Consider the following 72,089-nt stretch of genomic DNA (forward strand, 5'->3'; position numbering starts at 1 on the left):
GATGTTTCCAGAGCATTCTAAAATCGTATGCCACTTCAAAAGCATAATGGCTGTCAGTATAAATATTTGTCAGTATAAATAAATAAATAGTCTGTAGCAGATTGACAAGCCCTAGTTAAAGCAATTAATTCAGATTGCTGTGCTGACTTTATTTCTGGTAAGTAAGTGCTCTCACTTATGTCCAGGATGTTGTTGCATTTCCAGCCCAGTAATGTCTTTGCTAATCCTTTGCAAGTAAGACCTATCTGTAAACCAAATTAGGTCAGCATTATCAATAGAAGTTTCTTGAAGATCATTCCTAGGAGCAAGCAGGTAATCTGTTATTAAAATGCAGCTGTGGTCACTTTCCTTCTGTGGTGTTGGAATCAAAGTACAGGGTTAAGATTACTACATTGGGCTAAGGTAATATTAACTGTAGAAAGCAAAAAAGAGGTTAATTGGCTCATAGAGTAATGCTGAGTGTGCAAGAATTTAGAAGAAATTCAATTGGAGTTGTCCCCAGTTTTCTGGTACTGGACCTGGAGCAATGTGTGTGTGTTCCTAGTAGTCCAGTGTGTGAGAACCCAATTAGGGAAATGTTTTGGTTTGGATTTAATCATCTTCTCAAGAAGGGAAAGTGACTTCCCTGTAGCAAGGGCTGCAAAAGTGGGTCAAGATAGCATCAAAAAACAAAACAACGCAAATATATTGCAGTGCATTCTTGGTGTATGGATGCCCTGTGAGTAGTTAGTGTTTCAAGGCAGAGACGGGGGTGAGAAGGTAAGCTGGAGCCTTGCGGGGGGGTGATGGGCACAGGGAGACAAAACGGTTTTAGGAGATGAAGTCAGCTGAGGGAGGACTAGGCTTGAGGGCAGCTGGAACACCCAGAGCAAGGGCAAATATGGGGTCATGAATTGGGGACATGGGGAGCTGATAGCACCCAATATTTGAGGGCTGGGATTTTGAGGGAGGGGCCAAGAGGCCAAGAGAATTGAGCTGAGTTCACTGAAATTGGGGCAAATATAATTCAAGGGGGAAGAAGGATGGGGAGGTGATGGAAGGCAGGAGTGATGGGAGGAAGTTCCTGGGTGCAAAGGGGATGGAGTTGACAAAGGGATGGAATGCAAAGTGGCTGCAGGGTAGAGGTGGTGTGTGGATGTGTAGAAGTCAGGTGGAGGTGGGAGGGGACAGGTGCAGGTCCAGGGATTGGACAGTGATGGTGCTGGATCAAGGAATTAATGACCTAAGTGGGGGTGGAATGGAAGTGGGGGGTGGTCATGGTTGGTGGAGGTGGAGAGAGAGGCAGTATCTATTATAAGTGGATGAAGGTGGCAAGAATAGATGATTGAAGGTTATTAATTCATTCTTCCATTCAAAAATGCCTTCATTTACTTTGGACTCACAACTTAACCACAGTTTGTTTCTACATTCAGCCCATGCTGCAAAAATCTTGCTCATATAAAATATGCCTGCAAACATTTATATTTTACATACTGTAGGACCACAGGGAGAACTTTGAGTGAAAAACACCACCACTATTTCTCTCTTTTATTGGAATTCCTGGTAGAAGTTGTGACCACCGTGTGTCTGGTAGGAAGGCTGGTTTGCTAGCACTGGACATTCATTGTTGGCATAAGATATGTCACTTTCCAAATGCTTATGTCTTAAAGAACTTTTTAAACCCAATACCGAATTGATGAAAGTCCTTCTATTTCTTGTAGTATTTCCAAAAGGTAACACATGCTTTGTGTAAGAAATAAAATATAACAAAAGAGAACTGAAATACTGTAAGTAATGTTTTCCTTTGTATGAAACAATCCAAAGAGATAACTTCTGGTAATAGTTTGTCTGTATGACAACAATAAAAAGAAAATCTTTTAATTGCAAAAACTGGACTGGTCTCATACTGAAATAGGCTGATCTCCATTCCCTGGTGTTAGTACATCGGTCATATTACATTACGTGGCAAGAGGGACTTTGAAGTTGTAATTAAGGTTACTAATCATCAGATTATGTTGTGGACCAAATGTTTGTGTCCCCCCCAAAATTCATACATTGAAATTTTAACCCCTAATGTGATTGTATGATGAGGCAGGGCCTTTGGAGTTAATTGTGTCACGTGGTGGAGCCCCCTGAATGGAATTAGTGCTCTTACGAGGCTACAGGAGAAAACTTGCTTTCTGTCTCTCTCACCACATAAGGATATGAGAAATCAAGGGCCATTAGCAAACCACAATGAGTTAGATGATTTATCTCACCAGATCCCAAATCTGCCTGCACCTTGAGCTTGAAATTTCCCAGCCTCTGGAAAGTCAGGAAATCAATGTTTGTTTTTTAATCCACTCAGTCTGTGATGTTCTTGTTGTAGCAGCCCTGACTGACTAAAACAGGAGATTGTCCTGCATCATCAAGGTGAGTCCAATGTAACCACATGATCCTTAAACAATGGAACTCAAGTAGAACAGAAAGCAAGAAGAGATTCAAAACAGGAGGGGCGTTCAATTTGCTAATGAAGGCTTTCAAGATGGAGGGAAGCACATGGAAGTCCCCAAAGGAAATTTATTCTGCCAACAATGTGAATCAGCCTGGAAACAACGCTCCCCCAGGTTCCAGTGAAGAGACTGGGATGGTCGACACCTTGATTTCAGCTTTCTCACCTACCAACCTGTGAGAAGACAAGCTTCTGGTGTTTTCAACTGCTAAATTCACAGAACTTTATTTCAGCAACAGTAGAAATCTAAAAACATAGAAACACATTTAATGAAAAATATTAACACAACTGATTCCATTTTGATCTCTCGTCGTAACAATTTTCCTGTTTTAGGTTTATCCTCCTTTTTATGTAGTTGAGGAGTATAGCTGATATTTTTCATGCAAATGCACATGAAGGGGAAAACAGTTTTTCTCTACTGTGTGCTTCTTTCTTGTGAGTCTACTTTTACACAGAACACAACTTCTGACACTTTCGGTCACCAAATGTGAGGAGATTTTTCCCCACAACAAGCAATTATCTGGTCATCAGTAGGATGTTGTGCAATTTGATTCAATTTTAACACTTCTTGAAAATAGAGTCAAATCCCATGGCTGTAGGGCTTTTCCCAGAAACTACTACAAAACCATTTCAGATGCCAATTAGTAGTGGGTCCACATGTTAGCCACAACTTCTGTCTGACTTGACTACAAATGTAAGTTTCCAATGACCTCCTCCTTGCGTTCAATTAATTTGCTAGAATGGCTCATAGGTTTCAGAGAAACACTTAGGTTGCCAGGTTATTAAAGGCTGTAATAAAGGATACAGATGAAGAGACACAGATGGCAAGATCTGGAAGGGTCACGAGAGTAGGACCTTCTGTCCCAATGATGCAATGTGCTTTGCTCCTGGCCACATCTCCCTCTCCCAGGCAACACTTGGGTCTTCACCAAGACAGTTGCCCAGCTGTGCCATTCACATAACCAAACTGCAACACAGAATCTCTCCTAAAGTGTCTGTTCTATTACATGTGCCCTTTCCCCAAACCTGCACCTGTGTCCAAAATTGTGGAACATTCTGGGCCCTCCCAGCCCAGAATCAGCAGCAGCAACCTGTTCTCTCCACCAACATGGGACCCTGAACCACTCACTGAGAATCCTAATGCTACCCAAGTGCAAATTTCAGCCCTACCTGGAAGCGGGATCATAGTACAACCTGTCCTCCTGCTAACGTGGGAATGCCCTGGTGGAGTCCTGGTTCACCCTCATTGCAATCTCTTAATTTCAGTCCAAACTTTTGCACCTGAACACACACAGGGTATCTGGGGCATCACCTAATGAACCTGAATGCAGGGCCTCGTACAATCTAGATGTCCTCAAGGGCAGCATGAGAGTCTTGGGACTGAACTTTGAATAGAAACAAATAACATAAGGCCTCAGCATAACTTACTCCAATACAGTATCCCGTGCATGACAATGAGACTCCCACTTCATGGGGGTAGCCAGACAGGAAAGTGTGACCACATCTCAGCTGCACCCATAATCTGCACCCAGTGCACAGTCCTCTACCTTTTTGGGGTCTGGAGGCTGTGAAAGAGCATCATCATCTGAGATTTTTTCAGAAGTAACCACCAAATTGTACAATCTGCTGATCTAATCAATCCTCTCATCCAAGATGGCAACCTTAGATATGTAACTACTGCGGAGAAAGCAAGAGACCACCTTATCCACAACCAAACGTACATGCAGTGCAAATGCAGGCAGTCAAGCCCCTTCCCACCAGCCCAGATGCCTCTCCCAGGCCATGTTACTAAATGCCCCTGCTTGTACTTAATAATGCACCGCCCTTCCTAGCATCTGCACTGGCAATGCCAAAGATTGCATCTTCTTTTGGTGTCCTCAGACTTTTGCTATAGCAGCCCTCTCGTGCTCCACAGGGGTTATCGGTCTAGGTTTCATTCCTTCCCCATCATATGAAAAAAGAAGGGAACCAATAGTATTTCCATTGAGATGTAATGGTAGTGTGTAAGGGGGTCAGATGTGCTGTGCTAGCTTTCTCTAGCTTAGTGCTACTGAAAGGGGGATGGGAGTGAGTACTTTGAATCAGGGATCTGGGGAGCGAAGCATCAGCACCACCTGGGATTATATTACAGATGCAGATTCATGGTCCCCACCTCAGAAGGAAGGCTGTTGGATTACTAGGATTCTACAGAATGGGATGACAGAACTATCTGGCTGCAAACATGTGTTGTTCTTCAAATAAAGGGAAGTATGAATTTGAAAGTGATTCAGAGAACAGCACGATGCCACTGCTACAGAGGCCAGGCTTTGGGTACATGGTTTTTGCTCAGGGTGTTGGGGGCATTTCTGATGCTCCATTGGGCCCAAAATGAGGGCTGCCACCCCTGTGGGCCCAGAGGACAAACATCCAGCCAAACAGCATAAAAGATCAGCCTCAAAATGTAATGGAATTTATCTTATAGTTTTAGACTTCCTTGGAAACCATGACTTTGTTCTTCTTTCCAATTTTTCCATTTGGAATAGGAATGACTATCATATACCTCTCAGATAATTGTATTTTAGATGCAGACAACTTCTCTGATTTCACAGGTTCACAGCTGGAGTGAAATTTTGCCTTGGGATGAATCATATCGGGAGTCTTACCCTAGATTTAGATGATTTTTAGGTGAGATTTGAGCCTTACAGTTGATGCTAGAATGAGTTAAGCCTTTTGGGCTTTCAGGATTGGGGAATACGTAGTTTGCATGTAAGAAGGACATGAATTTTGGGGATTGAAAGGGCTGAATGTTATGGGATGAATTGTGCCTACCCACAAATTTATGTGTGTTGAAGCTTTAACCCCAGTATTTCAGAATGTGACTGTCTTTGGAGATACAGCCTTTAAAAAGGTGAATAATTTAAAATTAAGTCAATAGGGTGAGTTTTAACCAACACGACTGGTGTTTTTATTATAAGCTGAAATTTGAACACATACAGAGATACTAGACCTGTGTGGGAAAGACCATGAAGGACGTAGCAGGAAGGCGCCATCTCCAAGCCAAGGAGAGAGACCTCAGAAGAAACCAAACCTGTCCACACTTTGATCTTGGACTTCTAGCCACCGGAAATGAAACAAAATAAATTCTGTTGTTTAACCCACCCAATCTGTGGTGTTTTGTTACAGCAGCTCTGGCAAGGTAGTAGAAGAGGTAAGGATCTGCCTGGTCAAAACTTGGACTTTCAAGGGTTACACTCCTTTCTGTGGGGTTCCAGGTCCCTGGTCTCTGAGGATGTCAGCTGTGGGATCCTGATCCTTCAGCTAGCCAAGCCCTTGGAGGGAGGTCATAGAAGAAAGGAGAATCTGGGGCATTTCTCCTATCATATAGTCAGCCCATCCATGGGAATAAAAGGATAATAGAGTCAGCAAAGGGCTTTCTTCTGTAGGGGATATGTTAAGATGTAGTGGGAGGATTGTTGGTTGTTTTTGGAAACAGGAGTATCTGGTCCTGATTTTGGACACAGTGGTAACTTCCCTCACTCTCAGAATCTTGTGGTAAATGGTATGTTTCCTGCGTTCCTCACAGGAATATTGTAAGTCTCTTCAGTGAAAGCACTTGGTAAATATAAAGCACTGCACATGTGTGAGCCTTTATATTATAGTCTTAGACCTTTTGTCCTTGTATCCTTCTTCCTCATGGTTTCAGAATCTACAATTACTTGTCTCTTTGCAAAAAGGGCATTCTTCTCACCCTCCTATAAAATCCCTTTGCTTCTGTTTTTACCATATGTAAACCAGATTCCTATTTGCTGTCTTGGAGAGAGTTTTGTGACTGGGTCTTAATTTATAAAGGTGATTGAATGAGATAGCAGAGAGACAAATGCCACTGAAAGATGATGTTTATTACTTATATTTTCCCAAGAGGAGGGTCACATCTGGCCATGCAGGGACACACTGAAAGCATCATGTATTTGTCAGGATGTAGAAGCAGGAGTGATGGGAAAGTCTCGGCCAGAGCCTTTATTGAGGTTTACTGGGTAAAGGCAGGACAGGACAAACAGCTTCCAATTGGTCTGTCTGAATATTTCCGATGTCCCAAATGACCAGGATGTACAACTCGGAATACAGCATGCCCAGTATTCTTAATGGTGCGGCATGCTGTACATGCATATATTTTGGAAAACGATGGAGTTTTGCCTTCCAACAATATGCAACACTCATTTCCTAACTGTTTTCTCTCTGCCTAATATTCCCACAAGTATACCACTTGTTCAACCACTCTGATTCATTTCATTCAGAGGCTAGGCCCAAATTCATTCAATTTGCCTCAAGCAGAATTGGAGTAAGACTACACTCTTTAGGATACTAGTCATCAAAATGATGCAAAGCTGCTTTATTCACTGTAACTATCCTCGTGTATCTCTCATATTCAACAAGCTGAGGAAACATCAATCTTCATTAAGGTCTTCCTTAGAAGGACATGTGTCTTCTCCTTAGACTCTATTTAACTTTTCAAGTAGGATTAGTGAATAAATAACTGAACATGGTGCCAAAATCTACCATTTCCATTTTTCTGATTACATTAGCAAATTTTGTATTTCTTCTCCGTGCAAAGCTGAGCCTAGATACAGTGGAGTTACGGCTCATGAGCAGAAAGGGGCTGACAGTTGGAAAACACACAGAAATTAGGCGAGCAGTGTTCACCAACCACCAATTGGGATGATCAATGAGAGCAATACAAAGGTGAACAGTGGAGGAGAGGGTTTGAAAAGATACAAAGGTGATCATCAGAATGAAGATGCTTTGCGAGGCTCTAGACTCAGGGGAGGATCTGTGGGAAACATGATTCCTGTGAATGTGTTGGACCCGCTGCTTGTGCCTGTGCAGGGTGAAAACCATGGAACCACTCGTCCAGATTATGACCACAGTAAAGGAAACTTCAGGGAATACTATTAATGCTACATATACTGAGCCACTGATTTTCCCCTGGTCAGTAGCAAAACAGTATCCAAAATCTCTTTTCTTTACAATGTTTTTCCTGCTCCATTTGCTAGACATGTACAACTCTGACACCAGAAAAATTAAATTTACAACCATGTAAATGATCCAGCAAAGGGAGATGGAAAAGCCAATGTACTTTGGGGCTTTGATTTTAAGATCCTTCCAACAGGAGCTCATGGGGCTGATCACGATGGTCTGGAACACACTCAAGAGGCAAGTGGTGCCAATGGATACACTCCTGCCCACTCTCTCAACATACAAAAGAAATCTGCATCCAAAATAATTTAAAAAATGTTTCAGCCCAAAAGCTGCCGCTGTGTGGGGGACTCCTGCAGAGAAAATGATCAAGGAGTTAGATATAGTCAGGTGCTTGAGAATCAGATCTGTGGCCCTCAACCTGCTTTCAGTGTGGCCGTGGAGGAGGTAATGGCAAAGCAGACAGAAGTTGCCCAGTGTTCCAATTACAGTCTGTGACAAGGCGATTATTGCTATTGTCATCTTACTGGATTCTATTGTGTCATTCTGCATGTTTTCCTTTAAGTTGTGGGAACAGTCATTCCTCGGATCCCAAAGATTCATTGAAGATTTTTGACACCAAGAGTAACTTGCCTTGTGTGCTCCTGTTTGAGTGTCAAGCCTTCATAATTCACAAAAAGATGGAGAGGTAACAGATATACTTCATGGAAAAGTCAGCACTAAAGAAGTGGTCTGATCCTGGGGGAAGTAATGAGAAGTGAGAGTATATGGAAGGAAAGCATGAAACCACACTTTGAGAATAAGCTGAACTTTGCTAGCTATATTGGAAAAAAGAAAAATCTTGATCATTAACATCATTACAAAACAAATTAACTCTAAATGCCTTGCTGATCTAAAATTTGATAAAATTTATTAAGAAAATATTATTATATCCTAAACAGCACAGAACATATTAACCATATGGGTGCAATATCATTCTTTTATAATAAAAATAGGAGCTGATTCTCATCAACACACACACACACACACACACACACACACACACACAGAAACACATACTTTTAAGAAGCACAAAGAACTCCTAAAGACCTCCAGTAGAATAAACAATGGGCATATCATTAAGACAGAAACTTCAGTAAGAGGATAGTCAAAGGATAAAACATGTCTAAAATATATTCAACTTCCTAAGTAATCAGAAAAATACAAACATATCTCTACCTGGTATGATCAAATATCACCTAGAAATCTAGAATGAAACAACACAACACCAAGTTTTGTGAAGGATGAAAATAAAGCAAGAATCTGGTACACTGCGGATGAGTGTTAAAATTGGTCCAAATATTTTGGGAAACTGTATGGTACCTACCTTAGTGGACCAAAAGTAATCGTCTGTTTCCAGCAAATTCCCCTCATATGAATATACTCAACAGAAATTTCTAGTCATATCATGAAAAACATAATCACAGAATTTATGTATCAGCACTCATTATTACTCAAAATATCCCCAAATGCAAAGCAACCAACTTGTCTATTAAAAGTAAATTGAATCAATTAATTGTTTGATATTCACACAAATGAGCCCCAAGTAGAAATGCTAATGAATGCAAACAATAATATGGAACAATACAGATAAATTCATAATAATCATGTGGAACGGAAAAAGCGTCATCATTAACCATTTCATGCTGTATGATTCCATTTAAATAAAGTACAACACAGACAAATGTGATCTAATCTTTCAAATGTTAAGATGGTAGTAAACCTGTTCCCAGGTCCTCTAACTATACCCACCAGAACTACACCCTTGGGAAGAGTGACTTAGATGGGGCACAACAGGGTTTAGGAGGACTGACAACATTCTGTTTCTTTATCTAGGTATTGTGAACAGAGGAATGGTCGTTGGTGAAATTCCACAGAGCTGCGCACTAATGACCAGTAGATGTGTCTTTAATTTTTAAAAAATACATTTCTTCCCCCCAAACTTGGGATTTGTTGGGGGAAAGGTTATTTTCACGAATGTGTGTGGCCTGTTGACTGTGTCCAAACAGGATGAACTTTATGGATCTATGGGTCCAGACTGTGAGGCCAACCATGAAAGGAGATCAGGACAATGCTGCTTAGAGTGAATCTGTGATTTTCTCTTGAAATTCAGCACAGTTTATCCTAAATCTTTGTTCTTTGTGATGACTTATTGCTAAATTTGGCAATCATTTACATAGGGAAAATGATATTTATTTACCATTTATACGCTGCTATTTATATGCTGGATGTTTATCCATCATGTACAGCGTCCAGCAAAGGAAAATGGAAACCTCAATCCTCTCTGGAGCTTTTACTTAAGTTTCACCCACCTGGAGTTCATGGAGTTGATCTCAATGGCAGGAGATGCATAAGAGGCAGGTGGTGCCACTGGACACACCCTTCCAGGTTTGTGAGGATAGAAAACAATTTGCTTTCAAAAATCACCAAAGAAAAGCTTCAACAAAAGGCTGCCATTGTCTTGGAGACACTGTAAAGGAAATGATCAAGAAGTGACTATAGACAGGTGCTTGAGGATCAAATCTATGAACCTCCAACCACATTCATTGTAGTAAAGGAAGAGATAATGGTAAATCAAAGAGAAAACACCCACAATGCTGACAATAGCCTGAGATATGCAGACCGTTCTTGTCAAATCCCTGGAGGCCTATCTGTCAGTTCTCAGTGACTGATACTTGTCTTCAGAGCCAGAAGATCCTGCAGTTTAACCTGTTGTGTGTATTACATGCATCATATGAGCTCAAATCCAATACACTTTCTGAGAAATATATACCTAAGTTCTGTTCAGAAGCTTCTCAGAGTGGAATGTATAACTTTTCAGTCACACTTACAATGTCTGAGTCACTGCTACAATGCCCTACGTGTGGTACTTTGTTTGATTTTCCTAACTGCATTACATAAGCACTGGCATTATTTTCATTGTAACGATAAGAAGTCTTAGATACAGGGTGGTCAAATATGTTTAAATTCACATGCTGCTTAAGGGCTGAATGGAGATATGAACGTGGCTATTCTTGTGGCCACGCAGTAGCCTAACTGCTCTGTCACAATAACAAACCACGTTAGCTGTGTCTTCAAATAATCCATACCTGTGTATAGCTTTCAATTTCATACTTTTCCATTTTATTTCATATGGTTGTTATTTTTTTGTAATTTTAATTATAAAAAGTTTCAATTTTTGTTTAAAAATTTTTTCTCTAGGTCAAAATCAAAAATGAATGAAATGTTAGAGATGATAAAAATTTGGAGATGCAGTAATTACAGGTTAATCGTGAAGGAATGTTTCAGTTGTCCATATTAGATTTAAATAATGCAAGATTTACTCAATATTAGTTTGGGAGCAGAAAGACTCATTTGCTATCATGGCAGGATAAAAACCAAAGTGGCATCTATCAAAAAACTTAGTGAAAAATATCACCTTGTTCCATAAACTATGATGCAGGAAATGCTATTATGTGATACGTCAGTGTAGAATAGACACCATGTTATTAAGAGTCTGGTTCAGATGCTTAGGTATTTCTTAATACCTAGGTTATGGAAAACTATTAGGAATAAGGCAAGATTTTCAAGTGATATGCTGATACCAGAGACGTGCAATAGGGAATTTTAAGACTATGGACTCTTGTGAACTGTGTAAATTACAATCTTAAGGAAATGAGTTGTGACCTTGGGATTGATGTTAAATCTTATTAAAGCAGAGAAAATAAGACAAGATAGATTTGGTCCTGTAAACTGTTGTCTGAAACTCATAATTATAAAGTTACTTTTTCCTCATCATCCTTCTCGCACTTCAAGAGGGAAAGCAATGCTGCCATGGTCATCAGACCTCAGGTGTTTTCACTAGAGACACAGTGACTGTCTCCAGTAGGTTATGGACTCACGTGCTCAGTGTCAGATAAAATATAGTTTTTTGATTCCAGAGAAATTCATGTACATGATTTCTGTAGAGGATTAGAAAAATTGTGACAGTCCTATGCTACTCTGTGTTGCAGGCATGAAGACATTATAAGCACGCCCCTAATAATACTGAAAATTTAATCTATGATTCCTCTAATGCAATGTGAACAGCAGAATGATTTCCTAACTACAGTCCTTAAGCACCTTGAAATGATTCTTCATTATCACTGGGATTATTCGTCCCTAATCATCCTCAAGAGGATTTTATTAATTCCCTTGCAGGACATCAGGGATCGGCGTAGGGCCTTGAATCCTACTCACTCTTTAAAATCTCAGCTCATTGCTAAGGAATTACTCTGCCTCCCTGTCTAGCTTTGCCACTGGATCTCTTTCTAACCCCAGAAGCCCATTTCCAGACAGGAACGCTTACTTAGACTTCCTTCCTTACAGACTGTGCCCTCAGGCTGATGTCAAAATACTCACCCGACTCCTTTCTGCTGGGAGGACAGTTGGTTCAGTGTGATGGTCATGATGGAAAGCACATGTGTGGGAGGGAGGCAGGCAGACCCTGAGATATGGCTGTGTGACTCTGTGACCTCACCTCCTGTGAGAATGGCAATTTTCATTTCACCTGTGGCAGCAGTGGCATTGCAGTCATGAGGAGTGGAGAACACTTCTGAAAAACTTTTTTCCGGTTGCTAATTACCAAAACCAATTACAAGTTTTTGTAATTATCTCCAAAGAGACTGTTGACACATTTGGAGACACCTTACTCTTTTGTGATCTATGAGTGAAACAGAGTCTCATGTGGAAGGAGCAGTAAAAATTGACGTCTGCCTCATCGGAGACTATCAATGAGGTATGTGTGTCTCAGAGGAGTCCTTGAGAAGTTCTTCCACTAAAAATCATGTTGATTCTTCATCTTTAGACTCTGAAGCTGCATCATTATTAAGGTATTCTGCAGATGCCTGGAATCAGACAGAATCCAGGAAGAATTTCTAATGAGATAAGAGCAAAGGAAAGAATATGTCAATAGTTGACATTAGAAATCATTGGCCTTGTTTGTTTAAGTAAATGCAAATTAACTTGGAGATGATAAGATGGAAACTTTTCGAATATTGTACTTCACCAATATTGACCCAGCGGTGGTATGAAGTGCAAAGAAAGAAACATCCCCAGAAGAACCCATAGTGTTTATAAAATGTCCTTCAGAAATAAAAGCATCGGGATCAGATGGTTTAACAGACAGTTTCGACAATTCTTTTAAGTATCAGTTAAGCCAACACCACTTTCTCAATTCAACTGCATTGAATGGTTATTAGAGATCTTTTCATTTATCTTTGGTGCATTTTCATTAAGGAGCATTCATTGGCTATGCAATTAATGAAGTCAGACATTTAAGAGCCAAATTCACTACTTTGGATTTTCTAACAGAGAAATCGACCGTTTGAACAAGGTCCGTTATCCATTCCTCCTGGGAGAATTTTCAGTCCAACTGAGAAGTTAGAGGGAACACACTTCGCTGGAAACCACACTCACTTTTCACACCAACTTCAAGTGTGGAGGTTCCAAAAACCACCCTTAGTGTCAATCATTCTCTAAAGGGACTGACAGCGCTCTCTGAGGCCAGTTCTACTCTCTGGTATGGTTTATTACAGGGAAAGGATACAAGTTAATATCAGACAAGGAAGAGATGTATGAGGCAAATCCAGGATAGTGCCAAAAGCAGAGCTCCAGTTGTCCCAGTCCAGTGATGATGTGTTACCGTCCTGACATTGTTCTGGACAACTCCCAGAGTATTGCCACTAGGGACATTCACCCAAGTGTTTACGTCCAAAATTTTTACTGGAGCTTGATTACATACATTCTGGGTAGCTGACTTTTATTCTCCAGTTGCAGTGAAGGTTGCACTGATCACTTTTGTCTCCAGCTCCTTCAGAGGCACACCTGATCCTGCAAGACCCAAAGCTGCCAAGCAAACAAAGACAGTCATTTCCAGCATGACTTTCTAAGGGTCTGGAGATCATCTTCCAGTAGTGGAGGGCAAAAACCAGACCACACTTTGAGTAGGTTATTTCTTCTCTATTCACACCTTCTATTTCCAAGTCATGGAATGGAGCCATGTGGTTGACAACACATACTCCAAGCTCATAATACATGCAAAGAGTTTTATACACTCAGACATACCTGCAGGCACAGAATATCCACACTCACATATTGAAAAACACTCCAATATACAACTACACAGTCCTTCTCTTATTGATGCACTCAGTCACACAGTCACACTTATGCACACACATGACTCACATTCACATTCTTACACACTCACAATGCACACCTGCACACAAGTGACACACTCCAACTCACTGTCATACAATCATTCACATAGTCACCAGGTGGGTTAGTGTTTCATTAGGTGCCCCAATGTAGAAAATGGTGCAACTCTCCTAGCGCAGGAATACCAGAAAAGGAGCAGAAATGTCAGCCCTTTATACTCTTTCCAACTTGCCAATGCCCAGGGGAAAGTGTTTCACATGCACAGCGTTCAAAAACTGCTAAGAGCTTTACCTTTGGAGGTGGGGGTGTGTTGAGACAGTCGGAGTGTGTGGCGATGCCTTGGAATGAGTGTGATAGAGAGGGTGGGATGAGAGGGGGCACAGAGGAAGGAGTCCAGAGTAAGATGGGGGCACAGAGAGACGGGGGACTTGGGGAAATAGAGTGCAGGAGGAGAGAGGGTTCAGAGGGTGTAAAATGCACTTGGGGGTTAAACGATGTAGTGTTTTAGAGCACACTATTGGGTTTAAGGGCACACAGAAATAAGTGTGCAAAGAAGGGAAGGGTGTTGCACACATTGGTCTCTGTTGGGATAAGGGGTAAAGAGATCATGGGAGCAAAGGGGATAATGGGATGTAGGGACAGTGGGCAGATGTGAGTCAAGGACAGAGGTGGGCAAAAGGCACAAAAGAGTTCATATATACAAGGGGTTAAACAATACAGTGGGAGGAGGCATATATGTTTTGTAAGATGTAAAGATTCCTTTGATGGTGGGACACAGCACACTAACACTTTAATACAAGAAATGAAGAACTCTATTAGTTAGAGTTCCACATGAGAGAAGGATGCCAGGCAGATCATGCAGGGGGTATAACTGGGACAGAGTAATACAATAGGAAGTCATAGGTGTAGCATATGTAGGGCAAGTGGGGTGGGATTATCTGGAGTTCTCAGGCACTCTGAGAATTGGATAATCTGAATAATTTCATGGGCTCTGGGATAAAGGGGTTGTCCCCAGTTTTCTTGTACCTGGGCCGGTGCAATGTGCATGTGTTCCTAGTAGTCCAGTGTGTGAGAACCCAATTAGGGAAATGTTTTAGTTTTGAGTTTAATCACCTTCTCAAGAAGGGGAAGTGACCACCCTGTAGCAAGGAGCTAAAAAGTGGGTCAAGATAGCATCAAAAAATGAAAACAATTACATATATGGCAGTGCATGGTTGGTGTATGGATGTCCTGCTAGTAGTTAGTGCTTCAAGGCAGAGCAGAGGGTGGCAAGGTGAGCTGGAGCCTTGCGGGGGGTGATGGGCACAGGGAGACAAAACGGTTTTAGGAGATGAAGTCAGCTGAGGGTGAACTAGGCTTGAGGGCAGCTGGAACACCCAGAGCAAGGGCAAATATGGGGTCATGAACTGGGGACATGGGGAGCTGATAGCACCCAATATTTGAGGGCTGGGATTTTTGAGGGAGGGGCCAAGAGAATTGAACTGAGTTCACTGAAATTGGGGCAAATATAATTCAAGGGGGAAGGAAGATGTGGAGGTGATGGAAGGCAGGAGTGATGGGAGGAAGTTCCTGGGAGCAAAGGGGATGGAGTTTGACAAAGGGATGGAATGCAAGTGGGTGCAGGATAGAGGTGGTGTGTGGATGTGTAGAAGTCAGGTGGAGGTAGGAGGGGACAGGTGCAGGTCCAGGGATTGGAAAGTGATGGATCAAGGAATTGTTAATAACCTAAGTAGGAGTGGAATGGAGGTCATGGTCAGTAGAGCTGGAGAGAGAGGCAGTATCTATTATAAATGGATGAAGGTGGCAAGAGCAGATTGGAGGTCATTAATTCATTCTTCCATTCAATAATGACCTCATTTACATTGGACTCACAACTTAACCATAGTTTGTTTCTACATTCAGCCCATGCTGCAAAAATCTGGCTCATTTAAATTTCCCTGCAAACGTTTATATTTTACATACCATAGGACCACAGGGAGAACTTTGAGTGAAAAACATACCACCACTATTTCTCTCTTTTATTGGAATTCCAGGTGGAAGGTGTGACCACAGTGGTGTCTGGAAGGAGGGCTTATTTAGTTGCACTGGGCATTCATTGTTGGCAAAAGACATGTCCCTTTCCAAATGCTTATGTCTTAAAGAACTTGTTGTTGTTGTTGAGTTCATAATACTTTACATCAGTGTGAGGTTTCATTTGTACATTATTCTTGACTGTCACCACCTAAGTTCTCCCCTTCACCCTTTGTGCCAGCCCCCCCAACCACCCTTCCCCTGGTAACCACTGAACTGCTGTCTTTGTCCAAGTACTTGTTTATATTCTGCATATGAGTGGAATCATGTGGTGGTTGTCTTTCACAGACTGGCTTATTTCCCTTAGCATAATTCCCTCTAGGTCCTTCCATGTTATTTCAAATGGGATGAATTTGTCTTTTTTTCTAGCTGAGTAGTATTCCATTGTGCATATATATACCACATCTTTATCAAATCATTGTTCGGTGGGCACTTGGGTTGCTTCCATGTCTTGGCTATTGTGAATAGTGCTGCCATGAACAAAAGGGTGTACATGTCACTTTGGATTGTTGATTTCAAGTTGTTTGAGTAGATACCCAGTAGTGGGATAGCTGGGTGATATGGTAGTTCTATTTTTAGTGTTTTGAGGAATCTCCATACTATTTTCCATAGTGATTGCACCCATTTGCATTCCCACCAGCAGTGTATGAAGGTTCCCTTCTCTCCGCATCCTCCCAACATTTGCTATTTTTAGTCTTGTGAGTATAGCCATTTTATCAGGCATAAGGTGATATCTTTTGATTTGTATTTCCCTGATGATTAGTGATGTTGAACATCTTTTCATGTGTTTATTGACCATCTGTATATCTTCTTTGGAAAAATGTCTGTTCATCTCCTCTGCCCACTTCTTGATTGGGTTGGTTGTTTTCTTATTGTTCAGCTGTGTGAGTTCCTTATATATTATGGAGATTAACCCCTTGTCAGTTATATGATTTGCAAATATTGTCTCCCAAATGGTGGGTTGTCTCTTTGTTTTGATCCTGGTTTCTTTTGCATTGCAGAAGTTCTTTAGTCTGATGAATTCCCATTTGTTTATTTTTTCTTTTGTTTCCCTTGTCTGAGAGGACTTGAAAAGCTAAAAAGATCCTTTTTATTTCGATGTCAAAGAGTGTACTACCAATATTATCTTCCAGGAGTTTTATAATTTCTGGTCGTATCTTCAAGTCTTTGATCCATTTTGAGTTTATTTTTGTGTATGGTGTGAGATAGTGGTCTACCTTCATTCTTTTGCATGTGGCTGTCCAGTTTTCCCAACACCATTTATTGAAGAGACTATCTTTTCTCCATTGTATGTTCTTGGCACCTTTGTCAAAGATTAGCTGTCTGTAGATGTGTGGTTTTATCTGTGGGCTGTCAGTTCTGCTCCATTGATCCGTGTGCCTGTTTTTTTACCAGTGTCATGCCGTTTCAGTCACTGTGGCTTTGCAGCACATTTTGAAGTCAGGGATTGTGAAGTCTCAGGATTATCTTAGCAATTCGGGGTCTTTCATTGCCCCATATGAATTTTAATATTCTTTGCTCTATTTCCATGAAGAATGTCATTGGGATTCTGATAGGGATTGCATTGAATCTGTAGATTGCTTTGGGTAGTATGGGCATTTTAACTATGTTTATTCTTCCAATCCATGAGCAAGGAATCTCTTTAAGTCATTATCGGTTTCTCTCAGTAATGTCTTATAGTTTTCATTGTATATGTCCTTCACTTCCTTGGTTAAATTTATTCCTAGGTGCTTTGTTTTTCACTTGTGATTGCAAATGGAGTTATATTCTTGAGTTTTCTTTCTTTAAGTTCGTTATTGTAGTATAGAAAAGCAACTGATTTTTGTAAGCTGATTCTGTACCCTGAAACTTTACCGTAGTTGTTAATTATTTCTATTAGTTTTTCAATGGATTTTTGGGGGGTTTCTATATATAAGATCATGTCGTCTGCAAACAGCAAGAGTTGCACTCTTTCCCTCCCTGTTTGGATTCCTTTTATTCCTTTCTCTTGCCTAATTGCTCTGGCCAAACCCTCCAGTGCTATGTTGAATAAAAGTGGTGATAGAGGGCATCCTTGTCTTGTTCCTGTTCTTAGGCGGATGGTGCTCAGTTTTTGCCCAGTGAGTATGATGTTGGCTGTGGGTTTGTCATATATGGCCTTTATTATGTTGAGGTAATTTCCTTCTATCTCCATTTTGTCCAGAGTTTTTATCATAAACGGCTGTTGGATCTTGTCAAATGCTTTCTTTGCATCTATTGAGATGATCATATGGTTTTTATTCCTCAGTTTGTTGATGTGGTGTATCATGTTGGTTGATTAGCGGATGTTGAACCACCGCTGTGTCCCTGGTATGAATCCCACTTGATCGTGATGTATGATCCTTTTGATGTATTGCTGAATTTGCATTGTCAAAATTTTGTTGAGAGGTTTTGCATCTATGTTCCTCAGCGATTTTGGCCTGCAGTTCTCCTTTTTTGTGCTGTTCTTGTCCGGCTTTGGTATCAGAGTGATTTTGGCCTCCTAGAATGTGTTAGGAAGGGTTCCACCCTCCCTAATTTTTTTGGAATAGCTTGAAAAGTATAGGTATTAAATCTTCCCTGAGAGCTTGGTAGAATTCACCAGGAAAGCTGTCTGGTCATGGGGTTTTATTCTTTGGGATGTTTATTTGAGCTTTTTCTCTTTGTAAGTTTGGCTAGGGTTTTGTCAATTTTATTTATCATGTCAAAGAACCAGCACCAGCTCTTAAAGACCTTTTTTAACCCAACACTGAATTGATGAAAGTCCTCCTATTTCTCGTAGTATTTCCAAAGTGTAACACATGCTTTGTGTAAGAAATAAAACATAACGAAACAGAACTGAAATGTCTAAGTAATGTTTTTCCTTTGTATGAAACCATTCTAAGAGATAACCTCTGGTAATAGTTTGTCTATATAATAACTATAAAAAAATCTTTTAATTTCCGAAAATTGACAAGTCTCATACTGAAATAGGCTGATGTCCATTGCCTGGTGTTACTACATCGGTCATATTACATTACGTGGCAAAAGGGACTTTGAAGTTGTAATTAAGGTTACTAATCATCAGATTATGTTGTGGACCAAATGTTTGTGACACCCCCAAATGCAGACATTGAAATTCTAACCCCTAATGTGATTATATTATGAGGCAGGGCCTTTGGAGGTAGTTATTTTACCTGAAAGAACTCTCTCCTCATCAATGGGATTAGTGCTCTTTTAAGAAACTACAGGAGAAAACTTGCTTTCTGTCTCTCTCACCACATAAGGATATGAGTAATCAAGGGCCATTAACAAACCAGGATGAATTATCTCACCAGACCCCAAATCTGCCTGCACCTTGAGCTTGAAATTTCCCAGGCTCTGGAAAGGTGAGAAATCAATATTTGCTTTTTAATCCACTCAGTCTGTGACGTTCTTGTTGTAGCAGCCCTAACTGCCTAAAACAGAAGATTGTCCTGGATCATCAAGGTGGGTCCATTGTAATCACATGATCCTTAAAAAACAGAAGTCAAGTAAAACGAAGGAAAGAAGAGATTCAAAACAGGAGGGGCATTCAATTTGCCAATGAAGGCTTTCTAGCTGGAGGGAACCACCTGGGAGTCCCCAAATGAAATGAATTCTGCCAACAGCATAAATCAGCCTGGAAACAACGCTCCCCCAGGTTCCAGTTAAGAGACTAGGATGGTCCACACCTTGATTTCAGCTTTCTCACCTACCAACCTGTGAGGAGACAGATTTGTGATGTTTTCAGCTGCTAAATTCACAGAACACTATTTCAGCAACAATAGAAATCTGAAGACACAGAAACACATTTAGTGCAAAATATTAACACAATGAATTACTCCAAAACTGATTCCATTTTGATCTCTGGCAGTAACAATTTTCCTAGGGTTCAGGTTTATCCTCCTTTGTATGCAGTTGCAGAGTACATCTGATAATTTATGTGCAATTCAACAAAAATGAAATAAACATCAGTGTATAGGAAGAACTCAGTTTTTCCTTCTTCTCTGAAGGAAATCACACAGTTTTTGTGTACTGTGTGTTTCTTCCTGTGACTCTTCTTTACTTTTACACAGAACACTTAACTTCTGACACCTTTGGTCACCAAATGTGAGATTTTTCCCCACAAAAAGAAATTATCCAGACACCTGTAGGATATTGTACAATTTGATTCAATTTAACACTTCCTGAAAATAGTCTCAAATCCCACGGGTTTAGGGCTTTTCCCAGAAACTACTAGAACTCCACTTCAGATGCTAATTAGAAATAGTAGGTCCACATGTTGGCCACAATGTTGTCTGTCTGACTCGACTACAAATCTAAGGTTCCAGTGACCTTCTCCTTGTGTTCAATTAATTTTCTAGAGTGGCTCCCAGATTTCAGAGAAACACTTTGGCTTGTCAGTTTATTAAAGACTGTGATAAAGGATACAGATGTACAGCCAGATGAAGAGACACAAAGGGCGAAGTCTTGGAGGGTCTCCAGAGTAGGAGCTTCTGTCTTGTTTGAGTAAGGGTGTGTCATCCTACTGATGTGAATGTGTTTCCCAATCTGGAAGCTCTCTGAGCACCATACTATTGGGATTTTTATGAAGGTTTCCTCATGTGGGCATGATCGATCATTTACTCTATTTTCAGCTCTTCTTCCTTTTCAGGAGAATGAAGAGACTGGGTTGAAAATTCCAAGCTTCAAATAATGCTTGGTCTTTCTGGGGACCAGCCCTCATCAAAGTGCCATTTTAGAACCTATGAAATGTCATTTTATTATGGAAGAAAAAGACACTCCTATCACCCAGGAAATTATAGCATTTCAGAAGACCTGTGTCATGAATCAGGGTCAAAAACAAATGTTAGAACAAAATATGCTCCTAATGAGCTTATCACCCAGGCAACTGCAGGGTTTTAAAGAAGCCTCTGTCTGGAACCAGTAGTGGAGCTCAAGTTTATGTTCTATTATCTCACAATGCACAAACACTTTATTCACATATTGTCCTGGTTCAAGGTCTTGCCATAAGCACTATCATACTGCACTTCTGCTCCAACCAAACTGCTTTCCTCTGTAAGTGATCTATCAAGGGGATATTTTCTTATTGGTAGAAATAGATCTATCCTGTTCATGACATGCTACAGATTGTTACAGAGAGATTATTCATGAATCCTCTTTATTGAAACAGTCCCTCTATATACATTTAAAGAGTTGAATGCCCTCCATCACAGGCATTGTGGAATGAGTATCACTAATCATGTTGATTTGAGCACATGTGGAATCTCTTGATGGTCTGAGGCAGAGGATTGCTGCACCTCCATGATTACATTCTCACTGTGGGTACATGTTTACTTCTATGAACTGAATACTTTTGTCCCTCAGATTTATATGCTAGAACTCTATTCTCTAGAATGATGGAATTTGGAGGTGAGGCCTTTGGAAGATGATCAGGTTTAAATGAGGTAATGAGAGTGGAGCTCTCAGGTTGAGATTAGTGTCCTTACAAGAGAGTAGAGCTCTCTCCCCCTGCCAAGAGAGGATACAGGATGATAGTGGCTGTCTGCCAACCTGGAAGAGGAACCTGAGAAGACATCACATCTGCCAGCAATTTGAACTTGGATCCCCTAATTTCAGGGTCATTCTCCCATCTAACACAATACAAATATCACAATTCCCAAATCAACATCAGACAGTCCATTTATAGAGAGCCCCTGTACAAATAGCCCAGTGATACAATGATGTTTTCACAAATCTAGGATCCACTCATGGTCCCAGGATTGCATTTTCTTGTCGGGACTCTTTGGTTTCTTTAACCTAGATCACTCGCCACTTCTTTGTCTTCAGTGATACAGACAGTTTTGAAGAATGCACACCCTTGTTTGCAGAGTGTCCTTCGGTGTGGATTTCTCTCATTCTGTCTCATCCTTAGACTTAGTCATAACATTTGAGTAGAACTTCTACACAGAGACGATGGCAGGACCTTCTTAGTGCATCACCTCAGAGGCACAGGTTATGAGTATTTTCTATTATTGGTGGAGGTTAGACAGGCAGCAGGCACACATGGCCCAGAGGCAGGATTGGTACATGCAGATATCTGTACAAAGGCTGTCAGGCCACGTCACGTTTTGAGAGTGGCTGGGCCCTAGGCCTCTGTGTTGCCACATGAAAGTTTTGTCCTGAAAGTCATATGTTTAACTCCTGGCCACATGCCCCTCTCCAAGGCAGCACTTGTGTCTGCGCCCAGATACCTGCCCAGCTGTGCCGTTAACATAAACAAACTGCCACACAGAATCCCTCCTAAAGTGCCTGTTCTGTTACACGTCCCCTCTCCCCAAACCCACACTTGTGACCAAAGTTCTCATGGCACATTCTGGCCCCTCCCAGCCTAGAATCAGCGGCAGTAAGCTGTTCTCTACACCAAGCTGGGACCCTGAACCACTCACTCAGCATCCTAATGCTACCCAAGTGCATGTTTCAGCCCTACTGGAAGCAGCATCCACAAAACAAATCTTCCATCCTGCTAACATGGGAATCCCCTCATGGAGTCCTGCTTCACCCTCATTGCAATCCCTTAATTTCAGTCCAAATCTTCGTGCATGTGTTCACACAGAGTATCCAGGACATCACATAATGAACCTAAGTACAGGGACTCCTAAAATCTAGAAGTCCTCAAGGGGAGCACCAGAGTCCTGGGACTGAATTGTGAATAGAAATGAATAACATAAGGCCCCAGCAGAGCTTACTCCAAAACAGAATCCCAGGCATGACCCTGGGACTCCCACCTCACGTGGGCAACCAGACTGGCAAGTGTGAGCACAGGTCTCAGCTGCACCCATAATCTGCACCCAGTGCATGGTACTCTACCTCTTTGGGGTCTGCAGGCTGTAAAACAGCTTCATCATCTGAAATTTCTTCGTAAGTAACAGCCAAATTGTCTAATCTGCTGCTCTAATCGTGCCTCTCATCCAAGAGGATGACCTTAGGTCAGAACTACTGCGGAGAAAGCAAGAGACCATGTTATCCACACTCAAAAGCCCAGGCAAATGGAGGCAGTCAAGTCCCATCCAGCCAGCCCAAATGCCTCTGCCAGGCAGTGTTACTAAGTGCTCCTGCTTGCGCACAGCTATCTAAGAATGCACCACTCCTCCTAGCATCTGCGCCGGCAATGCCAAAGCCTGAAAACTGTTCTCGTGTCCTCAGACATTTGATATAGCAGCCTACTTGCTCTCCAAAGGCTTCACCAGTCTAGGTTTCGTTCCTTTTCCATCATATGCAAATGTAGGGAACCAATGGTATTTCTGCTGAGATGTGATGGTAGTGTGTAAGGGGATCAAATATGCTGTCCTAGCTTTCTCTAGCTTAGTACTACTGAAAGGGGGAATGGGCTGAGTTGTTTTGAATCAGGGTTCTGGGGAAAGACGAATCAGCACCACCTGCGATTGTGTTACAAATGTAATTCATGGTCCCCACCTCATAAGGAAGGCTTTTCGATTTCTGGGATTCTACAGAGCAGGATGATAGAACTATGTGGCTGCAAACATGTGTTATTCCTGAAGTAAAGGGAAGTCTGACTTTGAAGGTGATTCTGAGAACACCGGAGCTGCCAGCACTACATGGGCCAGGCTTTGGGTACAGGGTCGTTGCCCAAGGTGTTTGGGGCATCACTGATGTTCCAGTGGGCCAAGAAGGCAGGGCTACTACCCCTGTGGGCCCAGAGGACAAACATACAGGCAAAGAACACAATAGACGGACCTTAAAATATAATGGAATATGCCCTATAGGTTTACACTTGCTTTGAAACCATGACTTCTTTCTTCTTTCCAATTTTTCTGTTTGGAATATGAATAACAATCATATGCCTATCTGACAATTGTATTTTAGAATTAGACAACTTCTGTGATTTCACAGGTTCAAACTTGACAGGAATTTTTCCTCAGGATGAATCATATCCGTAGACTTAACCACACTAGATAGAGATGATTTTTAGGTGAGATTTAGGCCTTAGAGTTGATGTGAGATTGGGTTAAACTTTTGGGATTTCAAGAATGGGGTGTGTGTATTTTTCACGTGTGAAGGATGTGAATTGGGGGATTCAGAGGGCTGAATGTTATGGGCCCACAAACAAATTTATGTGTGTTGAAGCTTTAACCCCATTATTTCAGAATGTCATTGTGTTTGGAGATAGGGCCTTTAACAACGTGAACATTTAAAATTGGGCCAATAGCATGAATTTTTAAGCAATATAACTGGTGGTTTTATAAGAAGAAGAAATTTGAACACACAGAGAGATACTAAACATGTGTGGGCACAGAGGAAAGACTATGAAGGACAGAGCAGGAAGATTGCCATCTGCAAACCAAGGAGAGAGCCCCGGGAAGAAACAAACCTGTCCACACCTTGGTCTTGGACTTCTAGCCATCAGAAATGAAAGAAAATAAATTATGTCGTTTAAGCTGCCCAATCTGTGGTATTTTGTTACAGCAGCTCTATCAAGCTAAAAGGAAAGGTAAGGATCAGCCTCTTCAAAACTGAGAACTTCAAGGGTTACCCTTCATCTCTCTTTTCTATGGTCCCAGGTCACTGGGCTGTGAGGATGTCAGCTCTGGGAGCATGATCCTTCAGATAGCCAAGCCCTTGGAGGGAGGTCATAGGAACAAAGGATAACCTGGGACATTTGTCCTATCATATAGTCTGCCCATCCATGGGAATAAAAGGATAATAGATTCAGCAAAGGGTTTTCTCCTCTAGGGGATCTGTTGCAATGACTATTAGTTGGTTTTGCAAACAGAAGTGTCTGGTTCTGATTATGGCCATATTGGAAACTTTACTAACTCTCAGAATTTTGTGGTGAGATGGCATGTTGCCTGCATTCCTCACAGGTGTATTATGAATCCCTGGGGTGATACTGCCTGTGAAAACACTTGGCAAATATAAAACACTGCACATGTGTGAGCCTTGATATTATAGTATTAGACCTTTTGACCTTGTATGCTAGCTCAGGATGCTTTTAGAATTGAAAATTATTAGAGTCTACCCAAAAAGGGCATTCCTCTCACCCTCCTATAAAATCCCGTTGCTTCTGTTTTTACCACATCTAAACCACATTCCTATTTGCTGTCTTAGAGAGTGTTTTGTGACTGGGTCTTAATTTATAAAGGCGATTGAGTGAGAACACAGTGAGAATAATTCCATTGAAAGATGACTTTTATTACTTACATTTCCCAAGAAGAGGGTCACATCAGGCCCTGCAGGGACACAGGGAAGGCATCACGTTTTTGTCAGGAGGCAGAAGCAGGAGAAATGGCACAGCCCCGGCCAGAGCCTTTATTGGGGTTTCCTGGGTAAAGGCAGGACAGGACAAACAGCTTCCAAATGGTCTGTCTGAATATTTTCCATGTCCCAAATGTCTATGAACTACAATTCAGAATATAACCTGCCCACGCTACTTAACAGTAAGGCATGTTGTACATGCACAAACTTAGGAAACCCCTGAGATATTGTCTTCCAATAATATCCAATACACATTTTCTAACTGGATTCTCTCTGTCTATTATTCCCATAAGTACACCACTTGGTCAAGCACTCTGATCCATTTCATCCAGATGTTAGGCCCAAATTCCTCCAGTTTGCCTCAAGCAGAATTGGACGAAAACTATACTCATCAGGACACTAGTTATCAAAATGATGCAAAGCTGCTTTATTCACTACCACTATGCCCTTGTATATCTCATATTCAGCCAGCTGATGAAATGTCAATATTCATTAGTATCTTCCATAGAAAGACAAGCGGCTTCTCTCCAGACTCTGTTTTGACTTTTAAAGCAGGATTAATGAATAAACAGCTGAACATTGTGCTAAAACCTACAATTTATGTTTGTCTGATATAATGAGGAAATTTTGTGCTCCTTATCCATGCAAAGCAGAGACTAGATGCAGTGGAGTCTTGTCTCATGAGCAGAAAGGGACTAACAGTTGGAAAACACACAGAAATTAGGCGAGCAGTGTTCACCAGCCACCAACTGGGGTTATCGATTAGAGCGAGAAAAACATGAAAGGTGGAGGAGAGGGTTTGAAAAGATACAAAGGTGCTCCCCAGAATAAGGATGCTTTCTGTGGCTCTAGACTCAGGGGAGGATCTGTGGGAAACATTATTCTTGTGAATGTGTTGGACCCGATGCTTGTGCCCGTACAGGGTGAAAACCATGGAACCACTTGTCCAGATTATGATCACAGTAAAGGAAACTTCAGGGAATGCTATTAATGCTACATATATTGAGCCACTGATTTTCTCCTCATCATTACTAAAACAGTAGCCAAAACCTCTTTTCTTTCTGATGTTTTTACCGCTCCATTTACGAGACATATACAACTCATACATTGGAACAATTAAATTTACAAACACGTACAGGACCCAGCAAAGGGAAATTGAAAAGCCGATGTACTTTGGGGCTTTGAGTTTAAGATTCTTCCAACAGGAATTCATGGGGCTGATCATGATGGTCTGGAACACACTCAAGAGGCAAGTGATGCCAATGGATGCACTCCTGCCCACTCTCTGAACATAGAAAAGAAGTTTGCATCCAAAATAATTGAAAAGATATTTCAGCTCAAAAGCTGCCATTGTCTGGGGGACTCCTTCAGAGAGAATGATCAAGGAGTTAGATATAGTCAGGTGCTTGAGAATCAGATCTGTGGCCCTCACCCTTCTTTCAGTGTGGCCGTGGAGGAGGTAATGGCAAAGCAGATAGAAGTTGCCCAGTGATCCAATCACCGTTTGTGACAAGAAGATTATTGCTATTGTCATGTTACTGGACTCTATTCTGTCATTCAACATGTTTTCCTTTAAGCTATGGGAACAGTCATTCCTCTGAGGTAAAAGGCTCATTGAAGACTTTTGACACCAAAAGTGACTGCCCGAGTGCTCCTGTTCAGTTGTCAAGGTTTCATAAGACAGAAAGAGATGGAGAGTTAATAAATATATTTCATGCAAAAGATAGTACTAAGGAAATTGTGTTATCCTGTGGGAGGTAATGAGAAGTGAAAGTATATGGAAGAAAAGTGTAATACAGCATGTTCAGAATAAGTTGACATTTGCTAGCCCTATAGGAAAGAAGAAATACCTTGATCACTATCCACACTATATACATATTAAATCTGAAATTTTAATTATATAATGTATTTTTTTAGTAACTAAGAAATATTTCTATGACTTAGAGTATGAAGATATTCTTATATCCTAAACAGCACAGAATATATTAACCATATCGATGAAATATCTTTATTTTGTAATAAAATTAGGAGCTGCTTCTCATCAAAACATGCACACACAAACACACTCATACACACACAATTACTTGTAACAAGCACAAAGAAATCCGAATGGCCTATATTAGAATAAACAATTGGCAAATCGTTTTGACAGAAACTTCAATAGGAGGATATTGAATGGATAACCATGTGTGAAAAGCATTCAATAGCCTAAGTTGAGAAAAATTCAAGGATAACTCTACTTGGAACCATCTAACATCAGCTAGAAATCTAGAATGAAATGACAGAACTACTAAGCTTTGTGAAGGATGTAAATAAACCACGAATCTCGTACACAGCTGGTGTGTGTTGAAATTTGTACAAATATTTTGAGAAGCTGTTTGGTATGTTCTTTAGCTGACCAAAAGTAATGCTCTTTCACAACAATTCCACCCCTATGAATATGAATACAGTCAACAAGTGTTTGAACTAGTATCACTAAAAAACAAGTCACAGATTTTATATTCCAGCACTACTGTTTACACGAAATAGCCCCAAATGCAAAACTATGCACTTGTCTATTAAAAGTAAAATGAATCAGGGGCTGACCCCGTGGCCGAGTGGTCAAGTTCGCGCGCTCCGCTGCAGGCGGCCCAGTGTTTCGTCAGTTCGAATCCTGGGCGCGGACATGGCACTGCTCATCAGACCACGCTGAGGCAGCGTCCCACATGCCACAACTAGAAGAACCCACAACGAAGAACACACAACTATGTACCGGGGGGCTTTGGGGAGAAAAAGGAAAAAATAAAATCTTTAAAAAAAATAAATAAATAAAAAATAAAAGTAAAATGAATCAATTAATTGTTTGATATTTTTACAAATGAGTCCCACATAGAAATTCTAAGGAATGCCAAAAATAATATGCAACAATTCAGATAAATTCAAAAAATCATATGGAATGGAAAAAGGGTCATTATGAAGCATTTCATGCTGTATGATTCCATTTATATAAAGTACAACACGGGCAAAGGTGATCTAATCTTTCAAGTGTTAAGATAGTAGTAAACCTATTCCCAAAAATTCTGGTCCTCTAACTATACCCGCCAGAACTACACTCTTGGAAATAGTGACTTAGATGGGGCACAACAGGGTTTAGGAGGACTGACAACATTCTGTTTCTTGATCTCAGTAATTTGTACAGAGCTGCGCTCATTTGTGAAATTCCACAAAGCTGTGCGCTAATGACCAGCATATGTGTTTTTAATTTTAAAAAATACTTGCCTCCACCCAGAAAATTGTAGTTTGCCGAGGAATAGTTGTTTCCACGAATGTGTGTGGCCTGCTGACTGTGTCCAAACAGGATGAGCTTTATGGATCTATGGGTCCAGACTGTGAGGCCAACCATGAAACATCAGGGGATAAGGACAATGCTGCTTAGAGTGAGTCTGTGATTTTGTCATGAAATTCAGCAGAGCGTATTCTAAATCTTTCTCCTTTGTGATGACTTGTTGCTCAATATGGCAATCATATACATAGTGAAAATGATATTATTTGTCTTTGATATGCTGATATTTATACCCTGGATATGATCCAGCATATGCAGTGTCCAGCAGAAGAAATTGCAAACCTCAATATCCTTGGGAGCTTTTACTTTAAGATTCAACAACCTGGAGTTCATGGAGTTGATCTCAATGGCAGGAGACACATGAGTCAGGTGGTGCCAACGACAAAAACTGCTAGCTCTGTGAGGATAGAAAACTATTTGCATTTAAAAATCACCATAGAAAACCTTCAACAAAAGGCTGCCATTGTCTTGGAGTCACCTATAAAGGAAATGACCAAGAAGAGAGTAGAAACAGGTGCTGGAGGATCAAATCTGTGAATCTCCACCTACATTCATTGTAGTAAAGGAAGAGATAATGGTAAAGCAAAGAGAAAATGCCCAGTATTCCAACTATAATCTGAGCTAAGTAGACCATTCTTCTTGTCACATCCTTGGAGGCCTATCTGTCAGTTCCCAGTGTCTGATATTTGTCTTCAGAGCCAGAGGATGCTGCACTGGAACATGACTTGTGGAGTACATGTATTATGTTAACTGAAACCCAATATACTCTCCAAGAAATACTTACTTCAATTTTGTTAAGAGTCTTCCCACAGTGGAAGTGCAAGTTCCTTGCCATACAGATGTTACCTTGATGATTTTTGTAATTGCGTGACACAAGCACTGGCATTATTTTCATTGTAGTGATAAGGAGTCTTAGATACAGAGTGGTTAAATAATACATACGAATTCACATGCTGCTTAAGTGATATGAATTTGGCTATTCCTGTTGCCAAGACAGTACCCTAACTGCTATGTTATAATAACAAACCGTGTTAGCTGTGTCTTCAAATACTCCAGCCCTCTATATAGTTTTCAATTTCATACTTTTCCATTTTATTTCATATTGTTGTTATTTTGTTTTCAATTTTAGTTGTAGAAAGTTTCCATTTTTGTTGAGGAATTTTTTCTCTAGGTCAAAATCTAATATGAATGAAGTGTTAGAGATCATAAAAAAGGTATGATGCAGTAATTACAGGCTAATCCTGAAGGAATGTTACAGTTGTCCATAGTAGATTTCAGTAATGCAGATTTACTCAATATTAGTTTTGGGCAGAAAGACTCATTTACTATCATGCCTGAAAAAAAAATGGCATGTATCAAATGAGTTACTCAACAATATTACCTTGTTCCTTAAACTATGATGCAGGAAATACTAATATGTGATAAGACCGTGTAGAATAGACACTAAGTTATTAAGAATTTTGGGTCAAATGTTTGGGTATTTATTAATACCTATGTTAAGGAAAACTACTAGGAATAAGGCAAGATATTTGAATGATATGATAATACAAGAGACGTAATACAGGATGTGAAGAATATGGAGTCTTGAGGATTGTATAGATTACAATCTTAAGGAAATGAGTTGTGAGCTTGGGATTGATGTTGAAATATTATCCAGAGAAAATAAGACAAGATAGATTTGGTCCTGACAACTGTTGTCTGAAACCCATAATTAGAAAGTTACTTTTTCCTCAAATCATGCTTCTCTGACTTCACGCAGGAAAGAAATCCTGCCATGGTCATCAGACCTCAGGTGTTTTCAGTAGAGACACAGTGACTGTCTCCAGTAAGTTATAAACTCATGTATTCAGTGTTAGATAAATTTTTTTTAATGCCAGAAAAATTCATATACATGTTTTGTGCAGAGGATTAGAAAAATTGTGACAGTCCTATGCTGCTCTGTGTTACAAGCATGAAGGCATTTTAAGCACATCCCTAATAATACTGAAAATGTAATCTATCATTCCTATAATGTAATGTGAACAGCAGAATGATTTCATATCTACAACCATTAAGCATCTTAGAAATGATTCTTCATTATCACTGAGATTATTGATTAATAATCATCCTCAGTGAGGATTTTGCTAAATTCCATTAGAGGACAACAGGGATCGACATAGGGCCTAGGATCCTAATCTGTTTCTATAAGCTCAGCTCATTACAGAGGAATGATTCTGCATTCCCGTCTAGCTTTGCCACTGGATCTGTTTCTAATCCCCGGAGCCCTTTTCCAGAATTGACACTTACTTAGACTTCCTTCCTTAGAGATTCTGCTCTCAGGCTGATGTAGAAAATACTCATCAGATTCGTTTCTGCTGCCAGGACAGTTGGCTCAGTGAGATGGTCATGATGGACGGTATGTGTGTGGCAGGGAAGCAGGCAGACCCTGAAATATGGCTTTGTGAGTCTGTGACCTCAACTCCCCTGAGAACTACAATTTTCATTTCACCTGGAGCAGCAGTGACAATGCAGTCATGAGGAGTGGATAATACTTCTGAATAACTTTTTCCAGTTGCTAGTTACCAAAAACAATTACAAGTTTTTGTAACTGTCTCCAAAGAGACTCTTGAAGCAGTTGGAGAGAACTTACTCCTTTTTTGATCTATGATGGAAACAGAGTCTCATATGGAAGGAGCACTAAATATTGATGTCTGCCCCATGGGTGGCTGTCAACGAGGTCTGTGTGTCTCATAAGATTCCCTGAGAAGTTTTTCCAGGAAAAATCAAGTCCGTTCTTAATCTCTAGACACTTAAGCTGCATCATTATTTAAGAATTTTGCAGATACCTGAGATAAGACAGAATCCAGGAAGAATTTCTCATGAGATAAGACCAAAATAAAGAATACATCAATAGTCAACAGTAGAAATCATTGGCCTTGTTTGAATAACTAAATGCCAATTAAATTGGAGATGATGAGATGGAAATTTTCTGGGATATTGTACTTTACCAATATTGACCCAGTAGTGGTATGAAGTACAAAGATTCAAACATTCACAGAAGAAGCTGTAGTGTTTATAAAATATCCTTCAGAAATAAAAGCCTCAGGATCAGTTGCTTTAACACATGGTTTCTACAATTCTTTCAAGTGTCAGATAAACCAAGGCCAGTTTCTGAATTCAACTGCATTGAATTGTTATTAGAACTCTTTTCACTTTGCTGCATTTTCATTAAGGAGCACTCATTGGTTATGCAATTAATGAAGACATCAATTAAAGAGCCAACATCACTCCTTTGGATTTTCCAATAGACAAATCCATCGTTTGAACAAGGTCCATTATCCATTTCCTGTGTGGGAGCTTTCAGTGGAACTGAGAAGTTAGAGGGAACACAATTCACTGGAAATCACATTGACTTTTGATACCAACTTCAAGGTTGGGGGTTCCCAAACCACCCTTAGTGTTGATCATTCTCTAGAATGGACTGCCAGCACTCACTGAGATCACTTCTACTCACTGTTATGGTTTATTACAGGGAAAGGATACAAATGAATATCATACAGGGAAGACATTCATGAGGCAAAATGCAGGAAAAGTACCAAAAGCACAGCTCAAGTTGTCTTGTCCCAGTGCAGTGATGATGTGTTACTGTCCTGACATTGTTCTTTGACAACTTCAGGGGTATTGCCACCAGGGAAGTTCCCCCAAGCATCGATGCCCAAAGTTTTTACTGGAGTTTGATCACATACACTCTGGATAGCTGACCTTTGTTCTCTAGTTGTTGTGAAGGTTGTGCTGATCCCTTTTGTCTCCACTCATTCAGATGCCAACTTGATCCTGCATGACCCAAAGCCGCCATCATAAACTACATTGTGAGACTGCCTGGTGGCCAACCCCCAAACAGAGACACTCATTTCAAGCATGACATTCCATGGGTCTGGAGATCACCTTCCAGTAGTGGAGTGCAAAGACAAGACCACACTTTGGGTAGGTTATTTCTTCTCTGTTTGCACCTTCTATATCCAAGTCATGAAATGGAGCCATATGGTTGACAACATATACTCCAAGCAAATAGTACATACACACATACCTTTACACCCTCAGGCATACATGCAGGCACAGAGTATCCACACCCACATATTGAAAAACACTCAGATTTTCAACACACAGTCATTGCCACACTTATTCACTCAGTCACACATACACACTTGTGCACCAATGACATGGCTCACATTCACATTCTAACACACTCACAAGCACACGTGAATGCAAGTGACACACTTTAACTCACCATCATATAATCAGCTTTCTCACCTACCGACCTGTGAGGAGACCATCCTGTGGTGTTCTCAGCTGCTAAATTCTGTTTCAGCAACAATAGAAATATAAAGACTTAGAAAAAGATTTAGTGCAAAATATTAACTCAATGAATTACTGCAGAACTGATTCGATTTTGATCTCTGGCAGTAGTCATTTTCCTGTTTCAGATTTATCCTCCTTTGTACGTAGCTGAGGACTTTATCTGATATTTTATGTGCAACTGAACAAAAATGAAATAAACAGCATAGAGGAAGAACTCAGTTTTTCCTTCTTCTGTGAAGAGCACAGTTTTTCTCTTCTCTGCATTTCTTTCCTGAGTTTTCTTTACTTTTACACACAACACTTAACTTCTGACACCTTTGGTCACCAAATGTGAGGAGATTTTCCTCACAACAAGCAACTTTCTGGTCATCAGTAGGATGTTGTGCAATTTGATTCTATTTCAACACTTCCTAAAAATAGTGTCAAATCCAATGGGTTTAGGGTTCTTTCCAGAAACTGCTCGAATTCCACATCAGATGCCATTTGAATTAGTAGGTCCACATGTTAGCCACAACTTCTGTCTGACTCGAGTACAAATCTAAAGTTCCAATACCTCCTCCTTGTGTTCAATTAATTTTCTAGAGTGACTCACAGATTTCAGATAAAAACTGAGTCTTGTCAGTCTATTAAAGCCTGTGATAAAGGATACAGATGAAGAGCCAGATAAAGAGACAGAAATGGCAAAGTCTGGGAGGGTGCCCAGAGTAGGAGTTTCTGTCCCCTCGGGCTTGGGGTGCCTCACTCTCGTGGTGTGGATGTGTTTAGCTATCTGGAAACTCTCTGAACAGCATACTGTTGGGATTTTGATGAAGGTTTCCTCATGTAGGCATGATCAATTATTAACTCCATTTTCAGCTCTTCTCCTTTTTCAGGAGAATGGAGAGGTTGTGCTGATAATTCCAAGCTTTTAATCAGGCTTGGAGTTTCTGGTGACCAGCCCTTGTGAAAGTGCCGTTTTGGAGCCCATCAGGTGTCACTTTATTAGAAAAAAAGACACTCCTCTCACCCAGGAAACTATAAGTGTTTTAGAAGCCCTATGTCAGGAATTAGGGCCCCAAAAATATTAGAAGAAAAGATGCTCCTAATGCTCTTATCATCCAGGAAACTGAAAGGTTTTTAAGAAGCCTCTATCTGGAACCAGTAGTAGAGCCCAAATTGATGTCCTGTCATCTCCCAATCACACAAGCATTCTGCTAACATATTGTCTAGGATCGAGGTGTTTCCATAAGCACTATCATAATGGACTTAGACTCCAATCAAACTGCTCCTCTATAAGTGATCTATGAAGGGGATGTTTTATTACTGGTAGAGAGAGATTTATCCTGTTCACTGAAATAGTACACATTATTCCAGAGATCATTAATGGCTCATCTTTATTGAAACGCTCTCTCTATATATGTTTAAAGAGTTGAACATGCTCTATCACAGGCATCGTGGAATGAGCATCAGTAATCATGTAGATCTGAGCCCATGTGCAATATCTTGACGGTCTGAGGCAGTGGATTGCTGCTCCAGCATGGTGACATCCTCACTGAGGGTGCATATTTACTGCTATGTGCTGTATTGTTGTGCCGTCAAATTCTTATGCTGAAGCTCTAATCCCTCATATGATGGAATTTGAGGTGAGGTCTTCCGGGGACGATCAGGTTTAGGTGAGGTCATGAGAATGGAGTTCTCAGGTTGAGATTATTGTTCTTACAAGTGAATACAGCTCTCTCTCCCTGCCAAGTGAGGGTACAGGGTGATGGTGGCTGTCTGCAAACCAGGAAGGGGAACCTCACCAGACTTCCAATCTGCCAGCAAGTTGATCTTGGGTCCTCTAGTGCCAGGGGCATTCTCCTATCTAACGCAATAACACCATCACAATTAAAAAACTCAACACTAGATAGTCCCTTTATAAAGAGTCCTTGTACAAATAGCCCCAGTGATACAATGATGTTTTCCCAATCTAGGATCCACTCACAGTACCAGGATTGCATTTTCTTGTCGGGACTCTTTGGTTTCTTAATCTAGATCAGTTGCCACTCCTTTGTCTTCAGTGACGTTGACAGTTTTGAAGTGTGGATTTCACTCATTTTGTCCCTCATCCTTACACTCAGGTTCAACATTTGAGTAGAACTTCTGCACACAGGTGATGGTAGGACCTTCTTAGTGCATCAACTCAGAGGCACAGGTTATGAGTATTTTCTATTATTGGTGGAGGCTAGGATAAGCACCAGGCAAGGTGACCCAGAGGCAGAGATGGCACATTCAGGTACCTGCACAAAGGCTGTCAGGCCAGGTCTCCTCCTGACAGTGGCTGGACCTTAGGCTTCTGTGTTGCTACATGAAAGTTTTGTCCTGAATGCAATGTAGTTTGCTCCTGGCCACATTTCCCTCTGCCAGGCAACACTTGGGTCTGTGCCCAGGCACCTGCTGAGCTGTGCCATTAACTTAACCAAACTGCAACACAGAATCCCTCCTAAAGTACCTGTTCTATTACAGGTCCCCTGTCCCCAAACCAACACCTGTGTTCAAAGCTGACATGGCACATTCTGGCCCCTTCCAGCCAAGAATCAGCAGCAGCAGCCTGTTCTCTCCACCAACCTGGGACACTGAACCACCCACTGAGAAACCTAATGCTACCCAAGTACAGATTTCAGCCCTCCCTGGAACCAGGACCCATAGCACAAACCTGTCCTCCTGGTAACATGGGAATGCCCTGGCAGAATCCTGGTTCACTCTCATTGCCATCTCTTAATTCCAGTCCCAACCTTTGTGCATGCAGAGCATCCAGGGCATCACCTAATGAAGTTGAATGCAGGGCCTCCTAAAATCTAGATGTCCCCATGGGCAGCTTGAAAGTCTTAGGGTTGAACTCTAAATAGAAAGAAATTACACAAGGCCCCAGCAAAACTTACTCCAAAACGGTATCCTTTCATGAGAATGAGACTCCCAGCCCATGTGGGCAGCCAGGCAGGTAAGTATGAGCACAAATCTCAGCTGTACCCATAATCTGCACCCAGTCCACAGTCCTCTACCTCTTTGGGGTTTGGAGGCTGTAAAAGAGGATCATTATTCAAGATTTCCTCAGAAGTAACCACCAAATTTTACAATCTGTAGCTCTAATCTGATCTGTCACCCAAGAGGGTGGCCTTAGGTCTGTAACTACTGCAGAGAAAGCAAGAGTCCACCTTATCCACACCCAAAAGTGCATGCTAATGGAAGCAGTCAAGCCCCTTCCAACCAGCCCAGGTGCCTCTCCAAGCAGTGTTGCTAAATGCTCCCGCTTGTCCATAGGTACCTTAGAATGGACCTCCCATCTGAGCATCTGCACTGGCAATACCAAAGCCTGCATTGGCTTCCTCAGAGCTTTGCTGTAGCAGCCCTCTCACTCTCCAGAGGGATCACCTGTCTAGGTTTCATTCCTTCCCCACCATATGCAAAATGCAGGGAACTAACAGTATTTCTTGGAGATGTCACAGTTAGTGTGTAAGGGGATCATTAGTGCTTTGCTTGCTTTCTCTAGCTTACTAGTACAGAAAAAGGTATGGGGGTGAGTACTTTTGAATCAGTGTTCTGGGGAGATGAGCATCAACACCACCTGGGATTGTATTAAAAATGCAAATTCAGGGCCCAGCCCTGTGGCTCAGTGGTTAAGTTCACATGTTCTGCTCCGGCAGCCCGGGGTTCACCGGTTCGGATCCCAGGTGTGGACCTACATACCACTTGGCAAGCCATGCTGTGGCAGGCGTCCCACATATACAGTACAGGAAGATGGGCACAGATGTTAGCTCAGGGCTAATCTTCCTCAGAAAAAAAAAATCAAATTCATGGTCCCAGCCTTGGAAGGAAGGCTGTTGGATTTCTAGCATTCTACAGAATAGTATGACATAACTATGAGGCTGCAAACATGTGTTATCCTTCAAGTAAAGGGAAGTATGACTTTGAAGGAGTTTCAGAGAACAGCACGGCTGCCACTGCTACAGAGGCCAGGCTTTGGTTACATGGTAGTTGCTAAGGGTGTTGGGGCATTACTGATGCTCTGTTGGGCCCAAAAGGCAGTGCTGCCACCCTTGTGGGCCCAGAGGACAAACATCCAGCCAAACAGCATAAAAGATCAGCCTCAAAATGTAATGAATTTTTCCCTGTAGGTTTAGACTTGCTTGGAAACCATGACTTCGTTCTTCTATCCAATTTTTCCCTTTGGAATGGAATGACTATCATGCACCTCTCAGATAATTGTATTTTAGAAGCAGACAAGCTGGAGGGGAATTTTGCCTCAGAATGAATCATGTTTGCAGTCTTATCCACCCTAGATTTAGGTGATTTTTAGGTGAGATTTGGGCCTTACAGTTAATGCTAGAATGGGTTAAGCCTTCTGGGCTTTCAGGATTGGGGCACACGTGTTTTGCATGTGAGCAGAAAATGGATTTTGGGGATTGAGATGGCTTAATGTTACAGGCTGAATTGTGCCCACCCACAAATTTATGTGTGTTGAAGCTTTAACTCCAGTAGTTCAGAATGGGACTGTCTTTGGAGAAAGGGCCTTTAAAAAGGTGAATAATTTAAAATTAGGTCAATAGGGTGAGTGTTAAGCTATATCACTGGTTTTTTTTTATTATAAGCTTAAATTTGAACACACAGAGAAATACTAGACTTGTGTGGGCACAGAGGAAAGACCATGAAGGGCATAGCAGGAAGGTTGCCATCTGCAAACCAAGGGCAGAGACCTCAGAAGAAACCAAACCTGTCCACATCTTGCTCTTGGACTTCTAGCCATGAGAAATGAGAGAAAATAAATTTTGTTGTTTAAGCCACACAATCTGTGGTATTTTGTTCCATTAGCTTTAGCAATCTATTAGAAAAGGTAAGGATCTGCCTGTTCAAAGCTTGCACTTTCAAGGATTACCCTTAATCACTCTTTTCTGTCTCTGTGGACGTCAGCTCTGGGAGCCTGATCCTTCAGCTAACCAAACCCTTGGATGGAGGTCATAGAAGAAAGGAGAACCTGGGACATTTCTCCCATCATATAGTCAACCCATCCATGGGAATGAAAGGATAATGGAGTCAGCAAAGGATTTTCTCCTTTAGGGGAGATACTGAGATTTAGTGGGAGGACTGTTGGTTGGGTTTGGAAATAGAAGGTTCTGGTTCTAATTGTGGACATATTGGTAACTTCCCTCACTCTCAGAATCTTTTGGTAAATGGCATGTTTCCTGCATTCCTCATGGGAATATTGTGAGTGTCTTCGGTGAAAGCACTTGGTAAATATAAAGCACTGCACATGTGTGAGCCTTTGTATTATAGTGTTAGACCTTTTATCCTCGCATCCTGGCTCCTGATACTTTTAGAATATAAAATTATTAGTCTTTATCCAAAAAGGGCGTTCTTCTCACCCTCCTAGAAAATCCCTTTGCTTCCACTTTTACCATATCTAAACCAGATTCCTATTTGCTCTCGTGGAGTGTGTTTTGTGTCTGGGTTTTAATTCATAGTGGTAATTGAATGAGGTCAACGAGAGACTAATGCCACTGAAAGATGACGTTTGTTACTTACACTTCCCAAGAGGAGGGTCACATAAGGCCATGCAGGGACACAGGGAAAGCATCACGTTTTTGTCAGGAGGCAGAAGCAGGAGTGATGGGAAAGTCTCGGCCAGAGCCTGTATTGGGGTTTGCTGGGTAAAGGCAGGACAGGACAAACAGCTTCCAACTGGTCTGTCTGAATATTTCCCATGTCCCAAATGACTAGGAAGTACAACTCAGAATACAGGCTGCCCAGTATTCTTAATGGTGAGGCATGCTGTACATGCATATATTTTGGAAAACCATGGAGTATTGCCTTCCAACTATATGCAACACTCATTTCCTAACTGTTTTCTCTCTGCCTTATATTCCCATAAGTACACCATTTGGTCAACCACTCTGATTCACTTCATTCAGAGGCTATGCCCAAATTCATTCAATTTGCCTCAAGCAGAATTGGAGTAAGACTACACTCTTTAGGATACTAGTCATCAAAATGATGCAAAGCTGCTTTATTCACCACAACTATTCTCATGCATCTCCCATATTGAACAAGCTGATGAAATGTCAATCTTCATTAAGATCTTCCTTAGAAGGACATGTGTCTTCTCCTTAGACTCTATTTAACTTTTCAGGCAGGATAGTGAATAAACAACTGGACATTGTGCCAAAATATACCATTTCATATTTTGATCACATTAGCAAATTTTATATTTCTTCTCTGTGCAAGGCTGAGCCTCGATGCAGTGGAGTTACGGCTCATGAGCAGAAAGGGGCTGACAGTTGGAAAACACACAGAAATTAGGTGAGCAGTGGTCACCAACCACCATTTGGGATGATCACTTAGAGCAATGCAAAGGGCAACGGTGGAGGAGAGGGTTTGAAAAGGTACAAAGGTGATCATCAGAATAAAGATGCTTTGCGAGGCTCTAGACTCAGGGGAGGATCTGTGGGAAACATGATTCCTGTGAATGTGCTTGACCCGCTGCTTGTGCCTGTACAGGGTGAAAATCATGGAACCACTCGTCCAGATTATGACCACAGTAAAGGAAACTTCAGGGAATACTATTAATGCTACATATATTGAGCCACTGACTTTCCCCTGGTCAGTAGCAAAACAGTATCCAAAATCTCTTTTCTTTATATTGATTTTGCTGCTCCATTTGCTAGACATGTACAGCTCTGACACCAGAAGAATTAAATTTACAAACATGTAAATGACCCAGCAAAGGGAGATGGAAAAGCCAATGTACTTTGGGGCTTTGAGTTTAAGATGCGTCCAACAGGAGTTCATGGGACTGATCACGATCGTCTGGAACACACTCAAGAGGCAAGTGGTGCCAATGGATACACTCCTGCCCACTCTCTCAACATACAAAAGAAGCTGGCATCCAAAATAATTTAAAAAATGTTTCAGCCCAAAAGCTGCCGCTGTGTGGGGGACTCCTGCAGAGAGAATGATCAAGGAGTTAGATATAGTCAGGTGCTTGAGAATCAGATCTGTGGCCCTCAACCTGCTTTCAGTGTGGCCGTGGAGGAGGTAATGGCAAAGCAGACAGAAGTTGCCCAGTGTTCCAATTACAGTCTGTGACAAGGCGATTATTGCTATTGTCATGTTACTGGATTCTATTATGTCATTCTGCATGTTTTCCTTTAAGTTGTGGGAACAGTCATTCCTCGGAGCCCAAAGATTCATTGAAGATTTTTGACACCAAGAGTAACTTGCCTTGTGTGCTCCTGTTCGAGTGTCAAACCTTCATCAGACAGAAAGAGATGGAGAGATAACGGATACACTTCATGGAAAAGTCAGCGCTAAGGAAGTGGTCTGATCCTGGGGGAAGTAATGAGAAATGAGAGTATATGGAAGGAAAGCATGAAACCACATTTGGAGAATAAGCTGAACTTTGCTAGCCATATTGGAAAAAAGAAAAATCTTGATCATTAACATCATTATAAAACAAATTAATTCTGAATGCCTTGCTGATCTAAAATTCAACAATAAAATCTATTTTTTTTTAGAAAAACAAAAAATATTTCTATGGTCTTAGAATAAGAAAATATTCTTATATCCTAAACAGCACAGAACATATTAACCATATGGATGAAATATCATTCTTTTATAATAAAAATTGGAGCTGATTTTCATCAAAACACACACACACACACACGCACACACAAACACATGCTTCGAAACACATACTTTGAACAAGCACAAGGAACTTCTGATGACCTCCAGTAGAATAAACAATGGGCATATCGTTAAGAAAGAAACTTCAGTAAGAGGATAGTCAAAGGACAATACACGTCTAAAATATATTCAACGTCCTAAGTAATCAGAAAAATACAAATATATCTCTACCTGGTATGATCAAACATCATCTAGACATCTAGAATGAAATGACACAACACCAAGTTTTGTGAAGGATGAAAATAAAGCAAGAATCTCGTACACTGTGGATGAGTGTTAGAATTGGTCCAAATTTTTGGGAAACTGTGTGGTACCTACTTTTGTGGACCAAAAGTAATCCTCTGTTCCCAAGAAATTTCCCTCCTGTGAATATACTCAACAGAAATTTGTAGTGATATCATGGAAAAACTAATCACAGAGTTTAGGTACCAGCACAAATCATTACTCAAAAATCCCAAAATGCAAAGCAACCCAGTTGTCTATTAAAAGTAAATTGAATCAATTAATTGTTTGACATTCATACTAATGAGTCCCACATAGAAATGCTAGCGAATGCCAACAATAATATGGAACAATACAGATAAATTCATAAAAATCATATGGAATGGAAAAAGAGTCATTATTAACCATTTCATACTGTATGATTCCATGTATATAAAGTACAACACAGGCAAAGGTGATGTAATCTTTCAAATGTTTAGTAGTAGGAAACGTATTCCCAACAATTTCTGTCCTCTAACTATACCCACCAGAACTTAACTCTTGGGAATAGTGACTTAGACGGGGCACAACAGGGTTTAGGAGGACTGACAACATTCTGTTTCTTGATCTAGGTATTGTGTACAGAGGAGTAGGCATTTGTGTAATTCCACAGAGCTGTGCACTAATGACCCAGTATATGTGTCTTTAATTTTTAAAAAATACATTTACTCCCCCCAAACTTGGGATTTGCTGGGGAAAGGTTACTTTCATGAATATGTGTGGCCTGTTGACGATGTCCAAACAGGATGAGCTTTATGGATCTATGGGTCCAGACTGTGAGGCCAAATATCAGGGGATAATGACAATGCTGCTTAGAGTAAGTCTATGATTTTGTCATGAAATTCAGCAGAGCTTGTCCTAAATTTTTGTCCTTTGTGATGACTTATTGCTCAATTTGGCAATCATATACATAGGGAAAATGATATTTATTTACCATTTATATTCTGATATTTATATGCTGGATGTTTATCCATCATGTATAGCGTCCAGTAAAGGAAAATGGGACCCTCAATCTTCTTTGTAGCTTTTCCTTAAGTTTCACCCACCTGGAGTTCATGGAGTTGATCTCAATGGCAGGAGATGCATAAGAGGCAGGTGGTACCAATGGACACACCCTCCCAACTCTGTGAGGATAGAAAACAAATTGCATTCAAAGTCACCAAAGAAAAGCTTCAACAAAAGGCTACCATTGTTTTGGAGACACCTGTAAAGGAAATGATCAAGAAGTAACTATAGACAGGTGCTTGAGGATCAAATCTGTGAACCTCCACCTACATTCATTGTAGTAAAGGAAGAGATAATGGTAAAGCAAAGAGAAAACACCCCAAATTCTGACAATAGCCTGAGATAATTAGACCCTTCTTCTTGTCAAACCCCAGGATTTGTCAGTTCCAGTGACTGATATTTGTCTTCAGAGCCAGAGGATCCTGCACTGGAACCTGTCGTGTGGACTACATGTATCGTATCAACTGAAATCCAGCATACTCTCTGAGAAATATTTACTTAACTTCTGTTAAGAAGCTTCTCAGAGTGGAATATATAACCTTTCAGTCACACTTACAATGTATGAGTCACTGCTACAATGCCCTACGTGTGGTACCTTGTTTGATTTTCCTAACTGCGTGACATAAGCACTGGCATTATTTTCATTGTAAAGATGAGAAGTCTTAGATACATGGTGGTTAAATGATATGTTTAAATTCACATGCTGCTTAAGGGCTGAATGGAGATATGAACTTGGCTATTCTTGTTGCCATGACAGTACCCTAACTGCTCTGTCACAATAACAAACCATGTTACCTGTGTCTTCAAATAATCCATGCCTATGTATAGTTTTCAATTTCATACTTTTCCATTTTATTTCATATGGTTCTTATTATGTTTGTAATTTTATTTGTAAAAAGTTTCAATTTTTGTTTAAAAATTTTCTCTGTCAAAATCAAAAATGAAGTGTTAGAGATGATAAAATATTGGAGATGCAGTAATTACAGGTTAATTGTGAAGGAATGTTTCAGTTGTCCATAGTAGATTTAAATAATGCAAGATTTACTCAATATTAGTTTGGGAACAGAAAGACTCATTTGCTATCATGCCAGGATAAAAACCAAAATGGCATCTATCAAATAACTTAGTGAAAAATATCACCTTTTCCATAAACTATGATGCAGGAAATGATATTATGTGATACGTCAGTGTAGAATAGACACTGAGTTCTTAAGAGTCTGGTTCAGATGTTTAGGTACTTCCTGATACCTAGGTTATGGAAAACTATTAGGAATAAGGCAAGATTTTCAAATGATATGCTAACACAAGAGACGTGCAATAGGGAATTTTAAGACTATGGACTCTTGTGAACTGTGTAAATTACAATCTTAAGGAAATGAGTTGTGACCTTGGGATTGATGTTGAAATCTTATTAAAGCAGAGAAAATAAGACAAGATAGATTTGGTCCTGTAAACTGTTGTCTGAAACTCATAATTATAAAGTTACTTTTTCCTCAAATCATCCTTCTCGCACTTCAAGAGGGAAAGCAATGCTGCCATTGTCATCAGACCTCAGGTGTTTTCACTAGAGACACAGTGACTGTCTCCAGTAAGTTATGGACTCATGTGCTCAGTGTCAGATAAAATATAGTTTTTTGATTCCAGAGAAATTCATGTACAATGGTTTCTGTAGAGCATTAGAAAAATTGTGACAGTCCTATGCTACTCTGTGTTCCAAGCGTGAAGACATTATAAGTACGCCCCTAATAATACTGAAAATTTAATCTATGATTCCTCTAATGTAATGTGAACAGCAGAATGATTTCCTATCTACAGTCCTTAAGCACCTTGAAATGATTCTCCGTTATCACTAGGATTATTCATCCCTAATCATCCTCACAGAGGATTTTATTAATTCCCTTGCAGGACAACGGGGATTGGCGTAGGGCTTAGGATTCTGGTCACTCTTTACAGTCTCAGCTCATTGCTAAGGAATTACTCTGCCTCCCCATCTAGCTTTGCCACTGGATCTCTTTCTAACCCCAGAAGCCCGTTTCCAGACAGGAATGCTTACTTAGATTTCCTTCTTACAGACTGTGCCTCAGGCAGATGTCGAACTACTCACCCGACTCCTTTCTGCAGGAGGACAGTTGGCTCCGTGTGATGGTCATGATGGAAAGTACATGTGTGGGAGGGAGGCAGGCAGACCCTAAGATATGGCTTTGTGACTCTGTGACCTCACCTCCCCTGAGAACTGCAATTTTCATTTTACCTGTGGCAGCAGTGGCATTGCAGTCATGAGGAGTGGAGAACACTTCTGCAAAACTTTTTTCCAGTTGCTAATTACCAAAACCAATTACAAGTTTTTGTAATTATCTCCAAAGAGACTGTTGACACATTTGGAGACACCTTACTCTTTTGTGATCTATGAGTGAAACAGAGTTTCCTGTGGAAGGAGCAGTAAAAATTGATGTCTGCCACATTAGGGACTGTCCATGAGGTCTGTTTGTCTCACAGGAGTCCTTGAGAAGTTCTTCCACTAAAAATCAAGTTCATTCTTCATCTTTGGACTCTTAAGCTGCATCATTATTAAGGTATTCTGCAGATACCTGGAATCAGAGAGAATCCAAGAAGAATTTCTAATGAGATAAGAGCAAAGGAAAGAATATGTCAATAGTTGACATTAGAAATCATTGGCCTTGTTTGTTTAAGTAAATGCAAATTAACTTGGAGATGATAAGATGGAAACTTTTCGAATATTGTACTTCACCAATATTGACCCAGCGGTGGTATGAAGTGCAACGAAAGAAATATCCCCAGAAGAACCCATAGTGTTTATAAAATGTCCTTCAGAAATAAAAGCATCAGGATCAGATGGTTTAACAGATAGTTCTACAATTCTTTTAAATATCAGTTAAGCCAACACCACTTTCTCAATTCAAGTGCATTGAATGGGTACTAGAGATGTTTTCACTTATCTTTGCTGCATTTTCATTAAGAAGCATTCATTGGTTATGCAATTAATGAAGACAGACATTTAAGAGCCAAATGAACTACTGTAGATTTTCCAACCGAGAAACCTACGATTTGAATGAAGTCCGTCATCCATACCTCCTCTGAGAATTTTCAGTCCAACTGAGAAGTTAGAGGGAACACAATTCGCTGGAAACCACACTCACTTTTGACACGAACTTCAAGTGTGGAGGTTCCCCAAACTACCGTTAGTGTCAATCATTCTCTAGAGGGACTGACTGCACTCATTGAGTCCGGTTCTACTCTTTGTGATGGTTTATTACAAGGAAAGGATACAAGTTAATATCAGACAAGGAAGAGATGTAAGAGGCAAATCCAGGATTGTGCCAAAAGCAGAGCTCCAGTTGTCTTGTCCCAGCCCAGTGATGATGTGTTACTGTCCTGACATTGTTCTTTGACAACTCCAAGAGTATTGCCACTAGGGACATTCGCCCAAGTGTTTATGCCCAAAATTTTTACTGGAGCTTGATTACATACATTCTGGGTAGCTGACTTTTATTCTCCAGTTATAGTGAAGGTTGCGCTGATCCCTCTTGTCTCCAGCTCCTTCAGAAGCAGACCTGATCCTGCAAGACCCAAAGCTGCCAAGCAAACAAAGACTCTCATTGCAACCACGACTTTCTAAGGGTCTGGAGATCATCTTCCAGTAGTGGAGGGCAAAGACCAGACCACACTTTGAGTAGGTTATTTCTTCTCTATTCACGCCTTCTATTTCCAAGTCATGGAATGGAGCCATGTGGTTGACAACACATACTCCAAGCTCATAATACATGCAAAGAGTTTTATACACTCAGACATACCTGCAGGCACAGAATATCCACACTCACATATTGAAAAACACTGCCGTATCCAACTACACAGTCATTCTGTTATTGATGCCCTCAGTCACACACTCAGCTTATGCACACACATGACTCACATTCACATTCTTACACACGCACAATGCACACTTGCACACAAGTGACACAGTCCAACTCACTGTCGTACAATCATTCACACAGTCAACAGGTGAATCAGTATTTCATTATGTGCTCCAACATGGATAAGGGTGCATCTCTCCTAGTGCAGGAATACCAGGAAAGGAGCAGAAATGTCAGCCCTTTATACTCTTTCCAACTTGTCAGTGCCCACGGGAAAATGTTTCAAATGCACAGCATTCAAAAACTGCTAAGAGCTTTGCCTTTGGAGGTGGGGTGTGTTGAGACAGTCGGAGTGTGTGGGGATGACTGAGAATGAGTGTGATAGAGAGGGTGGGATGAGAGGGGGCAAAGGGGAAGGAATCCAGGGTAAGGTGTGGGCACAGAGAGAATGAGGACTTGGGGAAATAGAGTGCAGGAGGAGAGAGGGTTCAGAGGGGGTAAAATGCACATGGGGGTTAAATGGTGTAGTGTTTTTAGAGCACACTGTTGGGTTTAAGGGCACACAGAAATAAGTGTGCAAAGAAGTGAAGGATGTTGCACATGTTTGTCTCCATTGGAATGAGGTGTACAGACATCATGGGAATAAAGGGGATAATGGGATGTAGGGACAGTGGGCAGATGTGAGTCTAGGGCAGAGGTGGGTAAAAGGCACAAAAGAGTTCATGTATACAAGGGGTAAATTAATATAGTAGGAGGAGGCATATGTGTTTTGTAAGATGTAAAGATTCCTTTGATGGTGGGACACAGCACACTAACACTTTAATACAGGAAATGAAGAACTCTATTAGTTAGAGTTCCAGGCAGATCATGCAGGAGGTATAACTGGGACAGAGTAATACAATAGGAAGCCATAGGTGTAGCATATGTAGGGCAAGTGGGGTGGGGTTAGCTGGAGTTCTTAGGCACTCTGAGAATTGGATAATCTGAATAATTTCATGGGCTCTGGGATACAGGGTTTGTCCACAGTTTTCCGGTACCTAGACCAGTGAAATGTGCGTGTGTTCTTAGTAGTCCATTGTGTGAGAACCCAATTAGGAAAGTGCTTTGGTTTTGAGTTTAATCACCTTCTCAAGAAGGGGAAGTGACCACCCTGTAGCAAGGAGCTAAAAAGTGGGTCAAGATAGCATCAAAAAATGAAAACAATGTACATATATGGCAGTGCATGGTTGGTGCATGGATATCCTGCCAGTAGTTAGTGTGTTGAGGCAGAGGCAGAGGGCATGAAGGTGAGCTGGAGTCTTGCAGGGGGGTGATGGGCACAGGGAGACAAAACAGTTTTAGGAGATGAAGTCAGCTGAGGGAGGTCTTAAGGGCAGCTGGAACACCCAGAGCAAAGGCTAATATGGGGTCATGAATTGGGGACAAGGGGAGCTGATAGCACCCAATATTTGAGGGCTGGTATTTTTGAGGGAGGGGTCAAAAGGACATGGGAATTGAACTGAGTTCACTGAAATGGGGGCAAGTACAATTCAAGGGGAACGGAGGATGTGGAGGTGATGGAAGGCAGGAGTGATGGGAGAAAGTTCCTGGGAGCAAAGGGGATGGAGTTAACAAAGGGATGGAATGCAGGTGGGTGCAGGATAGAGGTGGTGTGTGGATGTATAGAAGTCAGGTGGCAGTGCGAGGGGACAGGTGCAGGCCCAGGGATTGGAGGGTGATGATGCTGGATCAAAGAATTGTTAAGGACCTAAGTGGGGATGGAATGGAGGTCATGGTCAGTAGAGGTGGAGTGAGAGGCGGTATCTATTATAAGTGGATGAAGGTGGCAAGAGCAGATTGGAGGTCATTAATTCATTCTTCCATTCAATAATGCCCTCATTTACATTGGACTCACAACTTAACCATAGTTTGTTTCTACATTCAGCCACACTGCAAAAATCTTGCTCATATAAAATATCCCTGCAAACATTTATATTTTACATACTGTAGGACCACAGGGAAAACTTTGAGTGAAAAACACACCACCACTATTTCTCTCCTTTGTTGGGATTCCAGGTGGAATGTGTGACCACAGTGATGTTTGGAAGGAGGGCTTGTTTCATAGCACTGGGCATTCATTGTTGGCAAAAGACATGTCCCTTTCCAAATGCTTATGTCTTAAAGAACTTGTTGTTGTTGTTGAGTTCATAATCCTTTACATCAGTGTGAGGTTTCAATTGTACATTATTCCCTGACTGTCACCAGCTAAGTGCTCCCCTTCACCCCCTGTGTCCCGCTGCCACTGCCTTTCCCCTGGTAGCCACTGAACTGTTTTCTTTGTCCAAGTACTTGTTTATATTCCACATACGAATGAAATCATCTGGTGTTTGTCTTTCTCATACTGGCTTATTTTGCTTAGCATAATTCCCTCTAATTCCTTCCATGCTACTACAAATGGGATGAATTTGTCTTTTTTTTCTGGCTGAGTAGTATTCCGTGTGTGTGTGTGTATATATCTAGATACACACACACACACACACACACAACGTCTTCTTTATCCAATCATCGTTCGGTGGGCACTTAGGTTGCTTCCATGCCTTGGCTATTGTGAATAGTGCTGCAATGAACAGAGGGGTGCATATGTTAGTTTGAATAGTTGATTTCAAGTTGTTTGGGTCAATACCCAGTAGCGGGATAGCTGGGTCATATGGTAGTTCTATTTTTAGTTTATTGAGGAATCTCCCTACTGTTTTCCATAGTGGCTGCACCAGTTTGCATTCTCACCAGCAGTGTCTGAGGGTTCCCTTCTCTCCATACCCTGTCCAACATTTGTTATTTTTAGTCCTACTGATTATAGGCGTGTTCACAGGCATAAGGTGGTATCTTAGGGTAGTTTTGGTTTGCATTTCCCTGATGATTAGTTATGTTGGGCATCTTTTCATGTGTTTATTGGGCATCTGTATATCTTCTTTGGAAAAATGTCTGTTCATATCCTCTGCCCGTTTTTTGATCGGGTTGTTTGCTTTCTTACTGTTCAGCTGTGTGTGTTCCTTATATATTATGGAGATTAACCCCTTGTCAGATATATGATCTGCAAATATTTTCTCCCACTTGGTGCATTGTCTCTTTGCTCTGATCCTAGTTTCTTTTGCATTGCAGAAGCTCTTTAGTCTGATGAATTCCCATTTGTTTGATTTTTTCTTTTGTTCCTCTTGTCTGAGAGGACATGGTATTTGAAAAGATCCTTTTTAGTTCAGTGTCAAAGAGTGTACTACCTGTATTATCTTCCAGGAGTTTTATAGTTTCTGGTCGTATCTTCAAGTCTTTGATCCATTTTGAGTTTATTTTTGTGTATGGTGTGAGATAGTGGTCTACCTTCATTCTTTTGCATGTGGCTGTCTAGTTTTCCCAACACCATTTATTGAAGAGACTATCTTTTCTCCATTGTATGTTTTTGGCACCTTTGTCAAAGATTAGCTGTCTGTAGATGTATGCTTGTATTTCTGGGCTTTCAGTTCTGTCCCATTGATCTGTGTGCCTGTTTTTGTACCAGTGCCATGCTGTTTTGGTCACTGTGGCTTTGTAGCACATTTTGAATTCAGGGATTGTGATAACTCCAGTGTTCTCTTTTTCTCACGATTGCCTTAGCAATTCAGGGTCTTTCATTGCCTTATATGAATTTAAATATTCTTTGCTCTATTTCCATGAAGAATGTCATTGGGATTCTGATAGGGATTGCATTGAATCTGTAGATTGCTTTGGGTAGTGTGAACATTTTAACTACGTTTATTCTTCCAATCCATGAGCAAGTAATCTCTTTCCATCTCCTTCAGTCATTAACAATTTCTCTCAGTAATGTCTTATAGTTTTCATTGTATAACTCCTTCACCACCTTAGTTAAATTTATTCTGAGGTTCTTTATTTTTTAGTAGCGATTGCAAATGGAGTTATATTCTTGAGTTCTCTTTCTTTAAGTTCATTATTGTAGTATAGAAAAGCAACTGATTTTTGTAAGTTGAGTCTGTACCCTGCAACTTTACTGTAGTTGTTAATTATTTCTATTAGCTTTCCAATGGATTTTTTGGGGTTTTCTATATATAAGATCATGTCGTCTGCAAACAGTGAGAGTTGCACTTTTTCACTCCCTATTTGGATTCCTTTTATTCATTTCTCTTGCCTAATTGCTCTGGCCAAAGCCTTCAGTATTATGTTGAATCAGAGTGGTGATAGAGGGCATCCTTGTCTTGTTCCTGTTGTCAGGTAGATGGCGCCCAGTTTTTGTGCACTGAGTATGATGTTGGCTGCAGGTTTGTCATATATGGCCCTTATTGTGTTGAGGTAATTTCCTTCTATCCCCATTTTGTTCAGAGGTTTTATCATAAATGGCTGTTTGATCTTGTCAAATGCTTTCTCTGCATCTATTGAGATGATCATGTGGTTTTTACTCCTAAATTTGTCGATGTGGTGTATCACGTTGATTGATTAGCAGATGTGGAACCATCCCTGTGTCCCTGGTATGAATCCCACTTGATCATGATGTATGATCCTTTTGATGTATTGCTGAACTGAAGTTGCCAAAATTTTGTTGAGAATTTTTGCATCTATGTTCATCAGCGATTTTGGCCTGTAGTTCTCTTTGTTTGTGCTGTCCTTGTCAGGCTTTGGTATCAGAGTGGTGTTGGCCTCGTAGAATGTGTTAGGAAGAGTTCCATCCTCCCTAATTTTTTGGTATAGCTTGAAAAGGATAGATATTAAATCCTCTCTGAAAGCTTGGTAGAATTACCCAGGAAAGTCGTCTGGTCCTGGGGTTTTATTCTTTGGGATGCTTTTGATTGCTGTTTCAATCTCTTTCCTTGTGATTGGTCTGTTCAGTTTGTCCATTTCTTCTTGACTCAGCTTTGGGAGGTTGTAAGAGTCTCAGAATCTATCCATTTCCTCTTGGTTATCCATTTTGTTGGCATAGAGTTTTTCATAATATTCTCTTATAATCCGTTGTATTTCTGTGGAGTCTGTTGTTATCTCTCCTGTTTCATTTCTGATTTTGTTTATTTGAGCTTTTTCTCTTTTTTTCTTTGTAAGTCTGGCTAGGGGTTTGTCAATTTTATTTATCTTCTCAAAGAACCACCTCTTGAAGATCTTTTTTAACTCAACACTGAATTGATGAAAGTCCTTCTATTTCTTGTAGTACTCCCAAAAAGTAACACTTGCTTTGTGTAAGAAATAAAACATAACAAAACAGAACTGAAATAGTGTAAGTAATGTTTTTCCTTTGTATGAAACAATCCTGAGATAACCCCTGGTAATAGTTTGTCTATATAATAACAATAAAAAAATCTTTTATTCCCCAAAATTGACTGGTCTCATACCGAAATAGGCTGATCTCCATTCCCTGGTGTTACTACCTTGGTCATAATACACTACGTGGCAAAAGTGACTTTGAAGTTGTAATTAAGGTTACTAGTCATCAGATTATGTCGTGGGCCAAATTTTTGTATCCCCCCAAAATGCAGACATTGAAATTCTAACCCCTAATGTGATTGTATTATGAGGCAGGGCCTTTGGAGCTAATTATGTTACATGTAGGAACCCTCATCAATGGGATTAGTGCTTTTCTAAGAGACTACAGGAGAAAACTTGCTTTCTGTCTCTCTCACCACATAAGGATATGAGTAATCAAGGGCCATTAGCAAACCAGGATGAGTTATCTCACCAGACCCCAGATCTACCTGCTCCTTGCCCTTGAAATTTCCCAGCCTCTAGAAAGGTGAGAAGTCAATGTCTGTGAAGTTTCTGTTGTAGCAGCCCTAAGTGACTAAAACAGAAGATTGTCCTGGATCATCAAGGTGGGTCCAATGTAACCACATGATCCTTAAAGAGCAAAAGTCAAGTACAACGGAAAGAAAGAAGAGATTCAAAACAGGAGGGGCGTTCAATTTGCTAGTGAAGGCTTTGGAGATGGAGGGAACCACATGGGAGTCCCAAATGAAATGAATTCTGCCAACAACATGAATCAGCCTGGAAACAATTCTCCCCCAGGTTCCAGTTAAGAGACTAGGACAGTCCACACCTTGATTTCAGCTTTCTCATCTACCGACCTGTGAGGCGACAGACTTGTGGTGTTTTCAGCTGCTAAATTCATGGAACACTATTTCAGCAACAGTACAATTCTAAAGACATAGAAACACATTTAGTGCAAAATATTCATGCAATGAGTTACTCCAAAACGAATTCCATTTTGATCTCTGGCAGTAACAATTTTCCTAGGGTTCAAGTTTAACCTCCTTTGTATGTTGTTGCACAGTGTATCTGATATTTTAACATGCAATTCAACAAAAATGAAATAAACATCAGCATATAGGAAGAAGTCAGTTTTTCCTTCTGTGTTCCTTCAGTTTTTGTCTGCTGTGTGTTTCTTCCTGTGAGTCTTCTTTACTTTTACACAGAACACTTAACTTCTGACACTTTTGGTCACCAAGCATGAGGAGATTTTCCCCACAGCAAGCAATTATCCAGTCATTAGTAGGATGTTGTGCAATTTGATTCAATTTAACACTTCCTAAAAATAGTGTCAAATCCCACGGGTTTAGGGCTTTTCCCAGAAACTGCTCAAAGCCCACTCCAGGTGCTAATTAGGCATAGTGGGTCCACATGTTGGCCACAACGTCTGTTTGACTCGACTACAAATCTAAGGTTCCAATGACCTTCTCCTTGTGTTCAATTAATTTGCTAAAGTGGCTCACAGATTTCAGAGAAACACTTTGGCTTGTCAGTTTATTAAAGGCGGTGATAAAGGATACTGATGTACAGACAGATGCAGAGACACAAAGGGCCAAGCCTGGGAGGGTCTCCAGAGTAGGAGCTTCTGTCCCTTTTGAGTAGGGGTGCATCGCCTTACTGGTGTGGATGTGTTTGCCAACCTGGATACTCTCTGAGCAGCATACTATTGGGATTTTTATGAAGGCTTCATCATGTAGTCATTATCAGTCATTAACTCTGTTTTTAGCTTTTCTCCCTTTTCAGGAAAATGAGGAGGCTGGCCTGAAAATTCCAAGCTTCTAATCATGGTTTAGTCTTTCTGGTGACCAGTCTTCATCTTGATGCCATTCAGGGGCCCACCAAGAGTCACTTTATCAGAACAAAAGATAATCATAGCACCCTGGAAATTACATGTGTTTCAGGAACCCTGTGCTTGGGTCAAAAACCAAATATAGAACAAAAGATGCTCTTCGTGTTCTTATCACACAGAAAGTTACAAGGTTTCCAAAGGCCATTTGTCAGGAACTGGGAGCAAAGACCAATATATATTTCTTATTATCTCTTAATCACAAGAACGGTCTATTAATATTATTCTTTTCTGATTCAAGTTGGTTACAAAATATTATCATAGTGGACTGTCACTCCAACGAAACTGCTTTCCTCAATCAGTGGTCTATGATGTAAATATTTTATTGTTGGTAGAAATAGGTCTATCTTATTTACTGAAATACCACAAATCATCCCACAGCCATCATTAATGAATCATCTTTATTGAAACACTCCCTGTATATATGTTTAAAGAGTTGAATGCCCTCTATCATAAACATCATGGAATGTGGATCAGTGCTCATGTTGACTTGTGCACTTGTGGAATATCTTGCTCATGTGAGGTAGGGGACTGCAGCCCAACCATGATGGCATTCTCACTGTGGATGCACGTTTCCTGCTATGGACTGAATAGCTGTGTCCTCCAAATTCATATGTTTAATCTCTAATGCCCATTATGATGGAAATTGGAATTAGGGCCTTTGGGAGGTGATCCGGTTTAAATGAGTTCATGAGAGTCTAGCTCTCAGGTTAGGATTAGCACCCTTAGAAGAGAGTGGAGCTCTCTCTCTCTGCCAAGTGAGGAACAGGGTGATGTTGGCTGTCTGCAAAAGAGGAAGAGGATCCTCACAAGAAATCAAATATGCTGACAATTTGATCTTGGATCCCCTAATGTTTGGGTCATTTTGTTATCGAACACAATATAACCATCACAATTGACAAATCATCAATAGGCAGTCGATTTAATAGAGTCCATGTACAGATACCCAGAGTGATACAACAATGTCTTCATAAATCTAGGATTCAGTCATGGTACAGGGATTGCATTTGGTTTGCTGGGCTCTTTAGTTTCTTTAATCTAGATCAGTTGCCGCTGCTTTGTCTTCAGTGATCCTGACAATTTTGAAGAATGCAAAAGAGTTGTTTGCAGAGTGTCCTTCAGTGTGGATTTCTGTCATTTTGGCTCTTATCCTTAGACTCAGTTACAATATTTGAGTAGAATGTCTACACACAAGCGATGTTGGGACCTTCTTGTTACATCAACTCAGAGGGACAGATAATGATTATTTTTTATTATTAGTGGAGGCTAGGACATGCACCAGGTATATCTGGCCTAGGGGAAGGATGGCACATTCAGGAATTTGCGTACCTGCTGTCTGACCAGATGCCCCACTGTTATTGGCTGGACCTTAGGACTCTAGATGTCTACATGTATGTTTTGTCCTGAAAGCAATGTGCTTTACACCTGGCCACTTGTCAAGGAAAGCATCACCTTTTCATCAGGAGGCAGAAGCAGGAGAGAGGGGAAAGCCTAGGTCAGGGCCTTTATTGAGGTTTCCTGGGAAAGGATAGGATGAATAGCTTACAAGTGACTAGGATGAATATTTCCCATGGGCCTTGGACTACAGCGGCTTGCCAAAATGTCTGTTACTTGGTCCTGTGTTGATTTAGAACAGTGAAAATATTGGCTTGTTGTGGGAGAATTGAATCAGAAGATGAATTGAGGTGTGAGCCCTATGTTGGTTACTGTGCATATGAAAGCAGTGCCTGGTTTAGCCCTTTTCTCCTCCTAAAATTGGCTTGTCTTGAGAGAGGCAGTCTCTCCCTTCTCAGCAATTCACAAATGGCACTGTACCAGGAAAACAGAAAATAAGAAAATATAGTAAAAACAATTGGCCATGTGATGAATAGATGCCGTGTAGAAAAGTGCAGCGTCTAATAAAACAATAAGGGCAGAGAGTTTGTCTGAAAGAAAGAAAACAGAGTTCCTGTGCGACCCACTTTCTCTTTGTCAGAATGACTTCACCTCTTTCTCTCTTTCTGCATCTCTATTACTACACTGGCCTAGGCAATTCCACGTCCCCAGTGAGGCTTTTGTGGTGACATTAACACGAGAGAGAGAGAACTTACAGGGAAATGAAATGTCTGGCTCTCTGAGGTGGCGTTTTGGATGTTGAATGTATCACTCATCACTACCTAATGCTCACAATACGACGGAGGCTTCTAGTCACTATCACATCCATTCCTGGCCTCTCTCTGGGTCTGGAGCCACTTCTTGAACTGGCCTTCCTCCCATGTTTGCAAAGATACCTAAACTCCACTTTCTTCCTAGGATTGGTCCAGTGACTGTCTTGGTCTCCTGAGTTTCAGTATCTCTACTGTTCCTGAAGAAAGTTCTGGTTTTAAGTGGATTTGGACTATGTCAGAGAATAAATATGGCTAGGATTTTTGTAAAGGAATTTGCAGTTATTTCTTTTCTGTGGCAAAGTTTCTGATACATATGTCTGACCATTTCTCACTGTTTAAGTTCTGGAAGACCTTGCCCCCTTGCCCTTTCCATGGGAGGGATGGATTATTTGCTCACAAAGTTTTCCACTATACATTTGAATGAGGCAGGGGGAATCTTCTCTCTGGAAGAGCAGATCCTAGTTCTGTATTCTGCCCTTAATATGCTCTCGATTTCAGTTTTCTAGGATAATGTCTCCCTTCAGTAGTGCTTGAATTCCTATCCTGGATGTTTGGAGTTTGCATTTTTGGGGTAGAGTGATCCAAGGACACCTGGCCTTTCCTTCTACCCTAAAATTGGCCACACATCACCTGGTAGCTATGATATTTAGACCAAACACAGTCTGGAGATGTGGCAGTGAGACATTAAAAGCAAAGGTTTCTGAGGCAGGGGCATTGCAGTGGGAACCTTTGAAGCTAGCTCTGGGGCTCTACCTGCAACTTTAGCTTCCACTCACCAGCAAGACCTATTTCAAGGAATGACTGTCCTAGTACACAGGCAACCAGCATTCATGGTGCCAGACATCATAGTGTGGTTACTGGAGCCCTGGTAGGTCCTGATCCTCATTTAACTTTTGGATCTTTTCCACTATGTCTCAGCACTCATCTTAATGTTGGTTGAGAACTAGGGGACTTCTCAAGCTTAAGTTTCTTTTTGAGTCTCCAAAATTTTTGTCACCTTGAGCATTGTTATTCCTTGATTGGCGTCTTTCATTTTCCTGTGCAGCAAAAAATCTGTTCTCTGCCAAAAAGGTGACACTACCCCCATATTCCTGTGTTTTTCTTTTAGACAAACATCTGTGAACTACAATTCATATTAAAAGCTGCTCATGCTACTTACAATGAGACATTTACACGCATTGGAAACCCATGGAGTATTGTCTTCGAACAATTTCCAACACTCATTTCCTAACTTTATGTGCTCTGCCTAAAATTCCCATAACTACCTCACTTGGTCAACCACTCTGATTCATCCCATTGAGAGGCTAGGCCCAAATTCGTTCAATTTGTGTCATGTAGAATTGGATTAAGACTACTCTCATCAGGATATTAGTCATCAAAATGAGACAAAGCTGCTTTATTCCCCATCGCTATGCCCACATATGTCCCATATTCAACGAGCTGATGAAACACGGATACCCATAAAGGTATTCCTTAGAAATACAAGTAGCTTCTCTTTAGATTCTGAGTTGACATTTCAAGTGTGTGAATGCATAAAAAACTGAACATTGTGCCAAAACAGTCAATTTACATTTTTTGATAAGATTAGATTTTCTATTCCTTATCCACACAGGGCAGAGCCAGGGTACACTGGAGTTACGGCTTATGAGCAGAAAGGGGCTGACAGAGGGAAAACACACAGAAATTAAGGAAGCAGTGTCCACCAACCACGAAGTGGGATTATAAATTAGAGAAATACAAAGTTGAAAGATGGAAGAGATGGATTGAAAAGATAGAAAAGTGCTCACCAGGACAATGATGCTTAGGGTGGCTCTGAACTCAGGGGAGGATCTGGGGGTACTATTTTTCCTGTGAATATGTTGGACACGCTGCTTGTGCCTGTACAGGGTGAAAATGATGGAACCACTTGTCCAGATTATGATCACAGAAAAGGAAACTTCAGGGAATACTATTAATGTTACATATAATGAGCCTGTGACTATCTTATGATCATTAGCAAAACAGAACTCAAAATCTCTTGTCCTTGTGATGTTCCTCATGCTCCATTGGCTAGACACATACGACGCATACATAGGAAAAATTAAATTCACAAACAAGTAGAGGATCCAGCAGAGGGAAATGGAGTAGCCAACATATTCTGGAGCTCTGGCTTTAAGAACCTTCCAATAGGAATTCATGGGGCTGATCATGATGATCTGGAACACACTCAAGAGGCAAGTGGTGCCAATGGATACACCCCTGCCCACTCTGGAAACATACAAAAGAAGACTGCATCCAAAATCAGTGAAAAAGTGTTTCAGCCCAAAAGCTGCCATTGTCTGGGAGACTCCTTCAGAGAGAATTATCAACGAGTTGGCCATAGTCAGGTGCTTGAGAATCAAATCTGTAGCCCTCCACTTGCATTCTGTGTGGGAAAGGAACAGGTAATGGTAAAGAAGAGAGAAATTGCCCAGAATTCCTACCATAGTCTGTGACCAGAAGATAATTGCTATTGCCCACTTCCTGGAGGATATTTCATCTTTCAACATGTTTTCCTTTAAATTATGGCAACAGTTATTCCTCTGAGCCAAAAGGTCATTGATGATTTTTGTCACCAGCAGTAAGTTGCATTGTGTGTTCCTGTTCGATTGCCAAGTCTTCATAGGCAGGAAGAGATGGAGAGATAACCGGTATATTTCTCAGGAAGGTCAGCACTAAAGATGAAAGGGTGTTAAAGGGGAAGTAATGAGAAGTGAGCCATATGGAAAGAAAGCATAACACAATATTTTCAGAATAAGGTGGATTTTGCTAGCAATAATGGAAAAAGGAAAAACCTTGAACACTATCCACATCATAAAACCAGTCAATGCTGAATAGATTGCTCACCTAAATTTTAAAGATATAATGTAACTTTATTAAAATAAATATTTCTATGATCTACTATAAACAACACAGAACATAATAATCATACAGGTGAAATGACTTCGGATTATATTGACATTAATGGCCGATTTTCATCAAACCACACACACACATGCAAACATACACACAAACAAAGAAATGTAACTTGTAACAATCACAATGAACTCCTAAGGACCATAAAATAGAATAAACAATGGGAAAATTCTTCCAACAGAAACAACTGTTGATCCAAATATTCAATTTATAGATAAGAGAGATGTTTAATGAAGTATTGTGAGGACTAGCCTGCAAATGTTCTCTTTCCCAGGAAAGAAAGCACTCCAGAGAAGCTTCGATTACAGCATGGGTATATACTCTTTCAGGACAAAGAGCATAAAACAGGGATGACAGGCATACAATTTATTTTTCCAAGTCACAAGGAAACATTTTGACACAGTTTAGTACATATGCAGCAGGTCAACTTGACCTTGCTTCTCTGGGAAGAAAAGCTTACTTTCAAAGAAGAACTGGTATTAGCGTCAGAGAAAGGGAGCTATTACATCCCTATCTTTAAAGAGTGCATTCTTTGACATGGGAAAATGCGAGAAGCAGATGTACACTGCATGTTTTCTGGGCCAGAAGTCAGGCTGCTCTGGGAAAAACAAATTTGAGGCAGAATCAGATTTAAATAAAAATGGCTTCCCCATATATCTCAACATGTGAAAACATGTTATTCTTATTCCTTGTCACTTGAACGATAGGTTGTTCAATGGACGATACATGTGTAAGAAATATGCAATGTCCTCAGTAATCAGTGAAATTCAAATATAACTCTACAATTTTTCTAATTCTCTAGAGAAACCAAATATGTGATTTTTTGTGGAGTTGAAACATGTTTTTTATCTGTCTGAATTTGTGAGTATATAACTTACTGGAGATAGTCATCGAATGTATTGAAAACGTCCGGTGACTAGTGTAGGACTACTTTCCCTCCTGAAGTCAGAGAAGCAGCATTTAAGGACAAAGTATCTTTATGGGTTTCAGAAATCAGTTGTCAGGACCAAATGGATCTTGTCTTATTTTCTCTGGTTTAATAATATTTCATCATTTTTCAGACATGAATACTTAGACCTCCTATTACAGACTCTGGTTTCAGGCTGATATAGAAACTACTCACCTGACTCCTTTCTGTTTCCAGGACAGTTGGCTCGGTGTGATGGTCATGATGGGGCAGTATATGTGTGGGAGGGAGGCAAGAAGACCCTGAGATATGGCTTTGTGACTCTGTGACCTCACCTCCCCTGAGAACTGCAATTATCATTTCACTCGTGGTGGCAGTGGCAGTGCAGTCTTGAGGAGCTGAAACTACTTCTGAAAAACTTTTCCCGAGTTGCTAATTACCAAAACCAATTACAAGTTTTGTGAGCATCTCCAAAGAGACTGTTGATGCACTTGGAGAGACTTTCACTCTGTTATGATCCATGGTGGTGACATGGTCTCATATGGAGGGAGCAGTAAATATTGATGTGTGACTATGTGGGACTGGCAGCTGGGGGTGTGTGTCTCACAAGATTCCCTGATTCTCCAAGAACTTCTTCCACTAAATATCAAGTTCATTCTTAATATTCAGACTCCTAAGCTGCATCATGATTTAAGTATTTAGCAGATACCTGGAATCAGAAAAAGTCTAGGCAGAATTTCTAATGAGATAAGAGTAAAGAAAGAACATGCTAATAGTTGACATTAGAAATCATTGAACTCATTTATATAACTCCATGCAAATTAAATTGGACATGATGAGATGGAAATTTTCTAGGAAAGTATACTTCAGCAATGTTGACCCAACAGTGATATGAAGTGCAAACATTGAATTGTCCATAGGAGGAAGCGTGGTGTTTATGAATTGTCCCTCAGAAATGAGGCATCGGGATCAGATGGTTTAGGAGAGAGTTTCTCCCTTTCTTTGAGGTATCAGATAAGCCAATGCTACTTTCTCAATTCAACAACCCTGAATGGTTAGCAGAGCTCTTTTCACTAATCTTTGCTGAGTTTTCATTACGAAGAATTCATTGGTTATTTAATGAATGAAGACACAAAAATTTAAGAGCCAAGATCACTCCTTTGGATTTTCCAACAGAGAAATCCACTGTTTGAATAAGGTCCATTCTTCAACCCCATGAGAGATTTCAGTCCAACTGAGAAGTTAGAGGGAACACAATTTACGGGAAACTACACACACTTTTGACATCACTTGCAAGTTTGGGGGTTCCTAAAACCGCCCTTTGTGTTGATCACACAAAGTGTGATCCTCTAGGGGGACTCATAGCACTCATAGAGACCAGTTTTACTCACTGTTGTGGTTTAGTACTGGGAAAGGACACACATCAATATCAGACATGGAACTCATGCATGAGGCAAAATCCAGGAAAAGTGTCCAAATCAGAGCTCCAGTGGCCCATTCCAGTGCAGTGATGACATGTTCGTGTCCTGACATTTTTATTTGAGAACTCATGGAGTATTGCCACCAGGGAAGCTCACCCAAGCCGTAGTACCCAGAGTTCTCACTGGACCTTGATCACATACAGGCTGGGTGGCTGACTTTATTCTCCAGTTGTTGTGATGGTAGGGCTGATAACTTTCTTTCCCAGCTCCTTCTGTGACTAATCTGATCCTGCATGGCCCAAGGACTCCATCATTAATCACATTGTGAGACAGTGTGGTGGCCACTCTCCCAAGCAAACAAAGACACGTGTATCAAGTATGACATTCCAAGGTTCTGGAGATACCCTTCCAATATCTGAGGGCAAATGCCAGAGCACAGTTTGGGTGGGTTATTTCTTCTCTATGCATGCCTTTTATTTCCAAGTCATGGAATGGAGCCATATGATTGACAACACGTACTCCAAGCACATAGTACATACACACATTCATTTATTCATTCAGAACTACCTGCAAGCACAGAGTATCCACTTATTGAAACACAGTCAAATATACAACTACACACTCATTTCCATAATGGTGACTCAGTTGTATACTCTCACTCGTAGACAAATGACATGACTCACATTCACATTGTAACACACACACAGTGCATACACGTTCACAAATGACAGTCCATCTCACTGTCTTAGAGTCACCAGGAGGATTAGTATTTCAAGCATTTGATCATATATGGAAAATTGCGCATATCTCCCGGTGCAGGAATGGCAGAAAAGGAACAGACCTGTCAGGCCTTTATACGCATTCCTACCTGCAACAGCTCACAAGGATAATATTTTTAAATGCACAGCAATCCAAAACTGCTAAGAGCTTTGCCCTTTGAGGTAGACGTGTGGTGAGAAAGATGGGCTGTGTGGGTATGACTGGGAATGGGTGTGATAGAGAGGGAAGGATGAGAGGGGCCACAGGGGAAGCAGTCCAGTGCGAGATGAAAGCACAGATCCAAGGAGGACTTGGGAGGATAAAGAGTGCTGGAGGAGAGAGTGTACAAAGGGAGGAAAATGCACGTGGACATTAAATGGTTCAGTGTGTTTGACGTGGAATGTGGGGTCTAAGGGCACGCAGAGGTAAGTGTGCAGAGAAGTGAAGGGTGTAGCGCATATGGGGCTCTGTAAGGATAAGGGGTACTGTGGTCATGGGAACAAAGTGGGCAGTGAGATGTAGGGAGAGTGTACAGATATCAGTCCAGGGGAGGGGTCGGTAGAAGTCACAAAAGAGCTCAAGTCCAGAAGAGGATAAAAACCCAGCAGGAGGAGGCATATATGTTTTGTAAGATTTAAAGATTCTTTTGATGGTGGGACACAACATAGTAACACTTGAATACAAGAAAGACAAAACTCTATTAGTTATTCCCTTCATAGGTGGTTGATCTGCTATCTTTACTGTCTTTTTGCCTGTACCAGTGATTTATTGTCTTTTTGGGGATAATTCTCTTATTCCTATGCATCGCTTCCTCTTTCCCACTTACATAAGTCCCTTTAGGATTTCTTGTAAAACTGCTATCTAGGTCATAAACTCCTTTAACTTTTACTTGTCTGGCAAAATATTTATCTCTCCTTCCATTCTGAATGATTACCTTGCCTGGCAGAGTATCCTTGGCTGTAGGTTTTTTCCTTTCAGCACTTTAAATACAGCATGCCACTGCCTTCTAGCCTGCAAGGTTTTGGCTGAGAAGTCAGCTGATAGCCGTATGGTGTTTCCTTTGTATGTCACTTATTGCTTTTCTCTTGCAGCTTTGAGGATTCTCTCTTTATCTTTAATTTAGGACATTTTAATTATAATGTGTCTTGGTATGGGCCTCTTTGGATTTATCTTGTTTGGTGCTCTCTGTGCTTCCTGTACTAGGATGTCTATTTCCTTCTTTAGGTTAGGAAATTTTTTAGCTATTATTTATTCAAATAGATTCTCTATGCCTTTGCCTCTCTCTTCTCCTTCTGACACACATATAAAATGAAAGTTAATGTGCTTGATGTTGTCTCAGAGTTCCCTTAGATCACTCTTGTTCTTTTTAATTCCTTTTCCTTTTATCACTTCAGCTTGGGTGATTTCCTCTAGTCTTCCATCCAACATGCTGATGTGTTCTTCCATGTCACCTACTCTGCTATTGAGACCCTCTACTGAATTTTTCATTTCTAGTGTTGTATTCTTCATTGCTGATTGATTCTTATTTGTATTTTCCAATTCTTTGTTGACGTTCTCACTGTGTTCATCACGTATTCATCTTCCAAAATCAGTGAGCATCCTTATGAGCTTTTACTTGAACACTTTCTTGGGTATATTGTTTATTTCTGTTTCATTTAGTTCTTTTTCTGAGGGTTTGTCCTGTTCCTGTGCTTGGAATGTATTCCTTTGACTCCCCATTTTGCCTGTTTCTCTGTGCTTCTGTCTATGTATTAGGTGGGTCAGCTATGTCTTCTGATTGTGGAGAAGTGGCTTCATGTAGGAGACACCTTTTGAGACCCAGCAACGTACTTCCCTCTCATCACCAGGTTGAAGTGTTCTTGGAGTGGCCCCCTGTGTTGGCTACTTGTATCCTTCTGCTGTTTCAGGATTGCTCTTACTTAAGCTTCCCAGGGAATCTAGGGGGTCCCTGTGGCAGGCTGGTTGTAGTGCTCAGCTGTGTGTTGCTGCTATGGACCCCTCAGTCAGTTTATTGTGTTTAGGGAGCCCCAGTACAGTTGGCTGCAAAGTCTCATAGCATATTCCTGTTGTAGTTTTTCTCTTAAGTGAGTAGGCTCCAGCATGAGTTGTTGTGAGACTCAGGGGTTTACAATTGCTGTAGGCCTCTGGCATGCAATGTTGTTGTCCATGCTCTCAGGATTGCAACTGAATTGGGCTGGCCTCAGGCATTGGACTACCCGAGTATTTCAGGCTCTGGAAGGTGGGGCCAATCCCCTATGTGGCTCTTTGTGAAGCACAGGTCTTCTGTTCTTGATCAGCTCTACAGCCCATAGATCCACAACCACTGTCAACAGACTCCTGTCCTGTGTACTCTTCCTGACCCCCTGGACCAGACCCAGTCACCCCACTGCTGAGACCCCCACACACTCCACCAATGTCCCACACTCTCCACGTGCTCTTCACACAGCCCAGCCCCACAGAGGCAGACCCACTCCCCTGCCTGCAGAGGATCCTGACACCCAGTCTATGTAGGCCAAAAAGCTTCCTGAGGGCTTGCTGTTGGGTGGCCCATCCCTAGGGCACACTGCCTGTCCTGGCTGAAATGGATTAAGTTGGCACTCTAATGGGCAGAGCAGACCCTGGGCTACCAGGCCAGGGGAAGAACTCCAATGGTGTCTGCTGGTGTCTGTGTCAGCATGCCTGTACTAGGTCACAATAATGGCTGCCACCAATTTTTCAGTGCCTGGAGAGGTCACACCTCTCACTGAGATGCACCAAGAACCTATCAGGTGAGTCTCTTTTCACCAAAGGCCTGTGCACCTTTCCTTCTGGTGATTTTAGGTTGCTATCCAAAATGAGTGAATTTGTTTGTGGATGCTTTAAGGGCTGGCTTTTTTTCCATTTATGTCCAATTGTTTTTCTAGTGATATTCCTCATTGTAGTTAATAGCCAGCAAAGCCACATATTATGAGATTGTCTCAATTGTGCTGAGTGTAAAGGATGTTTATAACAGCAACACTCCCATGCTAAGTTCCCCTGCTTCTCCAGGGAAGGCTGTGCACCCAAGGATTGCTCCTGGGTAGCTGGTCGTGAAGCTCCATGGATCACAAAGTTTTCTGTTTTCTCTCCAGACAGGAATTTCAATTTTTTTCTGCCTCAGTCAAGACTGTTCCTTATGTGAGTTTTCTTTTTATCCAATTTCCAGTCCTTTCTCAGAGGGAAATGTTCCAAAAATAGTTGTAACTAAGTTGTGTTTCTGGGAGGAGGTGAGTTCAGAGCCTACACCTCTAGCTCAACACCCTCCCACATGGCAAATGTATCTTTCATAGGAGGACATGAATTTTGGGGATTCAGAGGGCTGAATGTTATAGGCTCAATTCCCCCCCCACCCATAAAATTATGTATTTTGAAGTCTTAAGCCCAGTATTTCAGAATGTGACTGTATTTGTAGATAAGCCTTTTAAAAACATGAATAATTTAAAATTAGGCCAATAAGGTGAGATTTAACAAATACGGCTGTTTGTATAATAAGCAGAAGGAAGGAATTTGAACAGAGATATACTAGACCTGTGTGGGCACAGAGGGAAGACCATGAAGGACATAGCAGGAAGGGTGCCATCTGCAAACCAAGGAGAGTGACGTCAAAAGAAACCAAACTTGTCCACACCTTGATCTGGGACTTCTAGCCACCAGAAATGTGAGAAAATGAAGTCTGTTGTTTAACCCACTCAATGTGTGATATTTTGTTACAGTAGCTCTAGCAAGCTGATACAAGAGGTGTCTTTCTGTCTGCTCCATACTGGGAACTTGAAGGGTGACCCTTAATCTTTCCATTCTATGGAGATCCAGATCACTGGTCTCTGAAGATGTCAACTATGGGAAGATTATCCCTCAGATAGCAAAGCCCTTGGAGGGAAGTCATAGGAAGGAAAGAGAATCTGGGTTATTTCTTCTATATTGTAATCTTCCCATGCATGGGAATAAAAGGATACTGGAGTCAGCCAAAGGTTTTCTCCTCTAGGCGATCTGTTGAGAGGTAATTGGAGGTCAAGTGGTTGGTTTGGTAAAGAGACGTTTCTGGTCATGATTGTGAACATATTGGTAACTTCCCTAATTCTCAGAATCTTTTATTTAGATGGCATGTTACCTGCAATCCTGAAGGGAATATTGGGGTCCCTTGGATGATTCCACCTGTAGTCACTTGGTCAATATAAAGCACTGCACATGTGTGAGTCTTTGCATTATAGTTTTAGATATTTGGACCTTGTATCCTAGTTCCAGATGGTTTTAGAATATAAAATTACTAGTCTCTCTCAAAAAAGGGGATTCTCCTCATTCTTCTATAAAATCCCCTTGCTTCTGTCTTTGCCACATGTAAACGAGATTCCTATTTACTGCCTTTGACCATGTTTTCTAACTGGGACTTAACTTACAAAGTTGATCGAGTGAGAACACAGAGAGAGTAATGCTCCTAAAAGATGAGTTTTATGAGTTACTTTTCCCAGGAATAGGGTCAAATCAAGACATACAGGGACACAGGGAAAGCATGATGTTTTTGTCAGAAGGCAGAAGCAGAAGAGATGGGAAAGCCTAGGCCAGAGCCTTTATTGGGGTTTCCTGGGTCAAGGCAGTGCAAGAGAAATAGCTTACAGTTGGGGTGTCTGAACATGTCCCATTTCCCAAACATCTAAGACCTACAATTCAGAATAAAAACTGCCCATGCTACTTAATGGAAAGGCATGTTGTACATGCATACACTTAGGAAACCCATAGACTATTGTCTTCCAACAATATGCAACACTCATTTCCTAACTGTATTTTCTCTGCCTAATATTCCCATAAATCTACCACTTGGTCAAGCACTCCGATTTGTCTCATTCAGAGGCTAGGCCCAAATTCCTTCAATTTGCCTCAAGCAGCATTGGATCAAGACTACACTCAACAGGATACTAATCATCCAAATGATTCAAAGCTGTTTTATTCACCACCCGTGTGCCCATATATCTTCCATATTGAACCAGCTGATGAAACATCAGTATTCATTAGGGTCTTCTTTAGAAGGACATGTGGCTTGTCCTTACACTTTCTTTTGACTTTTTGAGCAGGATTAGTGAATAAACAACTGAACATTGTACAATAACATACAATTTATATTTTTGTGATAAGATTAGGAAATTTTGTGTTCCTTATCCATGCAAAGCAGAGCCTAGATAAAGTAGAGTCAGAACTCATGAGCAGAAAGGGGCTGACAGTTGGAAAACACACAGAAATTAGGTGAGTAGCATTCACCAACCACCAATTGGGATGATCAGTTAAAGCAATACAAAGGTGAAAGGTGGAGGAGAGGGTCTGAAAAGATAGAAAAGAGCTCACCAGAATAAGAATGCTTAATGTGGCTCTAGACTCAGGGGAGGATCTGTGGGAAGTGTTATTCTTGTGAATGTGTTGGACATGCTGCTTGTGCCTGTACAGGATGAAAACCATGGAACCACTTGTCCAGATTATGATCATGGTAAAGGAAACTTCAGGGAATACTATTAATGCTACATATATTAGGCCATTGATTTTCTTCTGCTCATTCGCAGAACAGTATTCAAAATATCTTTTCTTTACAATGTTTTCCACACTCCCTTTTCCGAACATGTACAACTCATACATTGGAACAATTACATTTACAACCATGTAGAGGATCCAGCAAAGGGAAACTGAAAAGCCGATGTACTTTGGGGCTTTGAGTTTAAGATCCTTCCAACAGGAGTTCATGGGGCTGATCATGATGGTCTGGAACACACTCAAGAGGCAAGTCATGCAGATGGATACACTCCTGCCAACTCTCTGAACATACATAAGAAGTTTGCACCCAAAATAATTGAAAAAATGTTTCAACCCAAATGCCACGACTGTTTGGGGGACTCCTTCAGAGAGAATGATCAAGGAGTTAGATATAGTCAGGTGCTTGAGAATCAGATCTGTGGCCCTCAACCTGCCTTTAGTGTGACCATGGAGGAGGTAATGGTAAAGCAGACAGAAGTTGCCCAGTATTCCCATTACAGTCTGTGACAAGCCAATTATTCCTATTGTCATGTTACTGGATTCTATTCTGTCATTCAACACGTTTTCCTTCAAGTTATAGGAACAGTCATTCCTCTGAGCCAAAAGATACATGGAAGATTTTTGACACCAAAAGTAACTTGACTTGTGTGCTCCTGTTGAATTGTCAAGACTTCATAAGACAGAAAGAGATGGAGAGTTAACCGATATATTTCAGGCAAAAGTCCATGCTACAGATGAAGTGGTGTTTTCCTGGGGGAAGTAATGAGAAGTGAGAGCAAATGGACACAAAGTATAATACATAGTTTGGAGTATAAGCTGAAATTTGTTAGCAATATTGGATAAAAGAAAAAAGCTTGATACTACCCACATCATGAAACAAATTAACACTGAATTGATTGCTCATCTACATTTTAATGACATCATGTATTTTTTTGTAGAGAAAATAATATTTGTATGGTCTTATAATAAGAAAATATTCTTATATTCTAAACAGCATGGAACATATTAACCATATGTATGAAATGTCTTTCTTTTATATTAAAAATAGGTGGTGGTTCTCATCAAAACACACAGACACACACACAAACACTGGTAACAGGCCAAAGAACTCCTGAAGACCTACATTTGAGCAAACAGTGGGCAAATCATTCTGACAGAAACATCAATTAGAAGATATTCAATGGATCTGTTTGTAAAAAATATTCAACGTGCTAAGTAATCAAAAAAATGCAAACATAACTCTAGATGATAGCATCAAACATCACCTAGGAAACTAAATGAAATGGCAGAGTGATCAAGTTTTGTGAGGGAAGTAAATAAACGAACAATCTTGTCGACTGCTGCTGGACGTAAAATTGGTGCAAACAGTTGGGAAGCTGTATGGCATCTACATTAGCTGTCCAAGTGTAATCTTGTGTCCCAACAATTCCACTCCTATAAATACACTCAACAGAAATTTTACTGATATCGCCAAAAATTAATCACAGAATTTATATACTAACACCACTTTTGACTCAACAAAGTTCCAAATGCAAATCAATGCACTTGCCTAATAAAAGTAAAATAAATCAATTAATTGTTTCATATTCATACAAATGAGTCCCCCATAGAAATGCTAGTGAATGCCCAAAATGATGTGCAATAATACAAAGTGATTCACGGAAATCATATGAATTGGAACAAGGGTCATTATCACACATTACATGTTGTATGATTCCATTTATATAAAGTATATAATTGGAAAAGGCAATCTAATCTTTCAAATATTAGATAGTAGTAAATCTATTCCCACCAATTCTGGTCCTCAAATATACCCACCAGAACTACACTCTTGGGAACAGTGATTTAGAGGGGGCACAACAGGATTTTGGAGGACTGAAACATTCTGTTTCTTGATCTGGGTATGGTGTACAGAGGTATGGTCATTGGTGAAATTCTCCAGAGCTGTGCACTAATGACCAGTGTATGTATCTTTAATTTTAAAAAATACATTTCATCCCCACAAAATTGGAATTTTCTGGGGAAATGTCATTTCCGTAAATGTGTGTGACCTGCTGACTGTGTCCAAGCAGGAAGGAATTTATGGATCTACAGGCCCAGATTATGAGGCCAACATGAAAGGTCAGTGAACAATGACAACACTGCTTAGAGTGAGTCTGTAATTTTGTCATGAAATTCAGCAGAGCTTATCCTAAATTGTTGTCCTTTGCGATGACTTATGGCTCAATTAGGCAATCATATACACAGGAAAAATGATATTTTCCGGCATATACTTGTCCCAGTAGAAGAAAAATGGAAACCTCAAAGTCCTTAGGAGCCTCTAGTTTAAGTTTCACCCATCTGGAATTCATGGAGTTGGTCTCAATGGCAGGAGACACGTAAGAGTCAGGTGGTGCCAATGGACACATCCTGCCAGCTTTGTGAGGATAGAAAACAATTTGCATTGAAAAATCACTGAGGAAAAGCTTCAACAAAAGGCTGCCATTGTTTTGGAGACATCTCTAAAGGAAATGACCAAGAAGTGACTATAGACAGGTGCTTGTGGATCAAATCTGTGAACCTCCACCTGCATTCGTTGTAGTAAAGGAAGAGATAATGGTAAAGCAAAGAGAAAATGCCCACGATTCCAAGGACAATCTGAAATAAGTAGATCATTCCTATTGTCGAGTGTCTGGAGCCCTAACTGTCAGTTCCCAGTGATAGCTATTTGTCTTCAGAGTCAGAGGATCCTGCACTGGAACATGTTGTGTGGACTCCACGTATCATATCAACTGCAATCCAATGTACTCTCTCAGAAAAAGTCACTTAACTTTTGTTAAGAGTCTTCCAGTGAGGAATGTATAACCTTTCAGTCACACTTACAATGCATTAATCACTGCTGCGATGCTCTACGTGTGGTACCTTGTCTGATGTTCCCACCTGCGTGTCATGAGCACTGGCATTGTTTTCATTGTAAACATACGGAGTCTTAGACACAGAGTGGTTAAATAATTCATTTAAATTCACATGCTGCTTAAGGGCTGAATGGAGATATGAACTTGTTTTTTCTTATTACCAAGACAGTATCTCAACTGCTCTGTTACAATAACAAACCATATTAGCTGTGTCTTCAAATAATCCAGACCTATATATAAATTTCAATTTCATACTTTTCCATTTAATTTCATCTTGTTTTTAATTTTACTTGTAAAAAGCTTCCAGTTTTGTTTAAGAATTTTTTTTATCTAAGTCAAAATCTAATGTGAGTGAAGTATTAGAGATCTTAACAAGTGGAGATGCAGGAACTATAGGTTAACCCTGAAGGAATATTCCCCTTGTCCATATTAGATTTAACTAATACAAGATTTACTCAATATTAGTTTGGGAGCAGAAAGACTCATTTGCTATCATGCCAGGAAAAAAACCAAAATGGTACCTATCAAATAAGTTATTGAACGATATTACCTTGTTCCCTAAATTTTGATCCGTGAAATACTAATACGCAACAAGACAATGTAGACTAGACACTCAGTTCTTAGGAATTTTGGTTCAAATGCTTAGGTACCTATTAACACTTATGTTACAGAAAACTATTAGCAATAAGGCAAGATTTTTCAATGATATTCTAATAAGAGACACATAATACAGAATTTGAAGAATATAGAGTCTTGTCGATGGTATAAAATAAAATAATAAGGAAATGAATTGTGATCTTGGAGTTGATGTTGGAATATTATTAAGCCAGAAAAAACAAGACAAGATAGATTTGGTCCTGACAACTGTTGTCTGACCCATAAGTGTAAAGTTACTCTTTCCTTAAATGCGGCTTCTCTGACTTCAAGAGGCAAAACAATCCTGCCATGGTCATCAGACCTCAGATGTATTCAGTAGAGACACAAGGAGTGTCTCCAGTGTGTTATGTACTCAGGTACTCAGTGTTAGATAAAATATATTTTTAATTCCGGAAAAATTCATGTACATGCCTTCTGTAGAGAATTAGAGAAGTTCTGACAGTTCTATCCTACTCTGTATTACAGGCATGAAGGCAGTAAAGAACACCGCTCATAATACTGAAAATTTCATCTATGATTCCTCTAATGTAATGTGAACAGAAGAATCATTTCGTATCTACAGTCCTTAAGCACTTTTGAAATGATTCTTCATCACTGGGACTAGTCATCAATACTCATCCTCAGTGAGGATTTTATTAAATTCCTTTATAGGACATCAGGGATTGCTGTAGGGCCTGGGATCCTAATCTCTCTTTACAAGCTCAGCTCATTTCTTAGGAATTCATCTTCCTCACTGCCTATCTTTGTCACTGGATCTGTTTCTAACCCTAGAAGCCCATTTGACAGACATGAACGCTTGCTTAGACTTCCTTCCTTACAGACTCTGCTCTCAGACTGACAGAGCAAATACTCACCTGACTCCTTCCTGCTGCCAGGACTGTTGGCTCAGTGTCGTGGGCATGATGGGCAGCACCTGTGTGCGGGAAGGAGGCACGCTGACCCTGAGATATGGCTTTGTGACTGTGACCTCACCTCCCCTGAGAAGTGCAATTTTCATTTCACCTGTGGCCACAGTGGCATTGCAGTCGTGCAGAATGATCACACTTCTGAAAAACTTTTTCCAGTGGCTAATTACCAAAACCAATTAGAAGTTTGTGTAAGTATTTCCAAAGAGACTGTTGACGCATTTGCAGAGACCTTACTCTTTTGTGATCTGTGATGGAGACAGGGTTTCATATAGAAGGAGCAGTAAATATTGACGTTTCCTTCATGAGGGATAAGCAGTAAGGTGTGTGTGTCTCACAGGATTCCCTGAAAAGTTCTTCCACTAAAAATCAAGGTCATTCTTAATCTTCAGACCCCTAAGTTGCATCACTATTCAAGTACTCAGAAGATACCCGGAATCAGACAAAGTCCAGGAAGAATTTCTAGTGAGATCAGAGTAACAGAAAGAACATGTCACTAGTTTACATTAGGAATCATTGGCCTTATTTGTATAACCAAATGAAATTGGAGATGACAATATGGAAATTTTCTAGGATGGTGTACTTCGTGGATATTGACCCAACAGTGATCTGAAGTGCAAACAGAGAAATATCCACAGAAGAAAATGAGGTGTTTATAAAACATCCCTCAGAAATGAAAGCATCGGGATCAGATGATTTAACAGGTAGTTTACACATTTTTAAGTATTTTTTAATTCCACAATTTTAAGTAATTTTAAGCATCAGATGCCAATACTACTCTCTCAATTCAACAGCTTTGAATGGTTATCAGAGCTCTTTTCCATTATCTTTGTTGAATTCTCATTAAAGATCATTCACTGGTTATGCATTAATGAAGACACATAAATTTAAGAGCCAAACTCACCCCTTTGCGTTTTCCAACAGAGAAATCCACTGCTTGAACAAGGTGTGTTATCGATTCTCCCTGTATAATTTTTTTTTTCCAACTGAAAACTTAGAAAGAAAACAATCCACCTGAAACCACACTCACTTTTAACTCCAACTTCAAGTTTGGGATTCACAAAACCATCCTTCCTTCTTTTCTTTCTTTCTTTTTATTTCTTGTGAGGAAGATTGGTCCTGAGTGAACATCTGTTGCCAATCACTTTTCGCTTGAGGAAGAGGGTCCCTGAGCTAACCCCCATGCCAATCTTCCGCTACTTTATATCTGGGGTGCTGTTCCAGCATGGCTTGATGAGCAGGAGGTATATCCGTGCCCAGGATCCAAACCATCAAACCCTGGGCCGCTCAAGTGGTGAGTGTGAACCTAACCACTACGACACCAGGCTGGACCCCAAAACACTGTTATTTTCAATAAACTTCCGGAATCCCCCACAGCAC

At 40.7% G+C, this 72,089-nt stretch overlaps 5 protein-coding genes across 5 annotated transcripts; all 5 read right to left on the reverse strand.

Moving 5' to 3' along the window:
• Positions 1-6,958: 6,958 nt before the first annotated feature.
• On the reverse strand, positions 6,959-8,026 carry LOC124251526 (vomeronasal type-1 receptor 4-like). The gene has a single exon (XM_046684402.1). It carries the CDS (start codon positions 8,024-8,026, stop codon positions 6,959-6,961), a length of 1,068 nt encoding a protein of 355 aa, XP_046540358.1.
• A 17,530-nt stretch (positions 8,027-25,556) lies between these two features.
• Positions 25,557-26,573, reverse strand: LOC124251530 (vomeronasal type-1 receptor 4-like). Its single transcript, XM_046684406.1, has one exon. It carries the CDS (start codon positions 26,571-26,573, stop codon positions 25,557-25,559), a length of 1,017 nt encoding a protein of 338 aa, XP_046540362.1.
• A 12,234-nt stretch (positions 26,574-38,807) lies between these two features.
• On the reverse strand, positions 38,808-39,821 carry LOC124251532 (vomeronasal type-1 receptor 4-like). The gene has a single exon (XM_046684408.1). It carries the CDS (start codon positions 39,819-39,821, stop codon positions 38,808-38,810), a length of 1,014 nt encoding a protein of 337 aa, XP_046540364.1.
• A 16,375-nt stretch (positions 39,822-56,196) lies between these two features.
• LOC124251539 (vomeronasal type-1 receptor 4-like) lies at positions 56,197-57,270 on the reverse strand. The gene has a single exon (XM_046684415.1). The coding sequence runs from the start codon at positions 57,226-57,228 to the stop codon at positions 56,197-56,199; it is 1,032 nt and encodes a 343-aa protein (XP_046540371.1). The 5' UTR covers positions 57,229-57,270.
• An 8,578-nt stretch (positions 57,271-65,848) lies between these two features.
• On the reverse strand, positions 65,849-66,865 carry LOC124251531 (vomeronasal type-1 receptor 4-like). The gene has a single exon (XM_046684407.1). The coding sequence runs from the start codon at positions 66,863-66,865 to the stop codon at positions 65,849-65,851; it is 1,017 nt and encodes a 338-aa protein (XP_046540363.1).
• Between the last annotated feature and the right edge of the window lie 5,224 nt (positions 66,866-72,089).

This window comes from Equus quagga, chromosome 13 (assembly GCF_021613505.1).
Source record: "Equus quagga isolate Etosha38 chromosome 13, UCLA_HA_Equagga_1.0, whole genome shotgun sequence".
Taxonomy (NCBI): Eukaryota; Metazoa; Chordata; class Mammalia; order Perissodactyla; family Equidae; genus Equus; species Equus quagga.

Excerpts from the sequence above, each read along its gene's own strand:
- LOC124251526 (XM_046684402.1), bottom strand. The coding sequence starts at position 8,026 with ATGAATCTTTGGGATCCGAGGAATGACTGTTCCCACAACTTAAAGGAA.
- LOC124251530 (XM_046684406.1), bottom strand. The coding sequence starts at position 26,573 with ATGAGCCTTTTACCTCAGAGGAATGACTGTTCCCATAGCTTAAAGGAA.
- LOC124251532 (XM_046684408.1), bottom strand. The coding sequence starts at position 39,821 with ATGAATCTTTGGGCTCCGAGGAATGACTGTTCCCACAACTTAAAGGAA.
- LOC124251539 (XM_046684415.1), bottom strand. The coding sequence starts at position 57,228 with ATGTTGAAAGATGAAATATCCTCCAGGAAGTGGGCAATAGCAATTATC.
- LOC124251531 (XM_046684407.1), bottom strand. The coding sequence starts at position 66,865 with ATGTATCTTTTGGCTCAGAGGAATGACTGTTCCTATAACTTGAAGGAA.